The sequence below is a fragment of the Ruditapes philippinarum genome, unplaced genomic scaffold (assembly GCF_026571515.1).
Source record: "Ruditapes philippinarum isolate M1 unplaced genomic scaffold, ASM2657151v2 ctg1650_1_1_1_1, whole genome shotgun sequence".
Classification (NCBI taxonomy): Eukaryota; Metazoa; Mollusca; class Bivalvia; order Venerida; family Veneridae; genus Ruditapes; species Ruditapes philippinarum.
This window is the reverse complement of record NW_026852389.1, coordinates 343,136-415,224: the sequence shown is the minus strand read 5'-3', so window position 1 is coordinate 415,224 and position 72,089 is coordinate 343,136. Positions and strand designations below refer to the sequence as shown.

General features: G+C 32.1%; 1 protein-coding gene across 1 annotated transcript; it reads right to left on the bottom strand.

Moving 5' to 3' along the window:
- Window positions 1-41,586: 41,586 nt before the first annotated feature.
- LOC132758695 (microphthalmia-associated transcription factor-like) lies at window positions 41,587-67,762 on the bottom strand. The gene is made up of 8 exons (XM_060750389.1): window positions 67,008-67,762; window positions 46,432-46,636; window positions 45,421-45,657; window positions 44,749-44,853; window positions 44,253-44,427; window positions 43,555-43,630; window positions 42,327-42,526; window positions 41,587-41,645 (listed from the first exon to the last, which is right to left on the bottom strand). Exons 1-8 carry the CDS (start codon window positions 67,292-67,294, stop codon window positions 41,587-41,589), a joined length of 1,344 nt encoding a protein of 447 aa, XP_060606372.1. The 5' UTR covers window positions 67,295-67,762.
- Window positions 67,763-72,089: the final 4,327 nt, after the last annotated feature.

The following is a 72,089-nucleotide window of genomic DNA, read 5'->3' as shown; positions in this document are numbered from 1 at the left end:
AAGAATTTTAAAAGTTAAAGGCACAAAAAAAAAAAATAACAGGAAAGGGGGGGGGGGTTTCATTCTTTTTCCTTGATTTAGAAAGGGCAAACGCGAGTTTTATAATGTCTGAGTAACTGTTCCAGATGTAAGACGTTTATTACCTGAACAAAGCAGCATTGAATGTGAAATTATTTATCAATAAAGTAGAAAAATATAAACAAGTTGTATTTTACTACTATTCAAAATACTCAATCACTATAAATTTACTAATTATCAAAAATGTAAATGAAAAAAAAAATCAGGTTATAGGCCAATGAATAATTTGTTAGAAATTATAACAAAACACCAAAAAGAAATAAAAAAAGCAAAAAATGTCTTAAGAAGTAGAAATTTAAACAAATCCGGGACATAATGGGCCTTTAAACTGTTATTAAACTGTCATCTAAAACGAGGCTTGAAATATGGCGGACGTAATTTTTAAATATTATTTGGAGGGAAGAAATAATTGATATTTTCTTGTATTATTCTTTTTGAAATGGATTAAATGAATTAAATACATACAGACCGATAAAGGATAAGATTATCATTGGGATAACGATTTTTGGATCTAATTGGTGTTTATTTGATACATTGTGGATTACTAAAAATGGATGGGAAAGAAACAAGGTAGTAGGAAAAGGACTAAATCGGCGGCTTCTCCGGGACTCTGTAAATGTGTTGCCTGATAAACGTTCATTAACTACAAACACATATGAGCAAACAATGGCGCAAACCCCAAATACAAGACAAAAGTTCGAACCCTGACCAGGGCTACATAGCATCCTTGCCTGTAATACCCTAAAGCGGCCACGCTAGTCAGTTTTACCAGTCACGCCAAACAGATGTACATGACACCACCTCCGTCTCTCAAAATTACTCACTCCCTGGGCTTCCCAGTAATTGACATTCAACTATTATTTGAAAATTGGAATCTAAAATTGGACACAAAATTTGAATATTTTGATAAAAAAAATTACAGAAATTTTGATTTGATTGAATCTCAAATAGATAGCTTGACACAGAAAATAACTTCTATTCGAATACGAAAGTGGTTTTTCCTAGAAGGCAAAGTGAACAATTGTCAAAGCAAGGTCAATGAAACAGAGGCCAGTAGAGCATTCGATTCGAGCACTTGCGATGAAATTCGCTCAAAAACATAGCGTAAATGAAAAACAGTTAGAGCATGAGAAAAAACAGCTACCGTGAAGATAAAATCCGGCTATAATAAGCTTAAGTCGGGACAACGCTCGTGTATTTGATGGTCCAAAGTAGATCATTGAGAAGACAATTTAATATTCTTTGATTTTACGGAATGTGAGACAGCTACTGAGAAAAAGGGGAGAGAACTGTGAAAAGAAAATTTTGTTATGATTTGCACTAGGTTTTGCAGACGCACACAACACCTTGAAAATAGACAGAGCGAAAAAAAGTCGGAAAATTTATGGCCAACAAAAAAAACGTCCAATTGTTGTTGAAAATTTAACTATCATAAAGACAAGCTTGAAATAAAACAGAGAGTACTAGAAAAGAAAGTATCAATAAATCATAGTGTGAGCGATCAGTTTCCCAGTGGCGTAGCTTCCTATAGGCACTGTAGGCACGTGCCTACACTTTTTCCTCAAAAATGAAAAATTAAATTATTACAAAAATGCAATAAAAATTTAAGGGTAAGGGCAGTAGTTGTGTAGGTCCTAATATTAGAAAAATGACCTGTTAATCTTGCTTATTTGAAACGAGTTTTATACTCTTTATATCAAGTTTTATTTAATCTCATAACGAAAGTGTTGCCGTGTTATAAGTTGTTTTGTGGTAAAAAACCTATCAGAGACGGATGGAGTTTTTGACCAATATTAAAGTTTTTTGAGCGCTTCGAAATTCAAAAATATAAATATTTACAATTATGCACGACAATGATCGACAATATCCAGATATCAGTAGTGCTAGCTTCATACAATGTATGAGGAAGCTAAGCGATATATATTTCGAATGAGGCTTGACATTCTTGTCTTTTATATTAATCTTCCCTTTAAGGGGTGTTCATGATTTAATTATTTGTACGTTATTATGTTCAAAACTGCCATTTCCGTCAAATCTTGAGCACAAATAAAAGCCTGGCAAGTTCATAAAGTCGATTTGAAGTAAACGTTGAAAACATTCTGTGTAATAACATATTTTTAGCTCGACTATTCGATAAGAATAAGTAGAGCATATTGCAGTCACCCGAGCGTCGGCGTCGGCGTCGGCGTAACCACTTATGTTAAAGTTTTTGTAATAGTTTCAAACTATTTTCAAAGTCCATTGACATATGGCTTTGAAACTTTGCACACTAGTTCACCATCATGCCCCCAACCTGTAGACAGGAGGGGGTAACTCTATCAAGCATTTTGACAGAATTATGCCGCTTTTTCGACTTAGAATTTACGTTAAAGTTTTTGTAATACCTCAAAATTTTCAAAGTCCATTGACATATGGCTTTGAAACTTTGCACACTTGTTCACCATCATAACCCCAACCTGTAGACAGGGAGGAGGTAACTGTATCAAGCATTTTGACAGAATTATGCTCCCTTTTTCGACTTAGAATTTATGTTAAAGTTTTTGTAATACCTTAAAATATTTTCCAAGTCCATTGACATATGGCTTTTGAAACTTTGCACACTTTTTCACCATCATAACCCCCCAACTTGTAGACAGGAGGAGGTAACTGTATCAAGCATTTTGACAGAATTATGCCCCTTTTTCGACTTAGAATTTATGTTAAAGTTTTTGTAATACCTTAAATATTTTCCAAGTCCATTGACATATGGCTTTGAAACTTTGCACACTTGTTCACCATCATGACCCCAACTTGTAGACAGGAGGAGGTAAATCTGTCAAGCATTTTGACAGAATTATGTCCCTTTTTCGACTTAGAATTTATGTTAAAGCTTTTGTAATACCCCAAATATTTTCAAAGTTCATTGACATATGGCTTTGAAAACTTTGCACACTTGTTCACCATCATTACCCCAAACCTGTAAACAGGAGGAGGTAACTGTATCAAGCATTTTTTTTTACTATCAAGCACTTAGAATAGTCGAGCGTTGCTGTCCTACCCGACAGCTCTTGTTTTAAATGTATTTTAATTATATATAATATTTTACAAGTAAATATGTTTTGAATATTGAATAACACATCAAAATCTGCATTAATTAGCGTACTGGCGGGAGAGTTTGCTTTAAAAAGCTAGCAATGCCAATTCTCTTTTTTTGTAATTTATACTTTAATGAAAACTTTATTTATTCATTTAATTGCACATAAAGTAACATTTACAAATATTTCACAACAATGTTATTCAGATTGGATTGGAAAATATCATTTGTAAAACAATACCTCTCCAGCTAAAGTAATTTTCAAAATAAGATACAAAATGTTTTGCGATAAATGTAAGCTCTTTGAATGTACAACAAAAAATAAGAGAATAATTGATTGTTTGAATTGATCACTAATAGAGAGACCTAAGTAACATATGGAAAAGGAAGAATGTAAGGAAACACATGATTGAAAATATCCGGTTTTTAGTAACTTTTCTTAAAATAAACATGTACATGTAAATGAATATGAGCGTTTTGACATGCCAAGTTCATTCACACTGATAGTAATTCTTACAATTGTGAAAGAAGATTTTTTGAACATTCTGACACTACTTCGCGCAAAATAGTTCATTCAAATTACAAAAATGTTTTATAATAAAAGTCTTCGGAATTCTTTTTCTTACATTACTGTAGGTAACGTATTAGAGGTATAAGTTTGCTTTGTCTTTACTTTCTTTATATGTTTAACTTCACGTAAACAGGCTGTTCTATGTTCTATATATGTTTCACTAAGGCTTTTCATACATGAATTATGGAGCATAAAATCGTATTGAGACGCTGTTTGTGTCACATTAGATATTTCATCATCATCATTGGTATGTAGCTAGGTGTTAGTACGGATGCATTTAGTTAATGGCGTTCGATCTTGTTGATCTTTGTTTTCATTATTTTCTAAGTATATATTTAGACAACCTTATTTTGAATTTTTAAATTTTGATGATTGCTCAAAAATTTGCATAAATTTGTTCTTTTTAAATGTATAGTTCTGGATTCATTTATTATTACCCCAAAACTATATACGGATAAAAGCTCTTTTTTGCCAAAATGTCACAGTAGCTTTGCGTTGAGTTAGTGGATAAGTATGGTCATCTTTAAATTGATGGAAAAAAATGTAACCAAAATTCAGCAAAATTATGAATACTCTTCCTCCAGAACATGCCTTAACATACCCCAGAATGCATCTATGGCAATGTAGATTTTCAAAAATTTTCGGGGTATCATGCCCCCGGACCCCCCTAACACAAGTGCCTACACATGGGTTTCGTTCAAGCTACGCACCTGGTTCCGGTTCCGGTCCAGCAGCGACGGAGGCTACTCTACTCGGCGTGAAGCTTGGTTACGAGCAAGTCTACATATGGACAAACTTTTCGTCAATAATAAAATGTACACGGTAGACTTTCTCCCAATACAAGAAATAGAAAAATTGCCTACAATTCCAGGTGCCCAGCAACAGAATTCTGCATTACTAAATAGGAAATAAAATGGGAATACTTAAATATCCTATCTTGGAATATTAATGGATTGAAGTCTAAGCTGAATGATTTTGACTTTTTAAATCTCATCGCTTCATATGATATTGTGCTGTTAACAGAAACATGGACTTCAAAACTTACAAATTTAAAAATTAAAGGTTTTGATTAAGTCCTAACAGTAAGTCAAAAGCGAAACGTATAGTAATAGTGGGGGGGGGGGATTGTTATTTATTACAAAGACAGTTTGGTAAATAAGCTTGAGATTGTGAATATAAACTTAAAAGGTATCGTTTGGATTAGATTAAAAAGGAGCATTTTGGATGTGAAACAGATATTTACTTAGGTACATGTTACATTCCACCTGAGGATTCAAATGTTTATAAAGATGTAAATTCCAAGCTTTTCGAGTTTGATTTTTTTGAGCAGTTAAATGAGGATATTCGTAAATATAGTGACCTTTGTCGAGTCTTCTGCATGGGCGATTTCAACGCTCGAACAGGTGAGAGGTAGAACCATGTAGAGAACATTCACTTAGATCGTTTCACTGCGTTTCCGACCGACGAGATCCAGGATATTCCGAAGCGATCAAACAACGATACACACGTTAATTCTTTTTGTAACTATTAACTTTATTCAAAGAAAATAAAATTATCATAGCTTATGGGCGTTTAGAACCAGGTTTTTGTACTTTTCATTCAAAATTTAGAAACAGAGCTGTTATGAGTACAGTGGACTATCTTTTAACGAATTTCGAAAAATTTTCTTCTTTGACCGATGTATGTGTTATGGATATGACCGAATTCTCAGATCATTGTCCCATTTCATTTTCATTAAGTTATAGTCAAAGTAATAGCAAAATATACAAGGTACCACCAATAAATAAAATTGTATGGAATACTGAAAATAATAATAATTTTTGCAACTTGTTGGAAGAAAATAGACATGCGTTTGAAAAAATATGTGATAAACTAATGTCAGGTGAAAATGATATTGACTGTAGTATAAACACTTTATCTCAAATGATTTATGATATATCTTATAAATGTCATTGTAAAACATTTCATAAAAATAAGCAAAAAATTAATAAAAAATCGCCATGGTTTAATCATGAATGCAGAAATGCTAAATCAGATTTTCTAAACAAAAAAAACGAAATTTTGCTTTGAATAGTTCTAATGAAAATAAGTTATTATTTTTGACAAGCAGAACTAAGTATGCAAGGGTTAAGAGACATGCAAAATATTTATATTATTCTAAGGAGAAATCAAATCTTTCAGATATGTGTAAAACGTCTCCCCGTAAATTTTGGAAATATATAAATAAGTATAAAAGCAAATCGAAAGCCAATAATTGTCAAAATTTAAATGCTTTTGTCGATCATTTTTTGCGTATTTGCAATACAGCCGCTTAAATGCAGACGATTTTTCACAGTCACGTGATTCACCTGTACACGTCGAGCAGCTAGATACCCACATTACAATAGATGAGATCTCTAAAACAATTTCATCGTTGAATAGAAATAAAAGTGAGGATTATCAAAATATAGTGGCGGATTTTTTCATTGATGCTAATTATTTTATAAGTAAATCTTTAATAAAATATTTGAAACAGGTGTTTATCCTGATTCATGGTGTAAGGGTATAATTGCTCCAATACATAAGAAAGGTGATCATGATAATCCCTCGAACTACAGGGGCATCACTTTGGTAAATTGTATGGCAAAATTTTTTCGTTAATATTGCGCAACAGAATTAATAAATGGTGTGAGTCAGAAAGAATTTTCAGCGATATTTAGTTTGGTTTTAGAGATTCTAGATCAACCTCTGATGCTATTTTTATTCTTCATGCCATAATTCAGGAAGTTTAGGCAAAAAATTTTGAACTCTATTGTATTTTCATTGATTATGAAAAGGCTTTTGACACAGTTATAAGAGATGCGTTATGGATTTAGCTGTTAGATACTGGTATTAGTTGTAAAATGATAAATATGTTAAAGGCAATTTATTCGTCTGTAGTGTCATGTGTAAAAATTAATGCTTTTATGAATATGTCAGAAATTTTCGACGTACCTCTTGGATAAAAGCAAGGAGAGCCATTATCTCCCCTGCTATTTATTCCTTTTTTAATGATATTGAAAAATGCATAGATCTTAACAAAATGTCGAATAGCGACCTTGAGCTCTTGTCTAAATATTTGCTACTTTTTGCAGACGATATCTTGCTTTTCACTACAAGTCCAGAGAGCTTACAAATTCAAGTTGACAATGTAAATAGTAATTCGTCAAAATGGGGGCTTAAAATAAATGTTAATAAAACTAAAGTTTGTGTTTTTGAAAGAAGGAAATCTGTACATAACTTTAGTATAAACATTGACGGTCAGTTTGCAGATATTGTTGATAATTTTTTATATTTAGGTGTAAAATTTTCTTATACGGGTAGCTTTTCTGAAGCAACTAAGACTCTTGCAGAGCAAGGCCTTAGAGCATATAACAGTCTATTGGGTATTTTTGACAGGATAAAGCTAGATGTTAAAACTAAACTGTACCTTTTTGATAGTCTGATAACACCAATTCTGTTATATGGTTCAGATGTATGGGGAATTTACAAATATAAAGATATTGATAAACAGCAAATAAAACTTTATAAATATGTACTTGGTGTTAAAAAACAAACTCCTAATTGTGCTGTCTATGGAGAACTTGGTAAATTTCCTTTGTCAATTTTATGTAAAGAAAGGTCTTTAAAGTTTTGGAATAAAATTGTTAATAATCAGCATTCCCCTATATATAGCATGTATTTAGATCAATATTTTAATGGAAATAATAAATGCTGGGCTAGGTAAGCTCATACTATTATAAATGAGTTAGGATTTGCATATTTGTTAGATAACTATAATGTTATTTCTGATTTTAGCTTAATTTTCAAACAACGCTTTAGAGATCAATTTATACAAAATTGGCATGAGCAAATAAATAACATGCCAAAACTCTTTTATTTTAGGAATTTCAAATCAAATTTTTGTTTTGAGGAATATCTAAATGTAATATAAAATGACAAGTTAAGAAAACGTTTGACATGTTTCAGACTTGGTTACCATTCTCTAGAAATTGAAACTGGCAGATATATAGGTTTAAACAGAAATGAGAGAATATGTAAACTTTGTACTCAAAACATGATAGAATCAGAATATCACTTCCTGCTTTGTTGTCCATTTTATTCAGAATTAAGAAAACTTTTTATTCGTAATGCATCTTTTCTCACATTGAATAAGTTTTATTATATCATGTCATCGAATAATAAACATAGATTATTACTGATAAGTAAGTACTTGGACAAAGCTTTTAAATCACAGTTTAAACATTGATGATAGACCTATGGTATAATCAAGTTACACTTAATTTACATAAATATTTTATCAGATTTGAAAGGAGATAAGTAGTTATCTCATTTTAAATGTTTTACAACCTTATAATTTAGTAATTATTGCTATGCGTAAAGTAATAATTTTATATCTATTTAAGACGCAACAAATCTATCTATGTTACCATTTGTATTCAATATTAAAATTTAAGCTGAATAAAGAAAATGCTCCCTGACGTTGTATTTCAATCGCAACTCTTCGGCCCTTTCCGTCAATCTTCGGATAAGGACCTCGAACACAATAGTAAGAACTAGCCTTAAAGTTACATTAAATAAATATGTAAAAATGTTTTTGCCGTTAGCCTAAAAAACCAAGCATTCTATAGTTCCATTAACCTTTTTAACAGTATTGTTGTAAATCTCATCAAATATTGTTCATAAATAAGGATTTTAAACGGAAAACCCCACGGTAACACTAAAGTTCGTATACGAATTTTAACATGCAAATGAAGATTATAATCAGCTTGTGTATGCGCTACGTCACAGTATTATAACTGCTATCCGGAACACAACAAATATGAGATTTTCTTGTGAAAACACATTTTAACCGTTTAACTTCACGGTGCACTAAGCCTGAGGTTCAGTAAAAAATAATCATCTCATAAAAAAGATTGAATTTGTATAAAAACATCCGTTACAATGCGGAAATATACCGTTAAATAAGGACTGCTACATATAGTCATGTTTGTTGATTTAATATTGATGTACTTTTTTTTTTTAGTACGGATGATTTGAAGGCGGAGTTTATCATGCAAACAGATATTGTACTTCCGATTTCGCCACAATGAGGTTGTCCATTTTTTATGCTAATAAAACTCATTTTGGTTGTCTGGACACCAAAATAAGATCTGGAGTCGATATGAAACCCAATTTATTATTGAAATGTCGCTATTTCTGTTTTTATGAAATTTATTCAATGCAACAGAAACTAAACATGTTAACAAATAGTGAATGCTAGGAGTTGTTAATTGTTAACTCGGTTTATTCCAATATTTCGAGTAAAAGTCCTACTAAATAAGTAACACATATAAATATAAAAGTAAACAGTACATGATTTTCATACTTATTATTATGACTGTACCTCGGAAAGTAATGTCAAAAATCGTCCGGTACTTCTATATATGGAACCGTATTTGTCACTAACATCATACGGAATTTTCTATCCGTTGAAGCGTATATTTGCGCTGATCTGCGTGCATTTTAGTGAGAATTTATAGATATATAATAAAGAAATACACTTAGATCGATTTCTATGCCATTTTTTGCCCTATTCTACATTAAATGGATTACAACTCTAAAAAAAATATATTTTCAGTCCCGTCATTCAAAAATGAATGAATGAATGAATGAATGAATGAATAAATGAATGAATAAAAATCGAGCTTATCTACTTATATCTGTAGTAACAAACCGTGTATATCCAAGGAAAATTAACAATTGTAAAAATAATACTAATATTAAATAGAAGAACAGATAGAAAAGTTCATGCAACACTCAAACTCAATAATAGTAAACAAATTTAATAAATTATTATCGATTTGCCCGGTATTACTCGGTACAAATGTGGTAACATGTATAATAATACAAACCTTAGTTACTAACTATATCCAAACTATATAACCATAAGTTGTTTGAGATTTTACAATATTCACTATATATAAGATTCTGTTTCCTTCATCCGCCAGTATAAATACGTGTGTGTATGTACCATGGCACTTGAAATGTAAAGTTGAACTTTTATCATCGAAATATCAAAATATCTTATCAATTTTCTCGTTATACATCTGATTTATTTATAACTTGTCAATTTATCACACAAATGATCTGCTTCTTCAACATTGGTCATTTATCATTCATGAAGGTATTTATAGATAAGGAACTCTGTTATTCACACGATAAATATTTCATACTTTCATTCCACTATCAGAAATTGGTTAAAACTAAGTTACTTATTGACATGTATATCAAATATAAAGCACAATTCTACAATACTTCTTGACAGAGTTAACAAGGTTTGATAGCTTAGAAGGTTATATCTGAAGTCGTTTTTTGCGGTGGTGACGGGTGTTTCGCTCGCGTTCTTTGCGGTGGTGACGGGTGTTTCGCTCGCGTTCTTTGCGGTGGTGACCGGTGTTTCGCTCGCATTCTTTGCGGTGGTGACCGGTGTTTCGCTCGCGTTCTTTTATTATTTTCAACAGCTTTCCAACCCGAAATCTGAATATTTGTGGCATTTAGAAACTAAGAACGCAATACTGCCTTTCCTGAATTTATTTGTTGAATTTTTTAAAATCTGTTTGGTTTCATCCTTATAAAATTTGATTGCTGTGCTATTTTAAAGCAGGCATTTTGTATGGTAGCGAAATTAACATTAATTTACTGATATGACGATTTTCAAATATAGGTAACCTGACTTAATGTAACAAATACTCAACTGTTTTATGTTAACTTTTTTTTGTAATCATTGAAAACAACCTACGTAATTTTGACATCTACATGAGATCTTTACTTAGGAAGTTTATGTTAATTCGTAAGCTAATCTTTGTTAAATAGATTTTAGTTGAATTTGGTTTATTCTTTATTTAAATTGAAGTCATGGAGATTTCGAGCAACATATACGTAACAAGTTTATACAAAAGTGAAAAGCGTCATTTGAAGACACATGATACCTCAGAAATAAATAAATCTTAACCTCTTTCGAAAGGGCAAGCATGAATGTTATAATGTTTATCTATAGTTAACGATTTTAAAGAATGTTAGATACTTATTACCTGAGGAAAGTTGCGATTAATGTGAAATAATTTGTTATAAAGGTAGCAAAATTTAAGTAGTATTTTGACTTCCATACAAAATACTTATTCACTATAACTGCTTAAAAGCAACAAATGAAACAGATGGCTCTGGTAACTGGCCAATAAGTAACTTTTTGCATACTATGAAAGTAACTAAAAAGCATTTCGGAGGAATAATGGGCTATTACAAATGTATCAAAACTTGAAAATAATTAGCAATTTTTATCAGGCTCTTGTTATGAGAAACATTTCAATGTTTTATACAAATGATGTGCAGAGAAATCAATACAACGGCATCACATATAAAAGTTTAGTGAACCGTTATACAACAATGAATTATGCAAAATATGCTCTTGTCAGTTCGTTGAATTTCTACTTTATTGCACTATGTATAAACATATTAAACATCAATATTCAATACATACATGTTTGTTGATATTGTTTCGCCTTGTTCTGATAAGTTAATCAATATAAAGACCTCTACTAGCAAGCTGTTTTCGGTTTTCATTTTCGATCATGTGAGCAATATCTGATTGGTCAATCATTTGTTTATCACATCTATATTTACTTGATGTATATATTCTAGCTTAATGAGCGTCCATCCGTCCTTTCGGGCACTGAAAGTACGAACCCCGTTTGAGGTGCCGATTACTAAGGAATTACTAATGAATGAAATTATTCGTTATTTTCAGCCCTACATGACAATAAATTGAACCACAACAATCCTTCTACTAGAACATAAAGTTTTCTGTATATTCATATTTAAGTCCAAGTTATTTGAGTGTTGATTTGGCATTACTTTGCTCTTAGAGCCATGTTTTATATTTGCCCGTATATAGAGAATAACAGGTTACTGTCTTTTGAGAAAGGGTTTCTCAGACGAGGTTAGATATGGTCCTGGAAGGGGCGAGGCTTGCCGAGCCCCTTCCGGACCATATCTAGCCGAGTCTGAGAAATCCCTTCCTCAAAAGACAGTAACCTGTTATTCTTTTTATCATGCCTCTATTATGACTATGCATCTTATTTTTTTAATTCGGGGCGCTAAATTTCTGAACGTACGGTAACCACAAGAGGGTTTTACGCCAAAAAAAGTAGTCCGAGGGTTTTTACCAATAATTTTATAACACAACACAATATTTGGTACAATTTGCTTTAACAATTTATTTACTGTGTATTATCATAAATATTCAGCAAAGTCAATTAAACAATACCAACAATAAACATCATCAATGCTGATCTGGCGTAGGAACATAGTGTTCTCAAGTCACTGACTGAGAAAGGTTTATGTTCTCAGACAGGCTTTATCAGGCAGTTGTCATAGTAATGGCATGATAAATTATTGATCATTTCTGGGTCCTGTACAGACTTTATTGAGTTATTAAGATCAAATGTATTTTTGTTTATTTATCATAAAACTTCCAATTGATATGTTTGCTAGCGATGCAAATACAATTATTTTATTATTTGTTGTTGATTAATTTATAAAAGTCTTACTATAATAAATTTACAGAAATACAAATAAATTATATGATAGTTATTTTACCTGGATATAAATATTTTCTCGGCAAAGTATGATGTTGCAAAAACATCCAAGACATTTACACTTTCTAACCTTTTCTATTAATATTTCATGTAATAGTATTGTGGTTTATAAAATATAAACAGTTTGGATATGGTACAACTGGTTAGGCAGTCGCCTGTATAGATGTGTATATAAGATATATGTTAAAAAAGAGCATTCATCTGAATATTTTTTGTCTATCTTTAAATGACCTTAACGTGTTGGTTTTTAACTAAAGAGAGGTGGCGACAGTTGATGATCGCTTTTGATAATTTTAACAAGACACAAATTTTAACGTTGAAAATAGTAATTTGTTGTGAGTATTTCATAAAGGAAATTATACCTATCCAAGTGTAAATGGTTAGAAATTGGAGGTCAAGGTCACAATAACTGTACAGTTTTCCATATCATATGTTTGTTCACATGTACTTAAAAGTATAACCAATAACTAACGTGACTCACGGAAAATTTCATGAATATCCTTCGGGAATTACTTAATTCCTAAAAAGAGTGGAACAGTTTTTTATACTTGGCATTTTCTTTTACATTTTTCATCATCAATTATTTGTTAATGACAGGTATTTATGATAGTCAAACTTTTAATATAAAAGTAATTCAGCCCTTTGAAAGCGAAAGTTATAAGCATTATGCCACTTTTATACCAGTATGAAGGTAAAGAGAAATACAGAAAGTTAAACAAAGTCAGGCTATACCGATGTCGGTGTACGAGTATGTAATGATGAAGAAATAAACAGTTACCATAGAGCTAGATATTCCTGTCTGTTCCGACAGACGGTGTTTGATTCTTTTTCTTGCATATTACATATCAATTATTTTCAGAACAGATATTACGAAAACTGATATTCTCCTTACGAACTTTTTTCTTATAGTAGCGTATGAACTTCATTCATACCGTAAAATATGACGTCATTCTTAGAACGCAATTAATTCATAAAAGGCGCACGACAATGACGTCATTTAAAGCACGCGACTTGACGTCATTGCCGCGCGCCTTTAATAAATGAATTGCGTTCTTAGGACGACGTCATTTTACATTTATGAATAAAGTTGTAAGTTCATACGCTACTGTAAGAAAAAAGTGCGTAATGAGAATATCAGTTTTCTTAATTTCTGTTCTGAAAATAATTGACATATATGGTAACTGTTTAGCGGAAACTTGGCAGAGCCTCGTAACCGCCGTAAACAGCTACCCTCGAACTAGATATTCCGGTCTGTACCGGCAGCCAGTGTAAGATTATCATATTATTCTTGCATAGCAGACTGGCGTTTCCGTGAGTTTTACACATGCCGGACATTTCATCTGGATGTGCCAGATGAGTCGTGTGCCATACAACAGCGTCATTTTATCGCATTTTATGAATGAACCGCGTTAAAAATGACGTCTTTTCGGCGCACCTTAGAAGGGAAAACTATGGGATTATACTCATCACAGCTCTGGAGCAGAACCTCTAGACTCTTGCAGAAATCGTGATCACAAAATACTGAAAATTGACAAATATCGTTGTTTTTTTTTTTTGTTTTTTTTTGTTTTGTTTTTTTTATTTTCTCGATAATTCTTACATTTTTCATTCATTAATGCATTCATAAATGGGCGTGAAAAGATGAATTAGACCTTTTTTTTCATTGACGCATGCCTATAGCTTAATGCTAACATTTACCGCATCTTTACACTATGTTTGCATAACGCAAATGACGTCTCGTCAATATACATATAATGTATATGCACGGCCGTGCAATACCGTTTTTACGGAGTCGCAAAAGCGGCACGCGTGTGTGATAAAATGTTTTAATATGATTTATAATATTTGTCATATGTTCGGTTCGGATCCGAGGGGACCCGCTCATTGGGCGGTTACAAGGTTTGGCGAGTTACCGCTCATGGGCGGGTTCCCGCGGGGACGGATTTTCCGATCTGACCCGAAAAAAAAATATGTCAGATATTTTTTCTTGCACATTCTACTTCTTGCACATTCTGCCATATTCCACTTTAAATAAACCTCTTTAATTAATAAAACAATACTATGAATATTTATGTCTTTTCAGTCGAAACTGTTTTTTTACAGTAGCGTATGAAATTACAACTTCATTCATAACTGTAAAATTACGTCATCATTAGCGTGCCATTGTACAGCACGCGACTCATCTGGCATGGGGATGCAAATTTTCGGCATTTGTAAACACCAGTCTGATAGGCAAGAAAAGCTAAATTAAAATATAAAAGCGTACTTACGTCGTAAATAGTGTGAACTTTGGTCCTTTATTGATTAATAACAATCTGTTACGACTTAGAAATGACACAAGTGACAAAATATACTTATTCTGACTTATGAAAATTGTATATACAACGTTATTACTATAGACATCCTAGTCTGGGTTCCAGTCTGTCGATTTCTTATGTGCTTCTGTTCGGCAAATCGACATGTTTGTACACAGTTTTCATGTGTGTTAAATAAGAGACACATTCTGTATTAGTACTGTTTTGAGAAACGACCATTTAAAAGGTTATGGAAACAACATTATTTACCTTTTTTTTTTAAATTTTATAAAAATATTTCATAAAATATAGATTATACCCTTAAATGCTGTCATAATTGAAATTGTCTGTATAAAAGATAAAGATGTTGATACATGCATTCAACAAAAATAATCAGTAAAATTACATAATTCATTCTCGATCTGTTGTGATAACTAACGCTGTGTTTAAACAAATAATTAATTCAATAATCTAAGGTTCTGTTTCCAGGCCTACTCTGGGCTCCTCCGCAAATGATCGCTCTGTCTTGATTGAACATGTATATGGAGACATTCAGTATCGACTGTTTATTATTATCATCATCATCATCATCATCATCATCATCATCATCATCACCACCACCATCATCATCAACATCATCATCATCATCAACATCATCACCGCCGCCGTCGTCGTCGTCGTCATTGTCATCGTCATCATCATTATTATTATTATTATTATTATTATTATTATTATTATTATTATTATTATTATTATTATTATTATTATTATTATTATTATTATTATTATTATTATTATTATTATTATAGTATTTGAAATATTTGTTACATTAAAACAAATATTGAAATCTAAAACATGCTCTGGCCATATAAAGTGAAATAATGAAGACAAAACTTCAACGATCTAAGTGTTATCCATTTTATTGTGATGTAAAATGATACATGTTTGTAAACTTGCTAAAACTAAATTCCAACTAAAGAATTTCAGGTATTTTACACATATGTATTTCATTTGTACAATATGAATAAAAGATAACTTTATTTACAGTTCATAAATACTTGTTGTTATATAATCATGCTATAACATTTGTAAACGTCTTCAGTGTTGTTATACTCTGCTGGTTTTTCGGTACATAAGTGTTGAAGATTGAACACCGCTTCAGCCGGTGTTAGGGGGGCGTTAGAGATGCTGCATCTCATAAACAGACTCAATCACCCGGTGTTAGGGGGCGTTAGAGATGCTGCGCCTCATAAACAGACTCAATCACCCGGTGTTAGGGGGCGATAGAGATGCTGCGCCTCATAAACAGACTCAATCACCCGGTGTAAGGGGGCGTTAGAGATGCTGCACCTCATAAACAGACTCAATCACCCGGTGTTAGGGGCGTTAGAGATGCTGCGCCTCATAAACAGACTCAATTAGCCGGTGTTAGGGGGCGTTAGAGATGCTGCGCCTGATAAACAGACTCAATCAAATCGAGTCTGAAATTTTCATTTCATTGCCTGCAAAAGATCACATTTGTTCCAGATTTTAAATGTTAATATGAACTACCAATTGATGCATGAAAATAAAACATTAACCAAGTTCAATTATCATCAGACGATGCTTATATAGACGATTTAAATGTCAAAATCTTCTTGCTTTTGTTTCATATGAGCCGCGCCATGACAAAAACAACATACTGGGTTTGCGACATGCATTGATCCAGACCAGCCTGCGCAGTCTGATCAGGATCCATGCTGTTCGCTATCAGGTTCTCTACTTGTAATAGGGTTGGTAAGCTAACAGCATGGATCCTGATCAGACTGCGCGTATGCGCAGGCTGGTCTGGATCCATGCTGGTCGCAAACGCACTATGTTGGTTTTGTCGTGACGCGGCTCATATATAACATATACACTGCATGTAAATATACAGATAACAATCTTCAATAAAGACTTCACATAAATGCATATACACAAGTTTAAACAGAAATAGTATTATAATGATTTAAAGTATCAATTAACATAATAAGTCAGACATATAGACCATTTTATCGACATTAACTATATACAGTTTATTGTAACACATTTGACACAACATTAATTTTATAATGTGACTGAATAAGCAGTAAACATAATTTACATTAAAAAATATTTTTGTGTGGATGATGAGTAAATGTATGTTGTTTACAGATCCAGTTTCATACACTCACTAAAATAAATGAAATAACTTTACATTTTGTCATATTTGTTTACAATTTTATAATAAACGTCACCTGAGAAATCAATCACCCCTGTGACTCACATAACTATCGATACACTTCTTTTTCAAATTATCGGTAATGAACATTTTATAAAAACAGTGGGACAGTCTTAATTTTAGTTTTTTATCCGTGGTAGTTCAATCGCCATTTAAATAGTCAATATTTTTAAATATACAACTTATTGACCTCGATAAATAAGCATAATGTCACTTTAATGAAATGTTTTCCTATATTTTTATAAAAATGACAAATAATAACAAAGTGGTATTCATCTTCTATATCTCTGTTTTTGACAAACATACGATATCGCTCATTTCTTCCTAAATTGTTTCTAGAATAACGTCCTGTTTCAATAGCTTGCTTATGTCGAGAAATGCTTAACTTAGATTTTTAAAATGCAATACATCTTAATACAGTTTAAAGCCAAATCATGTTTTAAAGTTCCTATCCATTCCTAGTGTCCCTAACTCATGTATTAATTAAAAATAATTTTGTTTAAAGTATCGATTAGCTGTGCTTTAGATGCAGTTGATCTAAATCAATACAGATTCCGTATTGCAAAACATATGAAAAGCCATAACAATCTGTTATTTATGTGAGCATTTATTTTTTTAATTTTAGTGAGCCGTTATTTTCTATTTAGGCTACGTGTACAAAAAATATTCGTACAACGTTTAACCAATGTTATAAACAATTGGTAGACGAAATAATTTTACATCAGAATTTGATACTGCAAATACGTTTATTGATATTAATTGCGGTTAAAAGTCCTAATTCACTATGAACACCGAAATTACCTTTATTCAAGATTTACAAAACTTTAGATGGACGCGTTCGATTTTCTTTGACCTACCAAAGCCTAAAATTGCACAGCTTAATTTCTAAAGCTTTTTTACTATCATTTTATGATGTTTTAAATGTTACATTTCAGTCATATTTTCTTCACTTTTGTGTTTTTATAAACAGTAGGGAAATTAAAACGCTCACAGCCTGACGACATTCATTGTTTATTCATTCATTCATTCAGTTTTTATATATTTTGTTATCACTTTGTCCTTTATTTTGGTCAATTATGGTAGTTTATTTCAAATAAAAATAATGCTTCATCATTTACCCTAAGCTTGAACATTCATTGTCACAACAATTTACAGTACATACGCTCGTATATCAAGAGCACCATGATCTAACCATTCAGTTAATGGTGCATCCCAAATATTATCAATACTATCAACACTTTGATCATCACGCTATATAAATTTGAATTAGCCTTCATAATAATTTGTACGCCTACCGTTCACTAGTGTTTATGACATAGACTTACGCAAGTCAGTAAGTACATAGTCGTTAAAGCTATAAAATAGAACATTCAAGCTACATTTTAAATAAAATATGTAACATATTTTCCCTGTCGGCTTACAAACCAAGCATTCCATTGTTTTGTTAACATTTTAACAGTATTCTTGTAAATCTCATTAAAAACTGTTCATAAGTTTTGATTTTAACAGGAAAACCCCACGGTAACACTAAAGTTCATATACGAATATTAACATGCAAATGAAGACTTGTATAATTAGCTCGTGTTTGCGCTACGTCTCAATGGTGAAATCAATTGTTACCATGTGGGTCAAAGCAAATAGGAGATTATTCTTGTCCAAACTAACTTTTACCGTTTTAGTTTCACGGTGCATTAGCCCTGTTGTTTACAAAAAATTAGTTATCTCATAAAAGGATTGAATTTGTGAGAAAACACCCTTAATTCTATGCGGAAATATACCGTTAAATTCGGACTGCTACTTAAAAATGTTTGTTGATTTTCCATTGATGTACGGATGACCCAAAGGCGGAGTTTCTCATGCAAATAGAAATTGTACTTCCGATTTCGCCACAATGAGGTTGTAGATTTATGGCTTATAAAACTCATTTTGGTTGTCTGGACACCAAAATAAGAACGGGAGTCGATATGAAACATATTTAATTAACGAAATGAAGCTATTTCTTTTTTATGAAATTTATTTAATGTAGCTTTAAGCTGTTTATCAATTGTAAGTCAAAAAGTATTAATTTTACGAAACTTGTCATTTAAGATAACATTAAGTGATTTCACAATAAGGTCATTGCTTGAAATGGTAATTTAAACCTAAAATATCTAACATTATCAAATTAGTTATTATACTTAAACAAATCAGCTTCTAAAATGTTTATTATTTTTAATCAAGAAATACTAAGATTTTTTAGATTATATATATTTTCAGATGTGAGCAGGCTTACAAATTTAAACATACTAGGTCTATCATTATAAAATTCTAGACAAACAAATAGATAATGAGATTCATCGCCGATATCGTTACAAATATTACATTTACGGTATTGATTTGTCAAATGATAATAATGTTAATAATGTAGAACAACTTGACATTTTGTTTACTGTTGAAGAAGTTTTACAAGCTACTTCAGAATTAAAACGAAGAAAAAGCGCAGGTATTGACTGCCTTATTCCAGAAATGTGTATTGAATGCAACGATCGATACACTTGCACCGTTATTGTGTAAACATTTTTAAACATGTGTCATTAATTGTATTTATCTTGTCCCAGGTCCTAAAACACTGGAATATCTATACAGGAATTACTCTTACTAGCATTTTTTCTAAGATTTCTAAGATAATTTCTACACTTTTAAAAACACGTCTTCGTAAATATGCCGAATCAAATAAATTATTGTCCGATTTCCAATTTGGTTTAAGGAAGAACAAAAGCACGGTCGATTGTATATTTGTTTTAACATCCATAATAGAAAGAGTTATCTCCCATGAGAAGAAAAATCTTTAGTGTGCTTTCGTAGAATTTCGTAACGCGTTTGATATGGTTTACAGGAATGGTATATGGTTTAAATTGTTACAGTGTGGTGCTTCCTCTAGATTTGTCAAGATGTTACCAAAATATATGAATAAGTAAAGTGTTGTGTACGTGTTAATGGTCATTATACTGAAAATTTTGATAGTATACAGGGAGTTAAGCAGGGCAAACCTTTATCGCCCTTGCTATTCTTATTTTTTCATGAATGATATGCAAAATTGTATATATGAAAATACCATAGATTTTTTTTGTATCGATGAAATTAGAATTAGAATTTATTAATTGTTATTTGCAGATGACACTGTTTTAATGTTGTATTGTAGAGATGGTCTTCAGAATATTTGAAATAACTTACATGCATATTGTACAGAGCGGGGGATGAGTGTTAATATAAATAAAACAGTTGTTATGGTTTTTAAAAAGGGCAACAGACCAGAAAACATAGATTTATTCTATGATAATTGTAAACTTAATATTGCCACAAAATTTACAAATCTTGGAGTTACACTATCTTCTAATGGTTGCTTTTATATGCTTGGAAATCTTTATCACAACAGGCAGAGAAAGCCCCGTTTTAGTTTAGTTTAAACCTATTTTATTCATAATCATACACAGTACATAATATACAATCATTCAATATATACAATGTTGAAATGGATTTGAACGAAAGATATAAAACCTTAAATAGTTCTTCTCCGAAGCCCTGTTTTATCTTGCTTCATAATTTGATATTGTGTCGTTGACTGTATCGGAAAAAATAAAGTTGTTTGATTCCATGATTGCTTCTATTATGAACTATGGATATGAAATGTGGGGATTCCATAAGACCCCGGATATAGAACGGCTGCATATGTAAGTAAGACTACAGACACCCAATACTACAATATAATGGGAATTAGGTAGATTCCCTATGATAATTATACATAAGATAAGAATTATCCGATACTGGTATAATAATATGAAAATTCCAGGTTAAACTATGTTTGTTTGTTTGTTTCATTTTACGCCTTTTTCAACAGTATTTCAGTCATATAGGCGGGTAGTTTCCTAACCATCGTTCCTGGAGAGCTACACCAGTACTAGACTACCTTCCTCCGCGCTAAACTACCAAAGCATCTCCCGGGGATCGAACCCACGCCAGAGAGGTTAAACTATGTACAAATTATTTAATATGCGTTATGGAAATGTATGTGATCTAAAAATGTTAACAAATATTAGATGTTACTGGATGTTACTGGATATATATCTATGGGAAAATGTTTCTTTGTCTAATGTACACATACAAAATGTAATAAAATGCATATATGACCAATATTGATAACAATGGTTTTCTGATCTTTGAACTCTGCCTAAACTTGAAACGCCAGAAAAATATTTTTCTGTGTTAAAAATGAAAATCAAAGAATTAGTTTGACAAAAATTTAAATGCTCTGCACATAACTTACTTATAGAAGAAGGAACACATAGAAATATAGAAAAAAACCTAAGACTCTGTACCAAATGTAATATGAATGTCATCGAAAATGAATATCACTTCCTCTTAGTTTGTCCGTTTTATAGAGAATTGCGTATAAACTGTTTTTTCATTGGTCTTATTTATTCAAGTTTAAAAATCTTTTTAACAGTTCTCAAAAAAGTACTATTATTAAGCTAGCTAAATATTTATACTTATCATTTTCTTTAAGAGGATGATTATAAATAATTTATGTATTGCTTAACTTGTGTTATAAAGTCACAAATATTTTATATGTGTAGCTATCGTTATAATGTCAAAGTATTATTGTGAAACAAATGGAAAAACGAAATCAAGCTAACATTATATGATAGCAAAATAACATATTCTAGAAAAGAAAATTAAAGAGCATAGGATTTAAAGCCTATTAGTACACTTATTTGTCTTTTTAAACAGTTTTCCTCGTCTTTTCATTTGCACACCAAAGACAGTACATATTCATGCATCTGTTTATTCACGTCTTTCTATATTGTATCCATAAATGTTATCATCACCGTTGTTATGATGTTCAAAATATGTAATAGTTATAACCATCATCCTTTTCTCATGTTCAAAATATGTATTGTTTTGTCTTGTGTCGCCATAATACTACTTATTTATTGGCAAAAAACATTGTAAATATGTTTAAGCCAAATAAACATTGAATTGAATAGATGTATTCAAAGAGATGTTATGTAAAAGTTCCATTCGAAAATTCGTTATGAACCGTTTTCGTAATAATTTCATACTTTGACATATTAAAATGAGTATTAAATTACAAAAAAGAAGTAAAAAACAAGGAGAGGTAACTTATAAAGATCAGTTCTCGGTGGGTCGCACTTCTTGGCGTAGGAACAAAAGGCCACCCGTGTGAAAATTATCAAATATCTTTCTTAAATGTGAAATCGAACAAGTGCTTACAGGTGATGAGACTTAGGTGTATTATTTTGAGCCCCAGACGCGTGTCAATAATAAGCTGTGGTGACACAAATGTCAAAGTAAATTAGTCATTGCCAAACGAAACAATACACGGGAACAGTATTGTATGCCATATTTTCAACATATTTTATTCAGAAATTTATACATAGTAAACAACAAAACAGGAGTTGTAGATTTTAAAAAATATACTCGATCGAAGTAATATTAGTTAACTTGCATAGCATATTTCTAAGTTTTCGATACATATATTACAATGACATAATAATATCTTGTAGGTAAACAAATAAGAAACCCATTGTGTAAACAATGAAATTAAATTACTAGTAGAAGCATATTGATATTGATGCTTCTTTAAAGTAGGACAACTGCTATTTCAAAGTATTACTTATTTTTGCGTTTGACTTTATAGATTTTGTAACAATATGCAATATTGATAGTATTATTTAAGAATCGCATACGAAAATAGAAGGATAATGGGTATTGGATATTATAAAGTCAACAAACTTCTTATAAACGTTTTATCTCTAATTTAATGCAAACAGCTATCGTTAAAAATAAATCACTTTATAATTGACACTGACCCAAAACTGGTACCCCATCCACCGCATTAATTGTGTGAAAATCTGGAGGTTGGAAGTTAAATTAATTCGACTTACAATTGGATTTTTAATTAAAAAGGAAATGTCGGATGTATCATGATAAAGAAATTATTGATAACAGTTTTGAAGGCATATTATGGTTAAAATTTTCAGATAACATTTCAGAGTTAAAATTTTATACATGTGTATGCTATCTGCCACCCAATAACTCTTCTGGCAAATTGATGTTAGATATTTTTATGATATCCTATTATCTAGTATATATGTTTATCAAAATGATTGTCCATTATACATTTGTGGAGATATTTATAGTCGTATTGGTGACAACTGTGATCTTATTATTGGGGTTGAGGATTTGCCAGACAGAAATATTGTTGATATTTCTTGTAACGTATGGTGACAAGTTATTAGATTTCCTGATAGATAGAAACATGTGTTTATTGAATGGTCGAAATTATATAAAGGATAAGTTTACATCAATATCTGCTAAAGGATGTGCTGTTGTTGATTATTGTATAGTTGTACATGATATTAGTAGTTTGAACCATTTAAAGATTTCACAGTTATAAGAACTACTGAAATGATTTCTAACATTCAGGTAAATACTGGCCCTATACCTGTATCAATACCAGACCACTCTCTATTAACATGGATGGTTGAATTTGATAATTATAGTGAACATTTATACACTCGGTATTCAGAACCTATATGTGAAGCTGTTAGTTTTGATAAGTTTGATTTAAAAAATGTACCAGATACTTTTTTGAACACTCACGATGTAGTTTCTTCACTTCATGATACAGTTTTTAAACTTGAACAAAGTTTACAGAATCAGAGTCATATTGACGATGCTTATTCCAGCCTTTGTAATATTTTAAAGAATGAGATGTATGACAAATTATCTTATAAATGTATAAAAATTAATTTTGGTATCTCTAACAAGAAAAGAAGAGTTAGTAAACCCTGGTGGAACAGCAACCTATCTCGCCTATGGAACAAACTATGTGAAGCTGAAAGAAAATGGTTGAAAGGTTCTATTGGATCAGCTAAAAGTCATCAAAAGGGTGTTTTCATATCAGCTAGAAAAAATTTTGACCGAGAAGTTCAAAAGTGTAAGTGAGCATTTTGGGTTTCTTTACAGAATGAGTTACTTTTTGATTGTGGACATAATCAACAGAAGTTTTGGAAAACCATAGGCAAGATAGGTGTTGGGTAATCAAAGAAAAAGAGTATACCATTAGAAGTCATTTGTGAAGATGGTTCTATTACCAACAATATTAGTACAGTTTTAGATAAATGGAAAATTGATTTCAGTAGATTGTTTGTTAGTAGACAATGCAGTGCTGAAACTACGGTACTTAATAATGGTTGTCAAAATAATTGCTCTTGTGATTGTTTGAATTTACATATATCTATAATGGAAATAAGAAAGGCTGTTATCAAAGCAAAGTCTGGTAAATCATGTGGTATAGACTCAATACCAGTAGGCATTTTGGAAAACCAATGTTCAGTGTCGTTTTTACATATTTTATATAATGCTTGTTTTAATACTGGTATTATCCAACAGAATGGGGGCAAAGTAATTATCAGCCCTGTTCCAAAATCAAGTACAATGGATATTCGAGATCCACTGTCCGCTTTGTCTTGTGCTTTATATAAATTCTACTATTCAATTCTAAATGATAGGTTGTCAAAATTGACCGAATCAAATGATATTTTAGTGGATGAACAGAATGGGTTCAGAAAGGGTAGAAGTACAATTGATCATATATCTTCTTTAACTAATATTATTAATACTAGAAAAAATGCCAAAAATCTACTTTTTGTGCATTTATTGATTTCTAAAAAGCCTGTGATTTTATAAATAGGACTATTTTATAGGACAAATTGATGAATTTGGAAATTCGTGTTAATGGAAAAATGATGAATGCTATGAAATCTCTATCATTCTAGTCAAGTTACATTTAGTTTACAGATGGGTTTGATATGAAATGTGGTTTAAGACAGGGCTGCTTCTTATCACCTTTGTAATTTAATTTATTCGTAAATGATCTGGCAGTATCTATAAAAGCAGCCGTTAAGGGTATTTGTATTGATAATGAAAAAATATGCATCCTTTTATATGCAGAAGACATGAATACGCCGAAGATTTACAGTTAATGTTAGATATGTTAAATAATTGGTGTAACAAGAATACTATGATTGTAAATCCTATGAAGAGTAATATCATACATTTTAGACCTGCTTCTGTTCCAAGCACGTCATACAGTTTCCCATGTTGGGTGAACATTCTGAAAGTCGTTGCCAACTATACTTACCTAGATCTGTTACTGACCGAGATGCTTGATTTCAATATCATGGTGAAATATGTTGCTCAGAGAGCTGATAGAGCCCTTTGTCTCCTTATAGCGAAGTCCAAGTCCTATGGTGGCATATCATATAAGTCATTCACAAAACTGTACGATAGTACAGTATGACCTGTTATTGCATATGGGGCATCTGTTTGGGGAACAAGATCCTTTTCTTGCAAAAATGCAGTGCAGAGTCGAGCAATGAGATTCTTTATAGAATTGGGTAAGTATACCCCTATTTATGCCATTTATGGTGAGTTTGGTTGGCAACCACCTCATGTGAAACAGTGGAGATCTGTGTCTCAACATTGACATAGAGTGAAGACAATGGATTGTGAGAGAATTAATTTCAAAATTTTTAGACTTTGTGACAGTAAGAGTTATAATAGTTGCAAAAATTGGCAATTTCTGTACAAGAAACATCTATTGTCAAAGAGTCAAACGATTGTATTAACATGTCTTCCAAACATTTTTGTGATAAGATAATTACGTGCACCATGGATACTTTCATTCATGGTTGGAGAACCAGTATACAAAATGTTACGGGTCCCTCTGGTAGAAGTAGAAATAAACTTAGGACATATATTCAATTTAAATATGTTAATGAAACTGAAAAGTATGTTGAATGTACAACTTTGCCTAGTAAATACAAGTCTGCGTTAGCTAAGTTTAGATGTGCAGTTGCCCCCCCCCCCTTTCTGTTTAGAAACCGGGAGATACGAAAATATCCCAGAAGAACAGCGTCTATGTCCGATTTGTGAACTTGTAGTGGAAAATGAAGTTCAGGTTTTATTTCATTGCCCATTGTATCAAAGTCTCAGAAATAATGTTGTTGAAAAAGCTATTGAGATTGATGCCTCATTCAACAATTTATGTGATCAGGATAACTCTCAAATGAACATATGTTAAAAGTAAGTTCTAAAATGTGTTTTTTAAAAGCCAGAAACAACCATTTATATAAATAGGTTAACTAACTACACTTCAGGACTAGCGTGGGTTCGTTATTTTTGACTCTTGTGTAAAATAAACTGTTCACAAAAAATATAATGAGTTTCATCTGTAAATGCAGCTGAACTATTGAACAATTATCCTTTATTATTTTATAATGGCAAGAATTATTCTAAACATTTTATTTTAGAATTATCCTTAAAATTTTAATTTAGAATAGCAATAACTATCCTTTACATTTCATTTTGATTGGTCAATGAAATTCCCAGATTTTAATTAGAAAAATAAAATGAAAATTATTCTTTAATTTAGCTCTTTCCTGTAAGTTTTACAGGAAGTCAAACTGATTTTAGATGGCCTTCGGTAAAAAAAGGCCATCTTCTCATAATCATAATATTAGTTTTTAATGTCAAGTAAATTACTAGGGAGTAAAAACATTGATTCATAGTCAATATTCTTAATAGTAATGAAAGTATGTTTAGGAAAAAAAGTTTAAAATGAAAGGAAAACTAAAAGGATAAAGGTGAATTTTATTAGAAACATTAGAGAATCTTTTCGTGGAATCAATATAATAATATACAAAATAGAGAGAAATAGAATCTCTAAAGAAGGTCCAATACGACAAAATTGAAAATGTTGCAGACTCGATTTGATTAAGCCTTTCATGGGCAGTACTGCAAAGTGCAAGCTACAGTAAACAGTCCACGACCCGAGGACAGGGTTAAGTAGTATTCAACATTGAAACATGTAATGGTAGAATTTTGAATTTACAAACATCGGCAGATATGTTCATACGGTAGTGGTCATTGAACCGTCAATGTGACACGTTAGTGCGATTCCATGAAAAGCAGTGTATGGTCGTCCCAAAGTAAAACAAATATGTGTTTCCTAAGCTTAAGCGAGAAAACAATGGCGGATAAACAAAATGGAATTGTAAAAGAGGTTTTGAAGCCTGCAAGTTTAAACAACTAAACGTTTTGACTGTCTGAGAAAGAATTGGAACGAAGTAAGAGCAGTTGGTGATTTGATCTTAGGGACTTATACTATGCATGTGTAAAACAATCCTAAATATGACAACCCGTTGATTCTGATACAAGGGACAGTTTAAAAGAAAAATGTATACTGTTTCTGTTTCCTACTGAACTAACAATGGGCGTATAAATGTCATATCTAATGATTCTAGTGTATTTCTGTCGAGTGAAAATTAGGCTTGTCTGTGATATGCAGGCTTCATAACCCCAGATCCCCTTTCAAAATTCCATTTTATTTAGTTCTGCCCATTGTTTTCTCAATTAGGGCACATGCATTTTTTTACTTGGGGACCATATGCCGCTTTTCATGGAATGGCACTTGCGTGTCACATTGAAGGTTCCATGATAACCTTCATATGAACACATCTGCGGATGTTTCTAAATTCCAAATTGTACCAGTTCGTGTTAAATGTTGAATTCTGCTTAAGCCGGTGCTAGGGGGCGTGGACGGTAACTTGCACTTTTCAGTACCGTCCATGAACAGGCTCAATCAAACCGCGCCTGCAACATTTTCAATTTTGCCGTGTTGGGTTTTCTTTAGGGATTCTGTTTTTCTCTATTTCATAGTGCTTTGTTTTAATGTGCTCAAGATTATTTCACCATGAATAATCGTTAAATAAAACTATACCTAGATCTTTGTGAGAAGTAGGTTTTGAGATGACTTCATAAGTAAATGGGGTGTTACGTCTTGTTTTTTTTTTTGCGTGAAAGCTTCAAAAAGTACTAGTAGTTTTTGATGGGTTAAACGAAACGAACCATTTTTCAGAATATTGGCTAATCTTTTCTAAAAACCCAGTTTATAATGTTTCCTGCATTATCAGGTGTATCAATTAATAAGAGATAAGCTAGTATCACCAGCAAACAGTCGAATATTGGCGTAAATGTCAATAACTATGCCGTTTATATATATTAATAGAAAAAGAAGAAGTCCAAGCATAAAATTTTTAGGAGAAACACCAGCCTTATTGTTAAGAAAAGAAGATGACTAGCCCTTTGTTTCCTGTTAAATAGATAAGACAGATAAATTGTTTATTATTATAGTGACATGTGTTACACATACAATATCAACATATTTTTACAAAATAAAATAAGTCACCCCCCACACACACACCCGGTCCCCTGAGCCTATAAGTCCATGTGATCAAATGCTTCGTGAGATTGTCAGCTGAACTACCAGTATACAATGTATATATGTTAATAATTAGAACTTAAATTTATGCAGATAATGATTTTGTCTGGTTAAAATGCGGTTTTACGAATAGTCATTTATTTACACATAAATTTTCTTCATTTGAATTGTTTGCAAAGCAATTGTCTGAAATAGTTAACTGCGTAGTTCGGTTCGCTGTATATAGATGTACAATATAGTAAAATGTGCGTTTCATTTTCAATTTCATTACAATGATACTGTGTGCTTATTCTTTAATGAAATGGTTATTTATGCACCATCTAAAATCAGCTTGACTTCCTGTAAAATTTACAGGGAAGAACTGGATATAAGAAGAATTTTCATTGGTCATTTTAAAATAACAAACTGAAATACGGGTATTTCATTGGCAATTCTAAAATAAAATGTAAAGGATAGTTCTAAAATAAAATGTAAAGTATAGTTCTAAAATAAAAAAAAATACATGACAGTACTTAAACAATCTACATGAAGTTTAATTAATTCTGTTCAACCATACTTACTCCACAAAAAAAATATACTGCATTTTGATCTCATTATATTTTCTACCCTTAGGAACAGTTTATTTTACATTAGAACTTACTGAGTCTAAAATAACAAGACCACCAATAATTAATGTTCACAACCCCTCATTTGCTTCGTATATGGTAATTTATTAAGTGCTTTACTTTCTTTGATCTTAATGTCTTTACTAGAGGATATATGATATTTTCACCTTTAAGAATTCTTTTTAGGTTGGTAATAATGCTGTGATGATTTGGTAAAGTTTTAAAAATGCATTATTTCCGTAATTATATAATTCCATAAAATACGCAAATGAGTAAAAGTCATTTTTGTTTTCGTGTAGTAAAGAAATTGTTCTAAATATTTAATACCTTTGTCATACCATTCTTTTACATAAAAAGAGTACTACCGTTCATTATGTTATACTTATTTCATATTACTTGTGTTACGAGCTAAACGCAACAGAGAAGATAACAAAATTTTCTTTTGTTTCACTTAATTTGTCATTTTTGATACTATACCACGCGATAAGAATGTCTCTTAGAAAAGTATTTACAAATATTTTTTAATATCTTTATAATACATTTAACTTTCAAATATTAAGTTTCTTCCGACTTGTTCCGACGTTTTATTGTAAAATGTATTCCAAAGCACGCTTTCGTCATTTGACAGGAATCCTTTGGTCAAGCAGGCTTTGATTGAATTTAAAAAAACACAATATTTATCATTTTAAACCTTTCTTTTTTGTATTTACAAATATGCAAATAAATGATGTTATTAAGAGAATATAATATTATGATCAACATTTAAAACAGTGGTTTAGTGATATACAAAGTTCTGGAAAAAGTTTTATCCCTCGGAAGCATCAATCACAACAAAATTACATGAAAACTGCAGACTCGGTTTGATTCAGTCTGTACATGACGGATAATGAATAAGTGCAACATCCCCCACGCTTCTAGCACCGGTTTGAGAGGTACTTAATTTTCAACACTTAATAGTGCCGGCATCAACAATCCCGAAGGACCAGAAAAATATAACAAAACTGAAGTGAAGTATGGGGCAACTTTTAACAGCTGTCATAAGTCATAATAAAACCTATTCATGAAAAATATTTACATAAAAAAGAACAAGCAACAAAACAATGAAAAAATAAGTTAAAAAAACTCATTTTCGCAAAATGTATTACCAATTCCGGGGAGAAAAAACAATTAACCTCAAATATCGGACAGCGTCCGATTAACCAGAACATTGCAAATATTTAAAACTTATTTGTTAAATATACAGACTTTTTCACGGACATTTTCTGGGTCAAACCATAAGCAAGTAATCTCGATGTGATAACTACAAGCCCGGTTATCTGACATTCAATATAAATGGTTATATTAAATGATGTATAATGTGTTTGTTATCTTTCTGTAAGAGTTCTATATTGCCTGCTGTTTTCTAAATTTGCGAGGAAAAATGGCCAGACATTGATTTATAGAGGTTAATTTATAGACAGACACATACCTTGTTTATTTCTTAAATACCTGTTCGTTATTCATATGATTGTCTGAATGAAAAAAGGAGAAAGAGTACTTTATTAATAACATTTCAATACATGTTTAAGAAAAATGGTTTTAATGTTATTATAACTTAAGAAAATATTTGCTATGATTAGTTAATATTCAGTATTTAAAATCTCACTAGTACATGTATATGATAAAATGATATAATGTTTATGTATAATTTAAGGAAATATTATAAATGTTATTATTTACTAAATTTTTAAATGTGTAAAATCAAAGCCGTTTAAAGAAGAGCTGAAATGGCCAGTCAGGGCCTAGTATTGATAAGCCCGCCTTTGTGTACTGATAAGCCCCCACCCCCTGGCTAGCCTCTGCATGTATGTATATTCTGTTAAGTCTGTGATTGGGAGCGCATCCTTTATAAATGCAATAAAGCTATATTAAACCATCCTGTTTTGGGTCTGATATATATACAGCACAGATAACATTACAGAAACTAGAAGGATAAAAACTTTCTTTGCCAAACGTGGCAATGGACATATGTGATTCTTTTTTTGCCAACGAAATTTTGAATCTTGTGTTCTACTTGTAATATATCTATTTTCTGGTTTGTAATTCCATATAAAATTATACATTATTTAAATATATCATCAGACGGGTTTGGAAAAACTATGCAAGGGTAGTGCAAACGTTTTTATTACTGTGCTTTTTTCCTAATAAAGTCAGTTTCAATGTTTCAATTGTTTTAAACAAGTTTTGAAACTATTTAGTTTGGGTTGTAAATTGAGATCTATGTTTTTTTAATGTTGTTTGAAAAGGTCCTAGTGTTTTAGCAGATTCCAATGTCCATTTAAAGTGTTATCTTTGCAAAATATTACATTTGTGTTTACAAGGGACCTACGCTTAAAATAGTAGATTTATTCAATTTAAGTTTAATACCTGATACATATTCAAAATTTGTAATGACATCGAGGAGTGTTTCAACGAGATTTGTTTGTCATTATTTATAAATGTGGCAGCATCTGCAAAAAAAATCATTCTATTCAGTATTTCATTATCCTTATTACTGTAATTTGCTGATAATTCGTACATATCATGAAGAACAGAGATGATAACGTGAATCCTTGTCTTACACCCTTTTTATTGGAAAGGTGTCAGATAAGATCCCATTATTGATCACTTTATTTCATTGTTAAAAAGTTATACCAAATTAATAAAAGCTTTACCTAAAATTAAAATTCTGTAAACAATGAAACATGAAATTCATAATCAAAACTATCAAAAACTTTTTTGCGAAGTCAAAAGCAATAAACCTGGTTCATTTTTTTTATTTTCAAGCATTCGATAGTTTCAAATAACAATTTGATTTTTCCTCCAATGTACCCTTTTTAAACCAGTTTGGGCGTTACTTGTTATAGAGTTTATAACCTTCTTAAGGCTATTTGCAATGCCTTTTGCTGCAATTTTTTAATCACCAATAAAGACATGGGACCCCCAAATTTGAAAACAATTGATTTTTTCTTCTTTCGTATTAATGAAATTATTCCTCTTTTTTCTGCAAAATTTTGAATGATTTATTGATTTTATTTTAATGGTTGTGACTGTGTTCAACTTTTTTAAAAAAATTTACAAATATCCGTTTGATGGGGAAATTTTTTGTGTTTTTCATTGACTTAAACCCCACGACCCCCATAAAAAAAAGAAAAACTACCGTCTTATTAATATTTTAAAATCTCTTTTCAAAAATCATTGTATTGTTGAAAGAAATCGAAATGACACCTGCTCATATTTCAACACTTTTGCTCTGAAAAGAGAATGGGTTGCGAATAAACTGCTTTTGTTTGGGTTTTTACTAAAATATTATTGATTAAGTACATCATATTTAAGAAATAACATCGGCCTGAGAGGTGTATATCGGCTTTTTAACACCGGTTTGGAGTTTTGATGCGTAGGAATTGACCACGAAGGCCGTAGGCCTGAGTGGTTAATTTATTCGCATCAAAACGACAAAATGGCAAACAAAAATGGCGGACAAAATGGCGAACAAAAAGACAAACAACCTACTAACAGTGACATCATTATGTGTGTAAAAGGTTAGATTCAGTGGAGAAAACACTTTGTGAATTGGATCATCTCAAAAAACATGTATAAGAATTTATAAAAAAGCAATTTGGTTAGGTATTGATGAAAAATGCAAAGAAAATAGAAAAGTGTGTGTTAAATTTAGAGGATAAAACGGAAAACACAGACATAAGTTCAGCCTTGATTGCTAACAAAGGGAATGAAATAGAGAAAAGCTCGTGACGTTATTCGTGATGAAGTTATTTACCTTACCGAGCAAAAGTTAATGAGGCCCTGAACATTTTGAAGGAAGTGACAGAGATGAACATGGAAAGTCCACGGATTTACTAATGATAAATAGTAAATAAAGACTTCGTAAATACTTTAATCAATCCATTACGCGATATACATGTACACGCCTTTTAACGCCTTTTTCACCCCCCCCCGTTGTCTCAAATGGTGAAAAAATGCCTTATTTAGGCCCCCAACACTTGTTTTTGTTTGAGAAATGTTGTTTAAAAAAAGTGACCACTTTTTCGGCGCGGCCCCCAACCAAAAGATACATCAGGGGTTTGCCAGAAGGGGGATGTGCCCCCTTCTGTTTGGGGGGGGGGGGGTTGAAGGGGGGTGGCAGTCCCCCTCATCGCCAAGAAAATTTTGGACTTGTGAGAGGCTAAAAATGACCCAAGATCGATTATAAGGTAACGTGTAACCAAAGCTGAAAAGCATTTGACTCTATAACAATCCATTGAGAAGTTGCATGACTTTGAAATCAATTTTGATGGAAAAAATCAATGCAAAATAGTGATTTTTGGCAATTTTGAGATGTCCCCCGTTGCCATGGTAACAGGAAATTTAAGCCTGAGCATGTTGTTACAAAGACAATGGTCCAGTCAACACATGTGCCAAGTTTGGTTAGTAATGAAGCAGTTTTTATACTTTTAGGGCAATATGAGCTTGTAACGGGAGACTTTTCAATAAAAACAGCCATCAAAATAGTGTTTCTAATAATCATTTAGTCTTTGTAAACATTTTTGGAACATTTCAAAGTAAGAATGCGCGCAGATGCAGTGGCGAAATAGTACTTCACTATAAAGAATACTAAAAGAATGAATAAAAATCGTTCAAAATCATTTTGATACGTTTGTATGGTTTTAATTAGATCGTATACATTTTTTAATGTATATAAGATATATATTTATATGATGCATGTATTTGGGGTGAAAACCCACATCTATATAATACTTTTAATATTGACTTATTTGAAACGTTAGAAAAAAGATGCTTTTATTTATGAAAATATTGGTTCAGTATATCATCTAGGTGACTTTAACAGTAGGATAGGCAACAAAAATGATTTCATTTAAACGATCAAATAAGTAATAGCATTGATGAAATACATTATGAACCCGATGGTACCTCATGCAGGGCCACAATAGATAGTAAACAGAACAATTATGGAATTAAACTGTTAGATCTTTGTGAATCAATCATTATGTATATATTATACCTTTTTTAATCTGATAACGGTTTCTCTTGGATAGACTATGTGTTATGCAGCGTACACAATTTTTCGTTGATCAGTGATTTTACTATACATTTTGTACATCCATTTAACGAAAGGAGTGATCATACCCTTGACTATGTAATAAATCACATGATTACAATTCAGGTTATTCTGAGATAAAATTTAAGCGGACAATTATCTGAAGCAACAGCCGTTTTAATACTTTTGTTCATACATTAGATTGTAATAGTAGACAGTCTGTTAATTATGCACTAAATAATTTACAGAAACAATGCGAGTGTAGCATATCCTCTTTTTTCCTTTTCACTGGTTGTTTTGGAAGTCAAGGGTTACTATGGAAAGTCACTGGTTGCAATGGAAGAAACTGGTTGCTATGGAAGTCATTGGTTGCTATGGAAGGCAATGGTTGTTTTGATAGTCACTGTTGCTATGGAAAGTCAATGGTTGTCACGGAAGCCTATGGTTGCTATGGAAAGTAATTGGTTGCTATGGAAGCCAATAGTTGCTAGGGAATGTCAATAGTTGATATGGAAAGTTAATGGTTGCCATGAAAAGGCACTGGTGCTATGGAAAGTCAGTGATTGCCATGGAAGTCACAGGTTGCTATGACAGGTCATTTAGAGTTAAAGAGTCACTGGTTGCTATAGAAAGTCACTGGTTGCTATGGAAAGTCATGGCGCTGCGGAGAAAGGTTTCTAAGGGAAGTCATGGTATCTATAAAAGTCAATGTTGACTTGAGGGTGGGTTTATGGAAAATCATGATTGTTTAAAGATCTAATTTTATGAAAATCAAGGTTTCAGTTAGTCTTTATTTCTTGAGCAGTAACTGGGTTTTGAGAAATCAATGGTTTTTTGGGAAAAAGGTTCACCTAAATTTCAAGCAAACCCTAATCCCTACGGGAAAAGCCCCAAACAACTTCTGAAGGGCCATTGGCCATTCACTTATGTTTCTATTTTAAGTAAATTTGTTGAAAAAGTTTCTTTAAAAGTGATCACAGGAAACAGTTTTTATGTACAGACAGACGGACTGAAGGACACTCTAAGTTATTTTTTAAACATCCCTGTTATCAAAATATAACATTTTTAAAATCCTATCATGATTGAAGAAGTTGGAGTAAAAATTACCAATTTCTCAAAAAAAAGTCTAAGTTCAAAAGGGGCATAATTCTGGAATAGTCCTTGCAATGAGTATGAACACTCACAAATGTTGAGTGATAATAAGAAACATTTATATGAAGTTTGAAGTAGATACATTCAGAAAAAGAAGTTATTTAAAAAAAAACAATGTTTTTTTCATGAAAATTTAAAGTTTTCAAGGGAGGTAATTCTGATAAATTTTGTGCTAGAGTTGTAAACCTTGTCACATATGATGTGGTTGATGACAAGCAACTTATATTTAAAGTTTGAAGAAAATACCTTAAGAAATAAAGAACTTATAGTGAAAAAACTTAAAAACTAGAATCAGAAATCTTGAAATTCAGTCTATTTGTTGCCATAGCAACCAGAATTTTCAACATAGGAAGATAAGAAAAGGATGTGCATAATTTCCATACTGCCATCTACCCATATGTCAAGTTTCATAAACATATTTTCAGTACTTTTTGTGTTATCACTGGATCCAGGTTATGTGTAAAATTTGCCATATTTTCAGTCTATTTGTTGCCATAGCAACCAGAATTTTCAACATAGGAAGAAAAGAAAAAAACGTGCATAATCTCCATACTGCCATCTATCCATATATCAAGTTTCATTAAAATATTTTCAGTACTTTTGCGTTATCGCGGGATCCAGTTTTGTGGACGGACGGACTGACGGACGGACAGACGGACATCCGGCCGAAATGGAACAAAGGGCCGTTTCTTTTGTTATTTTCTATTGTTTAATAGAGGGCCAATGGCCCCTTACTCTATTGTTACGGAATGAATTCTATTGTTCTCCTTTGTTCTGTTTACAGTTAGATGGCCCCCTATCCATATTCGGTAGTGCGGACGGACTGACGGACGGACAGACAGACGGACGGAGGGTAAACCTAAAGTCCCCTCCGGTAAACCGGTAGGGGACTAATAACCTAAGATATAGCACTTGCAGTTTTCAAGGAGACTTCCGGAGTATTCGCTATATAAGGAAAAGTCATGACCCCCTAGGGCAGGGCCAATTTTCACCAAGTGTTATAATTTGAACAAACTTAGAAGAGGTCTACTAGATAATGTTTCATGTCAAAACTAAGCTTAAGCTCTTGTAGTGTGAAAGAAGGAATTGTTTACAATGTTTCACACAAAATATCTAAGCGAAAGCCTCTATAGTATAATATAGAATTTTCTTTTGTTTTTACTATATAGTATATACATAATTATTATAAGAAAAATCAATTTCCCACTGGGGCGGGCCAATTTTGACACTAGGGTTTTCGTAAGAACAATATTCTAATATACATGTATTATTGTTATGCCGTCATACTGTTTCTATGAAATTATATGTAAAAGTATTAAACCATTATTATTATTATTACCTGGACACACAGCAGTGTGTCTTTTTTATCAATCATTAAATAAATAATCAATGATATGCCACATTTGTTGACTTATTAAATGAAGGGAAACAACTCTCGCAATCAACAATATATCAAGACACCTGAATTATCAACCCTGTTATATACAACAAACAAGTTATGTTGTTTTTGATCATTCAAGCTTTATTATATTAAGACTCGGTAATATTTCACAGGATAGTAGCCATGTATATATAAACAGGTCATTTATATTTACAATAAAATCTCCAATATCTACATACTAAAACATAATATACTATTTACAATGCAACTTTGCCTTAACATCCGACAAGAACAATGCAAAATGTCTAAAAATACACTCATTTTCATCTGTTTGTATTAAATTACAAGTCAAATTGAAAACTTCAAAGAATTGTCAGTTGAAAACTTTAGTCTGCAATATTAAGGTTGTTTTTTAAATATTTCTTTAATAAGGAAAAGATGTAAATTAATTTACAAATGTATTTAACTCGAGACATTGAGACAATTTAAATTTGTTTCTATTCCGAATAAAACTCCATTAATTATGTTGTATATATTACAATCAATGATGGGAGAATATTGCACACTACTAGATGACATAGACAATGATGTAAGAGAATAAAAAGTTCTGTTCCTAAATACCAGGATAACCAGGTGGTCTGACAGCTTTTGTCATATAAAATAAACATTAATGTAATACATAACACATTCTACATAACTAACATGATGCATGGATATAATGAATGTAACAGTGAATCAGCTACCAGTAACAAAAACAACAGCTTCTATAATAACAGCTTACAGCTTTTCCATACAGGACAAATATTCAAATAAATGATGAAATAATGCATATACAATTAGTATTTACAAATCTAATTTTCAAATCTACTAGATTTATCACATTTTCTCTCCAGTGTTAATATTTTACAACCTGTTTTCATTCACTACACATCTTTAACATTACAATTAATTCAATGATAAAAAAACAGTATATATTAATAAGTTTTAGCAGAGATGAAGATGCTATCTATGTCTCTGGTTTTAGTAGAACAAAATATCTTTTCTTATATGAAACTCAGAATATTGATGTTTTCCTACTTCATAAACAAATTTATATCTGAAAGTTTTATAAACATTTATATCACATGATGTAGTCACCTTTATGATAAATGGTTATGTTGTAGAATTTGTTTGGTAGCAATGCTGAATAAATTCAGACAAACTGGAGTTACTTCCTACCTTTACAGGTAGGGGTAGTAGGAAGATACTCTCCCATCATTATTTCAGGCATGACCGTATGTATATCAGCTTAATGTTACATTGTTTTTTGTGTCATATGGCAAATTTCCAGCAATGCTAAAGTAGGAAGACCTCAGGTGCACCTTTGTGCATTATTTCTGGCACAAATGTGCATGGCAGCACCCGAGTAGAAACACTGATGTTCTGTAAGCTAGCTTGATAGCTTTCTCACATGAATGAATCCAAACACGCTCCATGGCTTATATCAAACCTACAGCAGTGAGGGCCAAGTGGTTTGAAGTCAATCACCAAAACCATTAAGTGAAGCTCTGTCTCATATCAATGTATTTACCATATCAGTTGAAAACTCTGTTAATATCATTATGTTTATCAACAGTTTTCAACAACAATATACAAGGTGTATCAGTTAACAAGAGATTAGCTAGTATCACCAGCAAACAGTCCGAATATTGGCGTAAATTGTCAATAACCTGTGGCCGTTTATATATAATTAATAGAAAAAGAAGAAAAGTCCAAGCATAAAAAGATTTTTAGGAGAAACACCAGCCTTATTGTTAAGAAAAGAAGATGACTAGCCCTTTGTTTCCTGTTAAATAGATAAGACAGATAAATTGTTTATTATTATACCAACAATATAGATAATAAACATTTGTAACAACTGAACATGACAGTAAAAAGTAACAAAATTTCACTTCACAAAACCTGAATTATGAAAACATGAAACTTAAATGAATAGCTGCTTAAAATTAGCACCACCAGAAATTTTGATAATAAAGGTTCTATAAATGTACAAACCAGTTTAAAGAGCAATAAAAACAAGAAGAAACGTTTTTAAAATACAAAAGTCCCTATCCAAGTTTCATAAATGCATAACAGTTTCAATGAATTTCCAAAACATTCTAATACAATATTATTTATAAATTTAGTGTTCATTTCTCAGCAACTTAATTCTGTTTACTATAGCTATCTTTTAATGGTTTTCTCATAAATTAAAGTCTTAATAGAACAAATAAACAATGCAATAATGATATTATCACTACAGTTAACAAATGACCATGTTTACATGAGTACAGTTAGGCTGTATCATTAAGTTGACTAAAGAGTTCATAACCCTTTTTTGTATAGCTAATCATGTTTTTATGAACAATACAAAAAAAAGTGATTGTTTTCCAAAACCATTACCCCGTTTTTTCCTTGTGAACATTAAAAGTAAAATTTTTTCAGATTAAAATTTCCCTTTATTGTTAAACAAAGTAATAATAAAAATTAAAATCTACAATTAACCTTGACCCTGCTATTAAACTTAAAACTTCTGAAAACCAACATTATTCCTGCCAGCAGGGACTCTTTAGTCTTAATAAAAGTGAACAGACAAACTGCCTAATTAGGTTTTCACTCTAAATAAAATTATAAAAAAAAAATATTTGACATGACTGTATATAAAATTATGTACAATAAAACATGTCACGTAAAAATCCTGACACTATAAATATATACTGTTCTAAAATATGAATGACAAAGAGTGTACTAAACTGAACATATTAGTGAAGTTTTATACTGAATTAAATCTGCCTCAAACATTTAAATATTTACTTACGAAAATTACGCTTAATCATGATCAAATTTGAAAATAATTGATTCAATTATGTAACAATTTTCTGTATCTAAAGAGACCTTTTAATGTAAAAAGAAGTAAAATCTAGAGAAGATTTTTCTATGATCACAATTAGAATGTATTATATATTCTATGATCACAATTAGAATGTATTATATATTCTATGATCACAATTAGAATGTATTATATATTCTATGATCACAATTAGAATGTATCATATATTCTATGATCACAATTAGAATGTACCATATATTCTATGATCACAATTAGAATGTATTATATATTCTATGATCACAATTAGAATGTACCATATATTCTATGATCACAATTAGAATGTATTATATATTCTATGATCACAATTAGAATGTATTATATATTCTATGATCACAATTAGAATGTATTATATATTCTATGATCACAATTAGAATGTATTATATATTCTATGATCACAATTAGAATGTATTATATATTCTATGATCACAATTAGAATGTATTATATATTCTATGATCACAATTAGAATGTACCATATATTTATGATCACAATTAGAATGTACCATATATTCTATGATCACAATTAGAATGTATTATATATTCCTATGATCACAAATTAGAAATGTACCATATATTCTATGATCAGAATAAGAATGTATTATATATTCTATGATCACAATTAGAAATGTATTATATATTCTATGATCACAATTAGAATGTATTATATATTCTATGATCACAATTAGAATGTATCATATATTCTATGATCACAATTAGAATGTATTATATATTCTATGATCACAATTAGAATGTATTATATATTCTATGATCACAATATATTCTATGATTACAATTAGAATGTATTATATATTCTATGATTACAATTAGAATGTATTATATATTCTATGATCACAATTAGAATGTATTATATATTCTATGATCACAATTAGAATGTATTATATATTCTATGATCACAATATATTCTATGATTACAATTAGAATGTATTATATATTCTATGATCACAATTAGAATGTATTATATATTCTATGATCACAATTAGAATGTATTATATATTCTATGATCACAATTAGAATGTACCACCATATATTCTATGATTACAATTAGAATGTATTATATATTCTATGATCACAATTAGAATGTACCATATATTCTATGATCAAAATTAGAATGTATTATATATTCTATGATAACAATTAGAATGTATTATATATTCTATGATCACAATTAGAATGTACCATATATTCTATGATCACAATTAGAATGTATTATATAGTCATTGATCATAATTAGAATGTACCATATATTCTATGAACACAATTAGAATGTACTATATATAATTCTCGTTGACCTTGTGAATGTAATGTGTTAATGAAACAACTCTATCTGTTACAAAGTGAAATTTAAGTCATGAATAATGTGAGTGACACTTTGATATACATGAATGATTATGTCTGTTATTGATAATATGTTTGAAACCATAAGTCCATGCTTTTCCCCCATAAACCCAAAATCATGGTCATCTAAATTAGTTGACTATAAAAATATAATTGCTGCTAAAAAACATAGCCCCTGCGTACAATAAACCAAAACCCCGGAAAAAAAAATTGATTGTGCTGTCAAAATAACCAATCCCTGTTTTTTTATAACATAATCCCTGCGTCATCATCCATGCTTGGATGACAGGGTGAGAAAAACCATTGGTCTGCTGAAAGTCTGATGAAAGGGCACCCTTTTGTTTCAAATTCAAGGTCTGCCCCGGAACTGGAATATTTTTGTTTTCATAGTATGAAAGTTTGGGGCTGAATTTTTTTTTATGTTAATTTTTGGCGCACTGTTAACTGTTTTCAGTTTTTGGGTTAACAAGTGTTTAAACTTTTCATGTCCTGTTGAAAACCCTGTTTTAACCCCGAGCCTCTCAAAGCTCCAAAATTTCTGAATGAAAATTAAAATATACATGTAGTTAACAAAAACCTTGATGTATAACAAAACATTTGGTTCAGTGATTATGTTTTGTTTGATGTGTAAAGTCAAAGGTTCAGCTTAATGATATAAAGCCTCTCATAGCTCTTAGAGACAAGCTCTTATGTTTTAAAGTAAGAAAAATAAGGTCAAAAGTTAAAATGCTAAAGCCCTTTTTAAGTGTTGATATTAAGGCAATACAAAACTTCAAAACAATCTTGTTTTATCCCCAAATTTTTTATAAAGGGGAAAAACACGAACAATATTAGATTTATATGAAAGAGCCGCGCCCTACAAAAACCAATTAAACTTTTGGGCCCGCATAGATCCGCCCTCGCGCATCCCTGCACCTGAAAAGGAGAATGCTGTTCTATTTGTTTTTCTACTTTTAAAAGGGGGTTTTCAGGCGAAAGCATGGTCCCGATCAACTCGCTGATCGCAGGGTGGGTTTGGTCCATCGGTTGCAAAACATATTTGGTTTTTTTCATGACGTAGCCAAATGACATTATTTTTACATTTATTAAGAATATCTTAGGCAGGGGGGGCCAATTTAGATTCTTATTTATTCGTAAAACAGGAAAAAATGAGTTTATTTATACGTAAAAGGATTAAGAAAAATTTAAAGCTTATCACCCGTCGGACCTTTTTTTTTTGATTATTTTTCAAAAGATAATTTGTTTCTTGTCATAAAAATTTGAATTGTTTATCTATTCAAGGTAAATTATATATATTTGTTTAACTTTAAGTTTATTTATGAAACAAATTTAAACCTAAAACAACCGTTAAGATTAATATAATATAATCCTTGGAAGTTGCAGTGTTGTAATTTCTCTCACAAGATAATCTTTGGTACTTTATATATATGAGCCGCGTCATGACAAAACCACATCCGCATCCGCGCAGTCTGATCAGGATTCATGCTGTTCACTTACAAACTCTATTACAAGTAGAGAAACTGATAGCGAACAGCATGGATCCTGATCAGACTGCGCAGATGCGAAGGCTGGTCATGATCCATGCTGGTCACAAACGCATCATGTTGGTTTTGTCTCGACGCGGCTCTATTTTATTAAAAAAATTTACCTGCACTCTCAGCATCATTTTTCTATTTTGTAATTCTGTCTGTCTTTGTTTTTCTTCAATCTGTTTAAGGCGTTCTTGATCTCTTCTCAACTTTCTAATATAATCAACAGATGCCTTCAATATTGAACCCTTGTTCTGTCGTAAATCACTGAAACAAATTACAATTCTCATACATTAACCTGGCTACATTTTTATTCAACTATAACAACTACTAGTATTTAATATATGTAACAAACAAAGATTATCAGAAACAATTCAAAACATGATTTTTGTTACCAAAATTCTTGTAAAAATTTGTTGATTGTAATAACTTAACGAGGATTTGGAAAACCTGCAGTCACTGATCTATTGTATATCACAATTGTCACTGGACTTCAAAATACTTGGTCTTGAGTCATCTACAATCAACTGTACATGTTACTGCTTGTGTAATGATAACTATCTACATCATGATAACTGTGTACATCATGATAACTGTCTACATCATGATAACTGTCTACATCATGATAACTGTCTACATCATGATAACTGTGTACATCATGATAACTGTCTAAATCATGATAACTGTCTACATCATGATAACTGTCTACATCATGATAACTGTCTACATCATGATAACTGTCTACATCATGATAACTGTCTAAATCATGATAACTGTCTACATCATGATAACTGTCTACATCATGATAACTGTCTACATCATGATAACTGTCTACATCATGATAACTGTCTACATCATGATAACTGTGTACATCATGATAACTGTCTAAATCATGATAACTGTGTACATCATGATAACTGTCTACATCATGATAACTGTCTACATCATGATAACTGTCTAAATCATGATAACTGTCTACATCATGATAACTGTCTACATCATGATAACTGTCTAAATCATGATAACTGTAATCATGATAACTGTCCACATCATGATAACTGTCACCATGATAACTGTCATCATGATAACTGTCTACATCATGATAACTGTCATCATGATAACTGTCCACATCATGATAACTGTCTACATCATGATAACTGTCTACATCATGATAACTGTCTTCATCATGATAACTGTGTACATCATGATAACTGTCTACATCATGATAACTGTCTTCATCAAGATAACTGTCTACATCATATAAATACTACATCATATAACACCAGCATACTCACGGGTCTATAGTTCGAGGAAGTAAGGTACCGAGTTCTTTAATTCTGTCATTTATGTTAAATCTTCTCCTCCTTTCAACTGAAACATTCAACAATAAATAATTTACCCCCATTTTATATACTAAACTAACTTACATAGTATATTCTTATTTTATAACTATTTTAAGGAACACTCAACCTGTTGGTACCTTTTGCTATCAGTACTGTCTGACCAGACTCAATACTGCTGGTTGATCATATTTTTCTACTTTTATATTAAAATCCCTTAAATTTAGAATGGACTGTTCCAAATTCAAAGCTGGGCAAATCCATTATACAATACAGGTTAAGGAATAAAGCATTTATTGTATATAATAACACTTCTAAGTTCCAAACAGTCACCTTCAAAATTCTTATACAATTACTTTACCAATAAAACAAAATTACATTTACCGTGACAGTTTATGACTGTATGGTTAACATTTGTACAATAACATTGACATTAGTTTAAACAGAGCTTCCTCTTTTCCAAACATGACAGAGAAAAAAACTCCATAACTTTCATTTCATATATTGGTTTTTGAAATATCCATTGACTGAGGTCACAACTAAAGTGGACGGCTTAAATAACAAGCATTGAAAGAAAAAGCAACATAACAAGATCAACACATCACCTAGCATACTCAGATAAATCATTATTATATATCAAGTTAACCACTTACTCATATTGTGATTGTCCTTCTTCTGCCTCTCCTTCGCCCACATTCTAGCATCATCTTCAGTGAGGAACGAAGTAGGCGTGGCTATTCTCTGTCCCGGTAAAACAGTAGGGGCTGACTGAGCAGAGGATATAGCTCCACCCACTGGAGTAAATACATAATCATTGGAGGCAGGATTCTGAAATACAGTTAATTAATATATGTAACAGGAAAAAAGTTCAATACTAAAATATGTTAAAAGTATAAAATAAAGTTCAATACTAAAATACATTAAACAGTATAAAGTTACAGGTACATAAAGTTCAATACTAAAACATAGAAACAAAATAAACATAGTAATCACTATCCTTTTTAAAACTCACAAAGGTCTAAAAGCTTGTGAATCAATATCAGTTAAATAAAAGGTAACTTAAATTATTCATACACAATAACAACCAAATAAATACAAGCCAAGTTTATTAAAGACTGTATTAAAGGTAAGTAATTGGGCTTCACTTACTGTAGATGACATTTGTACAAGTGAAGGTGTTATAAATTTGAGATCATCATCAAAGTTCGTGTCCACAGACTCAAGGTCCTGAAGGTCATTGAGTATACTTTCCACCTGTAACCAGTAAATATTATAAATCAATTGTAAATAAATATCATAAAATTATAATTCTGTATATTCTTCTTCAACAAGCACCTAATAGATAATATAATTAAATCTAAATTAAATCTCTATTTCTTCACAATACCTCACTTAAGGTAATTTATGTTTTATTCAATTTTACAAGAAAAAACATATAATTTTTATATTCTTACAAGAAAAACATATATTTTCAACTTTAAAGTTTAGTTTGTTTTTATTTGTTTTGGTTTTACTTACACCACTTCCCAGTTTTACTAGTGGAGGAAGACCTCAGGTGCCCTGAACATTAATTCAGGTACAAACAGGCACATGAGTAGAACCAACAACATTCTATAAGCTAGCTGGATAGCTTTCACACATGCAAAACTCTGAAGACACTTGCCCAGCTCATATGTACTGAGGCAAGTAGAGGCAAGTCGCAAGTGGTTAAAAATCAACAACTTTAACCACTTGGCCACGGTCACCAGGAAAATTCGAGTTTTAAAGAAACAAAGTACATGTATTACATAAAAAAATTATTACAAACACTAACATACTAACCTCGGAGATACTTGTGGCAGTGCTACTCATACCAACAGAGAGTGGACTATCAGGATCTACCGGGGCACTACCACTGTGTGCATGATGAGGGATATCACTGGTTGATGTAAGTCGTACATTCGGCATAGATTGTACCCCAGCATGGTTACCTTGTGATTGACTTAAATACGACTCTATCTGATGCTTTTGTTTTTGTATGACATGATATCGTGTTGGGTTCTCCAATTTTGTTTTCACCTTGAAAATATAAATAATCTTATTATCTAAAACCATTAAAATATACCATTAAACAAAATTAATGTGGCATTAAAAGAGTGAGGAAATTTTTCTAATATTTTTGCAGTTTTGTATTTTACCCTTATCATTTACCATGATCAATTATTGGTCAATCACCATAATAACAGTTTATCTTTTTACATATGAGCTGTGCCATGACAAAACCAACATAGTGTGCATCTGCGCAGTCTGATCAGGATCCATGCTGTTTGCTTACCAACCCTACTACAAGTAGAGAAACTGATAGCGAACAGCATGAATCCTGATCAGACTGCCCGTATGCACAGGCTGGTCTGGATCCATGCTGGTCGCAAACGCACTATGTTGGTTTTGTCGTGACGCGGCTCATATATAGCTAATTCAGCTTAACCTGACAATGACAAAAATGAGCATAATGTAACTTTAATGTCAAAACTTATACATTTATGACAAATTCATTCAAAAAATATGTCTGCAGGAAAAAAGCTCTCTTAAACTGATATGATGGTGTAGAAAAGAAGATTTAGAAATATAACAAAGTTAAACTTGTCTTTTTACAGATATAAGAAACAATGATTTCCTACAGAGCTTTAATGCAGAAGAAAAAATTGTAGAATGTCTAAACACAGAATCAAAATGAATACAAGATTCAATATCCTTAATTCCTTGCTAGTCATATTATAAACTATCATCATTTGGCGTTACTTTTTATAAAATTGTTGTTGTTATTTATACAATAATACAGTTATATTTTACCTGTAGAACTTGTGGGGGGACCTCTGATGTATGTGATGTTTGTGGTGGCATGTCTATACCAGTGGTTGGTATGTACGATGTTTTCAGCGACTGCGAATACTGACGTTCTCTTTTCTCTTCTTCCTCCGCCTGTTGTCGCATAAGCTGTAGCTTGAGATTCGTGCGCATCTGTAACGATGCATTCTTGATCTCTGTTGTTTTTGGACTGAAAAATATATAAGATTATTTATAATTGATTAGTAAATAAGTAAGGAAGTAACGACTTTCTTCAATGAGGCTCTTACACATTCAGTTTCCCGATCCTCAACATATATCGATTCATGATCTAGGAAAAAATCTCAACTAACCTGCGTGACAAATAATGTATGTTGGTACATATTGCATTTCAAATTCTTACATTTGGTGTAACAAGTTGCGTAAAGATGTTTAAAGCATCATTTCCCTATACCTGTTAACATGTGGGTGCAATATAAACATAATTTTTTTTAGGTTCAATTTTAAGATCATGCATTTCTTTACATTATTTGGGGCATATAAAGTTTCTTACACTTTATCTTTCTGAATAATCCACGCTTTTGTAACTAACATTTTATTCCTGTTATACCATTCAATACATTCAATAATGTCACATACTCAAAACCGAAACAACTCAACACGGACCCAATTGTCTAATATCCCTTTTGTAAATAAAGACTAACAAGCAAATTTTTGTCAGCCACTTATCTTCCTTATTCACTCTATAAAAATAAATTAACAATTGTTATTGTCATCTACACATCAAGGTCACTTCACCATACGAAATAATATAAAAACTCTTTTTATTTTGCTAGAATTAATAGTGACATTCTTTCATAGTAAAGATTTATTATCAATAATTTACAATTCTACATGAGGCTGGGATATACATGTAGATTTCTGTATCAATAACAGTATCAAATCTCACCACTCATTATCTGTTACTATCAATTTACCATGTTACCATATTTACTTCAATAAGTCACTATCATACATTACAAAGACTGACTAATACACTAAACAGATACTGAAAAATAAAATATAAATACTGTAACATAGTCTAAATACTGTAAAATAAAACGCAGATTCTGTAACATAAAACATAGATATTGTAACATATAACATGTAGATATTGTTATCTTTATTAAAGTAAAGTATTTTGACTAACAATCAAATATGTCTACCAAACAATTCTATAAAATAATATCTAAAATCTGTCAATAATTCAATAACAAATTCATTAAGAAATTTTATAACTTAAAAATTTGATGCTTAATTAAGTTTAATGTCATTAAAGGGTAAAGGAAATATTCCAGTATTGTATGTTAGCAGGATATTAAAGCTGCCCTGGACAGACACACAAAAATAATAAGATTCAATTTATTGACATTGAGGCATAAATATTGCAAGGAAAAATTCCAAACACTGACCTGATTTCTGTAGATCTGATCAAATTATTAGTCATTAACATAATTTCTATAATCTAATTAGTATGACTCTGAATTTAAATTTCCGATCAAATAAGTGGTAAATCAAGTACAAATGTATGTATACATACTGATGGCCTATTTAACGGACAAATATTAAAGTTTATATAGAATGTTGCCTGGCATTGTCATAGTTTCATGATAATGACTCATCCACATCAAATCTCTTAAATCTAAGCAAATAATCACTCTGTATATATATATATTAAATGTTTCAAAATAACTGTAACAACAACATATGTATAACATATATATAACATTTAACATATTATTTCTGGGTTGTCATCAGGGGCACCTGTGGGCTTAAATGCATTTTTACCTGCCTCAAATCTTAGAGACACCCTTTCTTGATTGTGATAAACCAAAAACACTTGATTTAAATGACTACATGAAGACAATATATCAGATCATTTTCAAAGACAACATAGTAATATAGTATTGTAAAATACTAAATGTTTAGGATAATTTTACAATTATCTAGGTCAATCGAATGCTTATGCAATAATCTCAGTTACTTTTAAATCTGCTCAAACACCAACCAAAAATAATTTACAAATCATACAATACCACAGTAATTATAAAATTGGAAATAAATATAATACAGGCTTTTTTCCATTTTTTTAATTGAAGAAATTTGTATTAAAAGTATATGTTTTTTTCTTACCTTAATTTCAAGTCATTTTTAATTTTTTGGAATTTTTAATATATATGAAATTTTTAAGTTGATTACCTTTTCCGGTTGTTTAACATGAATATTCTATACTGGTGTAAAGGCAAAATACTTTTTGGTTTAGTGAGCTTTAAGAAGGTTTTTAATATTTTTTATAGATGCTAATTAAAGGTAAAGGGGGTGAAAGTTCTAATTTAATTTTTATATGAAAGGGAAAAAAAAAATAAAATTTTATATGTATATAGATATATCATGTGTAAAGTTCATGTAGGTAAACAGTACAAGTTACTACAAATATAAGACATGAATTCAATTATCATCATACCAAATTAGTCAAGCTAAATTCTGTTAACAATTTTTGTAATGTCTCTAACATGTACTGATTAATATACATAACAGTTCACTACATGTCAAATATCTATTGTTGATGCAGCATTACTTGCTTATATAACTTTTACCTATATAAACATATTTTAAACAGCTGTGTATAAAATAATGTTATTTATTTCACATAAAAATCTGAAACTTTGAGTTAGGTATATCAAAGAAAAAAAGTATGAAGGGAGAAAAAAAGTATGAAGGGGTAATAATTTCATTATTTTGAATGATAGGCTTGAACAATTTACCACAAATGCTACATACCATTACAACTTTATAATGTAATATCTTACAGAACCAAACTGATTTGCCACCTGACCAGGCTATTTAATGTTACCTGACTAACTTGATATCCCCAAAAACAGATAACAGAAGTGTACCATGCTAAATATATTAAATGGACATGCCAATATTTTAATCAGGACAAACCCATTTATCATTTTAATGAAAGGTTTCAAAACCTATAGTGACTGTAAAGAGTATAGAATATGGATGAACCAGATCATCCTGCTCTCCCTATTGGTGACATGGGTAAATTCAGTTTGCCACTATATGTTAAGAATAAATATATACAAGTTATAGTAGGAGTTATATAATCAGTTAATGTATAGCTAGTTGTAGTTTATTGCCCATAACATATCAGGTAATATACCATCAAATGTGGGCTTTTGTGTGTATTATATAATACCACAACATTTTATCATGAACAAAAAACCAACAGATATATCAATACTGACATTTAATAGAGTTATTTTACAATTTGTAAAACATTATTGTCAAATAGTTCATTTTTGTGCACACAAGTGACATTGCTTCAGAGAAAATTGACAAAAGGTTAAAGCAGTGTGGAAAATAAAGATCTAAAGATCTACAGTCACTATTGGAAATATTCTTCAGAATCCTTATCAATCAATGCCATGTAACTATTAATTCAACAAAAATAAACAAGTGATCCTAAAATAACTAAATGGGAAAGTTAAACTTATAACAAATTTTTTTTTAAAAGCTTTGCTTGCAGTATTATTATAATGTATAAAACCATCTTAAAGTCAACATATTTTTAGGTCAATGCAACAGATTTGTTTTCATGTTTTCTTTTCTGCTTTTGTTTTTTAAAATAAGTTTATTAGTTAGATAATTTATGCCCTATTTCCAGGCTCATTTTTTTACCTACTTAAGCGATGATTTTTCAAGACCAAATTTTAGCAGCAGTTTTTCTCAGTTAAGCCATAGCCTCTTGATTTTGGGAAAAATATCACAAATATTAATTATTTGGGAAGTTAGAAACTAGTGTAGTTTCAGATTTTTGGTAAAGCTGCAGGAGTTTTAAGAGAATTTCTACTGGAAAGAAACCTTTTAAAGGCATCTGTTATAAAAGGTAAAAAATCACTGTTAAGATATAAACTAATTCATTGACACTAAAAAAAATATTGTTATAAATACAGCAGATTTGCAGAGACAAGATATAATTGCCTCTTGTCAAGCTTGATCAAGTTTATATCTGTATAAATCATATTATATATAGACTTTCAAGTTTTACCAACAAAAGCCTTTACAGTTTTTTCAATATTTGCAACTTAATAATTATTGTACTTGCAGCTTAAACCTGATTTTACCAATTCTTAGAATGAAAATATTGGTACAATAAGAACAGAAAATAAAAAAATCCCCAATAAATAAGAATCAATCATAACAAGTTTAAACAACAAGCAAATATATTGTTAGTAAGAGATTAAAGTACAATTTTCAAGTGTTGTATTATATTATTCTTATCTATCTTTGTCAGATCTAGTAATTAAAATCTAAATAACGCCTCTTCAACTACAGTGGTTTTTATGACAAAACAATTAATTGGTAGTTAAAACAATGAGTAAAATCCTGATTCATCAGACACAATATGTTACATTAACATGTCCACACTTGCCTACACACTTCATAATGTACTTGAAATATTTGTCACAACCACTGTCTCACCCTCTACTTCAACAACACACATAATTAATACATGTAACAACTACATATTAAAATATCTTAAACATGATCTATTGGTAATACAAGCAAACTTCTACGCGTAATAGATTAATAAATAATGTTAAGGACTTAGGTGCACCACACCATTACATTGTAACTGACATTCTCAAGCATGTCAACAAGTTCAAATTTCTTCACCTTTAAAACATTTTATTGTCAAATGACTTGATCTGCAGGCTATTAAATTTTTAATTCAAATTATATATAAAACCTTCTATAGTATATTTTATGAATTATGATAATACATGCACTGCACTGAATTAGAATTAACGCGAATTGATTATACAGAAAGCTGTAAATATTACAGTAGTAAGTCTGCTTTCTGTGCATCTGCGTTTGTGTGACCTTCTATTTCTTGAGAGTTTACTAGTCTTATTTCTATCAGTCTGTTATCTGTTAGTCTGCTTTCTGTGATATTACTTTATGTTAGATTGCCTTCTGTGGTACTACTTACTGTTAGTCTGCTTTCTCTAGTACTGCTACCTGTTAGTCTGCTTTTTGTGGTACTGCTACTTGTTAGTCTGCTTTTTGTGGTACTGCTACCTGTTAGTCTGCTTTCTATGGTACTACTATCTGTTAGTCTGCTTTGCATGGTACTACTTTCTGTTAGTCTGCTTTCTGTGGTACTGCTACCTGTTAGTCTACTATTTGTGGTACTGCTACATGTTAGTCTGCATTTTGTGGTACTGCTACCTGTTAGTCTGCTTTCTGTGGTACTGCTACCTGTTTGTCTGCTTTCTGTGGTACTGCTACCTGATAGTGTGCTTTCTGTGGTACTAATTTCTGTTAGTCTGCTTTCTGTGGTACTGCTACCTTTTAGTCTGCTTTCTGTGGTACAGCTACCTGTTAGTCTGCTTTCCATGGCACTACTTTCTGTTAGTCTGCTTTCTGTGGTACTGCTATCTGTTAGTCTGCTTTCTGTGGTACTGCTACCTGTGAGTCTGCTTTCTGTGGTACTGCTATCTGTTAGTTTGCTTTCTGTGGTACTGCTATTTGTTAGTCTGCTTTCTGTGGTACTTCTTTCTGTGAGTCTGCTTTTTGTGGTACGGCTACCTGTTAGTCTGCTTTCTGTGGTACTGCTACTTGTTAGTCTGCTTTCTGTGGTACTGCTATCTGTATGTTTGCTTTTTGTGGTACTTTAACTTGTTTGTGTGCTATCTCTTAGTTTGCTTTCTGTGAGTTTTCTGTCATTTAGTGTGTTTTCTGTCTTTCCACAATCATTGAGTACACACACTCACCATCTGCGTGCATAATTTGTAAAATATTATTTGTCTCTTGGTCTATGAAGTGTCTCAATCAAATTTATTGTGAAAAGTTCTAGGGGTGAAGTGTTTGCAGAAAAATGGCTTTGGGCAAACTTTCTAAAAACAGCGGTATTGTGGACTGGTGTCACCAGTAACATGGTGTCACAGGGTGAAAAAAAAAGTGCAGCCTGACTGGGACTTGAACCCGGGACCCTGCAATCACCATACCACGTCTCTACCGACTGAGCTATCCAACCACTTATACATCATCTCCCCTAAATAGTGAACAGTTCTGAACCGTGACTTACTCCCCTGCTGAATTGAAATTTGTCCTCCAAACCGGGGACCCTCGGAATATCATACAGCGCCTCTATCGACCAAGCTATCTGGGCGCTTACACATCACACAGCTCCAGATAATTTTTTTGGCCAAGGGGTTTTTACCCCTCAAAATTTAGAGTGAGGGGTAAAATGCAAATTCTGAAAAACTTGAGGGGTAAAATCTGTCAAAAAAGCATTTTGCATTTTTTATAAACAAATTAAACTTATTGTTTTGTTTGTTTGTTTGTTTATTTTCTTTTTTTTTAGAAAAACCTTTACAAATTAAATACTGATTTAATGTGAAACAATACAAAACATACCATGTAAAATCAGACTTCCAGAGTATACTTGAACTCAAGTTTAGGATACACAGCAAAATTATCAGGGCTTCCATTTTCAAAATTTGGAAGTCAAAGACTTCAAAATCTCTGAACAATTATAGTTGAAATTAGAATTAAAGAAACATAAACAAGATTTTTTTTTATCTTTCCTTAAAAAAAAGTATTGATCTGAGAGAAAATTGTCCGTAACTGTAGACTGGGTACGAAAATATTAAGTACAAAACTTCAGGTGAAAAACATGTTATTTTGTTCCAACCACAAAAGTTAAAGAAATTAAAATATATTTTTGTTAATATTGAGGCATAAGCATGTCAATAGATGCCTAAACAAACTTAATACTGTGTTAACTCCTACGATGATTATCTGGCACAAATTTCATCAGGTTGATCTACGGGAGTTACCTCCCTTCTGTATTTCCTGCTACTTTCGTTTTTAACATGCGTTGTTGACAACAGAAATTTTAGTTTTCAATGCAAAATAAAATGGAAATATATTGTATTTTTATGCTCAAAACATTTTCTTTAACGTATCAAATGTTTACACTTCTATTCCTTCACGCATAAATTTTGACATACGAGCGTATTTTCATTTTGTTGTGCGTAACTGTGACGCACGAATTTTGAAAGTGATGCGTATTTTAGATTTTCTATGCGTATTTTACGCTTATACGCACGCTATCTGGAGCTCTGCATCATCTCCCCTAAATCTATCTATCTTCCGTTAATGTCAAACCCCTCACGGGGACGTAGACATGTAAAATAGGGAACAGTTCTGAACCGTGATAATGGCGTTTGAGTACATGTCCTTGCAATCGTGGCCAATTAACATCATTTATCAATCATTTATCAATCTAGATCTCATTGTCAAATTATTATATTGCCTTAAATATCAATAGTTTGAATTGATATCCTGCTTTAAGTAATGGTGGGATAGTATAAATACATTAATCTTTAATTTCTTGTAACATTAATTAACAGATTAAGACTGCTGTATCAAAACATATGGGTACATTTATGTATTTCCATTAGATAAAGTCAGATCTTTAGAGTTAAGAAGACCCCTAAATCTTTGTTTGCAGATTTTTTACATCACGCATAAATCAAATATCTGAATGTAACTAAAATATGTCATATTTTGAGACTAGTATCAACCCAGAAACAAATGTGTCCTTTATTTTGACACAATGACGTCAGACTAGATTAACTGAAACAAAAACAAGAACATGTTTGAAGCTGATTTTTACCTTGGAATGATGGTGTTACTTTTCAATTCATAGTAATTTCCTTCTGTTGGATTATCATCCGCACAAAGAAGACTGGAAAAGTCAATGTCAATACCAGAATCTGCCATTATTTGCGGTTTATTTACCGGGATTTGCTCCTTCAAATATTTCTTACTCCACCATTGAGGAATATTTCAGATAATATCATCTGATTGGTCCGTGAAAACAGGTGATACAATCTAGAGTTTTCATTGGCTTACTGCTCTAAAATGTTTCTATTTTAAGATATTCGTCACGAGTTGGAAAATCCCAAAAAGCGGTGTAGTTGTGATAATATTTGTTTGTGAAAATGTTCAGGATAAAAAAGATTAACGTATTGAAGCAAAATAATGTTAGAAAAACAACAACAGCACAATTTATACAAGAATAAGATAGAAGAAAATTATTTTTCGAAGACATATCTTTAACTTTATAACCCGAAAAACATGTGTACGATTAACGAAGGTAGATCTACATCTTAGTAATTTACCTGGCTTATATGTAAGTACAGTGCAAGCACAATCATAAAATCAAAGCACAGAAGGCGCTGAATTTGTTTGGGTCTCGGAATGTCAGAAAGGTAAAGGTTGTGAGATTATACCAATTTGTTTGTAAAGTGTCACAAAATTCTGTTTCCAGTGTTATAACTATAGTAAATTGGCTATAAAACTAATTGCAACACTGATATTAAATTCAATGTTTATTTGACTTAATCAATTAAATTTAAATAAAAGAAATTGTCAGAACTGGGATTTGAACTCCGGACCTCTCGCTTCTATAGCGAGCGTGTTATCCCCTCGACTTCGGGGAGTTATAAGTTCACAGTCTGAAGAATACCATATTATTCTTAATTCTTATTATATATAATTTCGATATATATTTTGTTCACGGTAAACCTGTTGTTTAACACTGAAGTAAATAATCATGGAGCTGAATATAAGCATGTATATCTATAAGAATAACACAATAATAGAAATCTTCAAATCGGGAACTATTTTTTCGTTACGATAATTAATGCGCCTGTTTACGCAGTGATCTCCCCTTAAATTTTTGGCGTTAATGTACATATGGAGCCCGAGGGAAGTAACCGCTTCCAGGAGTTTGGACTACTTTCGGCATTTGCAAATAAGAACACCAGGGTCTGAAATTTCGCTACCATTATTTGTTTGGTCTGACGACCAAACAAATAATAAAACGAATAGGAAATAATATTAGCCTACATAATATGCGTAGTCCCAGGGTCTTTCTAATATTGAAAGACCTTGATAGGCCATATCTTAGATATTTAAGATCTTAATTACAGTTATTGTAATATAAATCCAGGTTTCTACAAATATAGATATATAGATCTACTGCCATGGGTCCTTTTTGCAACTTTCCAGTTTTATTGGTGGAGGAGGGCCTCGGGTGCCCAATCCTAGCCCAACAAATTGTACGCTAGGGCTTTTTATAATTTATAAGACGGTCGCCTTCATAGATCTACGTAACATTTATAAGTCTTGCAGTCTAGATCTAGTGCTCCTCCGTGCACTATTGCAGGTACGAAAGGGCGCATGAGTAAAGAGACAACCGACGTTCTGCTACCACACATGTATTACACATTATAAGACAGAATTTTTTTTTTTAATTGAAAAGACCTTGTATATATAGAGAGCTGGTACACCATGCATATTCTATTGGTGTTAAAACATCTGCTTATATGCTAACTAATCCAATGTTGCGGTATCCAGCGAAAATTAAACACTCAATATTTTCTCACCATTTTCATCAAACTGCAATTGATATATATTTTATTTTCTTCAGAGCAAACATTCCCGCCAGTCCTCAATTTCTAGCATTAACGTTTCATCAATGTACACAGACATGCTTACGAATACATGTGAAGATGGTAAATAAGCGTGATAACTCGTGATAACAACAAAATATTAGTTTTGATGATTGTCTCCCCTTATTGGTATCAAGCATAGATACGGGGTACCGGTTAAAATATTTGACCATCTTGTGAGCGAATGATATCTTTACTTATCTAACACAGAGTGAGAGACTATGTCACTTGTTTATTGTAGCCGTGGATAGAGAGAAGGTGAAGTGAAGGACGAGTAAAAATTGTGTCAATAACAACCATAATAAATTTCGTGATAACGCCCGATTTTTTTCACTTTCCAACTCCAAGTCAAATGTACTCGCTTGTTTTATTAAAACCTTTAGAAATTAATAATCAAATTGAAAGCAATAGACAAGTCTTTTAAACACAAAGTTATCAATGTTAGATGACTGTTGATCAAATGTTAGCTAATTGCTGTTGTACAATGGCATAACGTAGATCAACTGCTGACTGTTTTGACTTACATAATATAAAATGCTAGTTCAACTTCACATTACGTAATGATATAATATATATTGCTTACGAGAGCTTTATCAAAGGACATAACGTGGATGAAATGCTTGGTAGCTTGACTTGTCGCATTGAGATTTATTATAAAAACGTTCAATTACGAATATATCGTGTGGATCTAATTTAGAAAAGTCCAGAATGAAACATAGCTCTGTTGAAAAATGAATGCAGCATAGAGAAATGTATATCAATTTCATATCAATTGCATGCCTGTGTTAAAGATCCTGTATGTTTTGTGAATGATATCGTTACTGTGTGTATACCACACTTGCAAAAAGTTATACATTTATATGTATATAATTATGCAAATAAAACAATTTTCAAGCATCGAAGAATATGTAAAATGTGTACTGCAAATATTTGTGCACATTATATTTAATCAATAAATTATATGCATTCATTTCTTACTTAGAATTTGTAGAAAATAAATTTCTAATTACCCCCCCCCCCTTTATTTACATGAAATGTTAAATTGGGTAATATCTTTATAAATAATGCTTATTGCAACTTACAATATTGACAAATCTTAACTTGAGCATCATATTTATGAAATAAAACCATGGAAAAAATGTGTTACAGGATCTAAAAACTGAAGTAATTAACATATTATGTACTGTCACTATATATCGTTGTTCTCGTGTACATATGTAATTATAATGTACAGCTGTACAGTATATCATATAGTATACTGTATAATAAACACACATGTATGTAAAGTATGTTTGTATCATCTGATAAACACACCATGAGTACCATTTTATTATCTATTCTTAATATTTTGAAATGACTGTCCTGTATCTATAGTATTAAATTGACCGATATTTTGTTTTCTTTAAACGTACTTCTGTTAAATTTGTCGTTGTGTATGACACGACAAAGATACAAAATTTAGTCATGAACGACCCGGCCCAATGTTCTACAGACATCAGATAGTATTTTAATAATTACAGTTCCAACAATATAAATATTACTGTCGCCCTTGTACTAGGGTACACTGTCTATTTCTGCTGGAAAGTTGCATTTTATGAAATATGATATCTTAAAAAAAGGCAATTAATATATGTAAGAGTAGTTGTCACCGCAGATTAAAAACAATAAAAAACATATTGGTAAAGAACCGAGGATCATGTTCATAATGGTGTGTAAATAGCAGCAATGTATGCGTGCATCCTGAAAAACAGCTATTATGATCAACAACGGAAGCTGTTAAAGACGTTTGCTACTTTTTTTTTCATTTTACATAGGATCTGAAAAAGTAAATAGAAAACATCTTTAGAATGATTGTAACGGGAAAGAGTAGGCAACTCGACAAGGGGAACAATAAGCTACTTGAAAGAGAGAACCAATAGGCCTCTCGGCAGAACAATAGGTTACTCGACACAGAGAGACAATAAGCTACACGACAGAGAGAACTACTCGACAGAGAAAAAAGGGCTACTCGACAGGGAGAAACAATAGGCTACTCGACAGAGAGAGAGACAACAGGCTACTCTACAGAGAGAACCAAAAGAAATCTTATGTTAGGTAGTACTAGTAATAAAAAATTGTCAGACCATTGAATGTATATTATTGTACTTGAATATCGAATGAGTAATAAGTGGTTTTTGTATACTGTTTTATTTATTTACTTCTTATTTTGACATTACTATGCCTGTGTTATTTGTTTTTCCAATAATACGAATTAAGCTTCACTTTATTGTCTTCATTTCTACCATACAATACACAATTTGTTTGTTGATATATTTTGTTACATGCCATATGTTTTATGCTTGTGATTATATATGTCATATAGTATGACCCTTGATTGGTGAAATAAAATTATTCTATTCTATTCTATTCTATTCTTGGCAGAGAGAAACAAAAGGCTACTTGACAGAGAGCAACGATAGACTACTCGACAGAGAGCAAAAGTAGGCTGCTCGACATAGATAAACAATAGGTTACTCGACAGAGATAAACAATAGCCTACTGGGTGGAAAGAACCAATAGGCTACTCGACATAGAGAAACAATAGGCTACTCGACACAGAGAAACAATAGGCCACTCGGCAGGGAAAAAAACAACATTTTACAAGATAGAGAGAAACAACAGGCTACTCGACAGAAAGAAACAATAGGCTACACGACAAAAAGAAACAATAGGCTGCACGACAGAGATAGAAATAGTCTACTCGACAAAAAGAAACAAAAGGCTGCACGACTGAGATAAAAATAGGCTGCACGACAGAGATAAAATAGGCTACTCGACAAAAAGAAACAAAAGACTGCACGACAGAGATAAAAAAAATAGGCTACTCGACAAAAAGAAACAATAGGCTGCACGACAGAGATAAAAATAGGCTACTCGACAAAAAGAAACAATAGGCTGCACGACAGAGATAAAAATAGGCTACTCGACAAAAAGAAACAATAGGCTGTACGACAGAGATAAAATAGGCTACTCGACAAAAAGAAACAATAGGCTGTACGACAGAGATAAAAAATAGGCTACTCGACAAAAAGAAACAATAGGCTGTACGACAGAGATAAAAATAGGCTACTCGGCAGAGAGAATCAATAGGCTATTCGGCAAAGAGAAACAATAGGCTGTACGACAGAGATGAAAATAGGCTACTCGGCAGAGAGAAACAATAGGCTACTCGACAAAATGAAACAATAGGCTGCACGACAGAGATAAAAATAGTCTACTCGACAAAAAGAAACAATAGGCTGCACGACAGAGATAAAAAATAGTCTACTCGACAAAAAGAAACAATAGGCTGCACGACAGAGATAAAAATAGGCTACTCGACAAAAAGAAACAATAGGCTGTGCGACAGAGATAAAAATAGGCTACTCGGCAGAGAGAAACAATAGGCTATTCGGCAAAGAGAAACAATAGGCTGTTCGACAGAGATAAAAATAGGCTACTCGGCAGAGAGAAACAATAGGCTACTCGACAAAAAGAAACAATAGGCTGTACGACAGAGATAAAAATAGTCTACTCGACAAAAAGAAACAATAGGCTGCACGACAGAGATAAAAATAGTCTACTCGACAAAAAGAAACAATAGACTGTACGACAGAGATAAAAATAGGCTACTCGGCAGAGAGAACCAATAGGCTACTCGACAAAAAGAAACAATAGGCTGTACGACAGAGATAAAAAATAGTCTACTCGACAAAAAGAAACAATAGGCTGCACGACAGAGATAAAAATAGGCTACTCGGCAAAGAGAAACAATAGGCTATTCGGCAAAGAGAAAAAGTAGAAAAGCAGTAGACAGTTGTGAACAGTAGGCTACTCGATTGACAGTGAGCGGAAACAGTATGATATTCGGAAGCTGAAAATAGTAGGCTAAATAAAACCGTAGCTGTATATATCAGGCTATTGAACATTTGGAAACAATAAGCAAATTGGCAGGAGAAAATTGTCGACCATTTGAAAAGCGGGAAACAATATGCTTCTTGGCAGCGAGTAAACAGTAGGCCTCTTTACAGCGGGGAACACTTTGATATCCGAGAGTGGGGCAGTAAACTACTCGACAGCGGGAAACGGTAGACTACTCGGCAGAGTACACGACAGAGGGAAGCAAAATTAGTAGCCCTAAAAAACAGCGGAATATGGTTGACCACTCGGCAGCGGTATAGGCATCTTAGTGGTGCAAAAGGTAAGCCAGACGGCAGTGGAAGACAGATGACCACTTGGTAGCCGGATAAGATAAGCTTTCTTGCCATTATACATGTAGAATAAAGTATTGAATGTTATCGTTTTCAGTATGCACAGAGATTCGATGTCTTATTTGTTTGCATAAAAAAGTATAGTGACTTAACTGGTTACAAATACTGTTTAAGTTTTGAAAGTCGCAAACAACAAAAAAATCAGATAGGAGGTGCTTTATATTATGTCACTTTTGATAAGATCTGTTCTAACTTAAACGCTGCCTGTATAGGTAATATAGCGTTGATAACCAAATGCCCTAAATAGTTGTGAATCTATGATATTACATAACAACGGATTAACGAATAAAATCGCAATTTATTTTCGTTATGCAAACATTTAGTTTTGATTAAGGGGACATATTTTAAGTGGAATGCATCCACCGATATATACGCAAGACACTTGAAAGCTAACCGGTCAAAAAGGCAATGTTCACGAGAAGTATAAAAATCACAATATGGAGACGTATCCTTGTTATTTATTATTTATATAATTTACTATATTTCAGAAAAAGAAATTAATTATACTTAAAATGTATTTGAGTTAATAGAAAAATCAATTAATTATCAAGACTTATTATTATACAGAAATACAAATATATAAAATATTTTACCATTTAACTATACTCGATGTCAAAATTTCGTTCTACACATTTTGTCTCTTGTCGTAAACAGTATAATATATAACTGAGATTCTCTCAAAGTGCTGACATTTAAATAATTAAACAATTTAACATTGATGATAGAATATATGTATAACATAAATGTATTGTAATAAAACATACAGCTACATATTAATTACATTTCATATAAACCAGTATCCTCATTGTGTGCATTAGCATCAAGTATTTTCATCAGAGATCAAAAAATGCTCTCACCACTGGAGTTTTTACAATATGGAAGAGCAGCCTGACAAATACAGACGGGATCTTATATAAATTATAAATACGAAGAAATGAACGAGATAACTTGTCATTGAATTAAATCACTCAGCTAAAAATCCCGGAAATCAGACATTATCAAGCATAAGTTGAGTCAATAACTCTAAAGTCGTAGTTATAATGAGACTCTAATTGACTAGTAGTAATACACTTAACGCGGAGAGATAATTGGTGTCAGTGTCTGGTCATATATAAGACAGAAGATAAACACTCACATAATTTTATGAAGGTGAAGGCACTCCTACAACCCATCTAGAGACCCAGCCTTATAGATAATTTAATATCAATTGCTTTTTTAAATGCTTTAATGTAAGATAAAGGTTCTTATATTTATTTAATGCTTTAATGTAAGATAAAAGTTCTTATATTTGGAAGATACAACCTTTTGCACAGATCCCTAATCTTATTTATAATACTTATGTAACTTGTTATGTCTCAACCACAAGTTAAGGATGTGAAGTTATATCAAACATCGCGTATGTACTTGTTAGACCTATTGACTATGTACATTACTTTTTATACTTTAATTGCAATGTTCAAGCCCTCAAATATTGTTATTTTTTAACTTTGTGGTTTCAAATAAAAGAGCAATGCGTGCACGGTCAAAAATCTATTTACAAATGTAAGCTTGCCCACTTATGACTGCTACAAAAAATTATACGGTACAGCAAAATTTCATGTATTAAAAGTTGAATAACAAACAATGATTTTCGGTGACATGATACTACTTAACACTTAAGATTTTTTGTTTATTTATTACTACGTTTTATGCTATAGTTTGTACAAAAATACCAATGGGTTTTGTATATTCTTATAATTTTAACACGTGGCATCAATTTTATACTGTGACTGTAAAGGTCCTCGTTTAATTTCTCAATAATAAATGCCTTATTAGGGTCATCCACATAATTCTTACATTTTAACTATATATATTACCAATGAAATAAATTTCAATATTTAACCTTTAAGATAATAAGATCCGGGAACAACTTCTTGAAAACTGTACTTTCATTTTTTTTAAACAAATACGTGTGTGTTATCTACGCAATGCCATTGTTTGTATTTAACAATAAATAATACTTTATTGTACACGCTTCACATTTTATTTTTTTTTAAATCCGGACTTGTATTAAAGTTAACAGTACTTTCTTGGAATGAAGGCAGGATGTCTGGTAAAGTCTATCAGGTTTACATTGCTAATAAATCTGGCAGTATGGCTTGATTGTCCTGGCATAATATTACCACTACTTGTATAAATACACGATGTGAAAAGTAAATGATCTACGGGGACTTTATCAACTTCTTCAACCATGTAAGAAGTGAAGGACATTTTAGTACTTAACGTCCTTCACTTCTCATGTAAACCATGATGACATTATTCTGATGAATGATTACTTGGATGAAGCGCGTACTGCAGACGGCAGTATTTATGAATTGCAAATAGAAACTATTCACCTAAATACCGTTGGTTTGAATATGCATTCAGTTACATATATATATGGCATAAAATTTTGCTTTCAAATAATTGTTACATGCTTGATACTAAACAAATAATGTATAGATGCCATATAATATAACTTAGATCAATTTTCTGAAGGCCCAGATCACAGTTGTCATAAGACTACAATAATATAAATACCGGGATAGATCTTCTGTCATTTTAACTGTGACATTATTTCATCAGTACAGCAAATTGTAGACGAGCAGTCCCTGGAGGACGAAGTTGTAATATAAGAATGATAATTAAGTCAGCTTACTTCAACAAGAAACAATCAATAACACATCTACATACAATATAATGTTAAAGTCCTGACATCTTACAAGTTAAAATTTTAATCAGCAAAAACTATTGTCAATTATCTATCAAATATTATATTATATATTCAAGATTCAAAATATTTTATTTGGTAACGTAAACATGACGTTTCTTGCTGCACAAACACACACATACAATGATACAATAAAAAATTGTCAATAAAACACAATTTTATAGACAATTGTAATAACAGACAATATAATACACATATAGTCGGACACGAAAGAAAACGGAAGATAGAAAACAAGGAGGTCGAACCAGTGGAGAAAGTATATAACAAGCCTGTCTTAGATAAGATAACTTCTTTGTGAACAATGAAGAATTGACACTTTGAATCGACTCCTGATGCATGTTTCGGGGTGAGGGCATGATATGCTGCTAAACTAGAAATCGTGGATGCATGGTCAACACATGCATTGAGATACATTTGTATTCCAAAAGTCTGCGGAATCAGTTACTGCTCGGGAACCATCGGCACTTTACAAACAGATTTTGCCCTCTCGGAATTACTTCACCGAGTAAAATCCACTCGAGTGAAAAAAAGAGTACACATCAAGATACTCCTATAATATCTACTCAATTAACTGCCATTTGTAATGGATTGTGAAGTACGTCAGCTCAATTTGAGGGTAACGCCGTCACTTTAGGATGCCAGTATCTTATCTTACTCAATGTTTATGTTGACCTTGTTATAACGACGAAATATTTGAATTATACAAAGAGATCTAATTATGCGAGCCATTATCGACCACCCTGATTGTTTTGTCTTAAGACAGCCAGCTGAGATTTTAAAATTTCTAGATCAAATTTAAACATATTGTACATATTGTATGTATTCGCACTAAAACTACAATATATACATAATCGTCACGAAGTGGTTCACCCAAAGTGAATTTTTTGTTGTATACTCTTGCTTAAACATCATTATCAAACTTCATTTTGTATTATAATACAAACTTATAGAGGAATGCAATTCTGTGTTATCACATATTCTATTTTGTTTAGTCAGTATTTCGTTGGACTAATGTATTTAATTTATACGAAGAATGTTCAATAAAAAATACGTTGTTTCGTGAAAATCATGGCCAAAGAAATTTACCTCGAGTAAATAGAAATAACTGTCTTTCGTATTGTGCACATTGTTTTGTTTGCTTGAAATAAGGGCCAATAGCTGCTCGGTATAAAACACGCAGATATTCACCGGAAACTATCGAAATATGTCACATGCATCTATTTCTTGATGGACAGCTAAGTTTAGAAACGGGCACATACAGCTTAAAGATATTTCTGGGACGGCAAAATTCTTTTAAAAGATGCCCGATATGTAGTCAAGCATTGGCCCGTATATGATAAATTTGTCATTAGCACAAATTGTGCACTGTATTTTGAACAAACATATTGAGCAGATGAAGATAAATGCAGGATAAATGTCGCATTCGTTGACAAATGAGCAAACGTTAGACCTTAGACAAAAACCGAACAACCCCTAAAAATTGATATATAAAAATACCGGCATGACAAGAAAGATGTTGACTGGTGATGAGAATTGGGTTTACTACGTTGAACATAGACGTAATTGTTCCAATTAAATTTGGGACACCAAAAATGCAAAGCGCCCTTGTATTGCATAAATAAGTTACATAGGGAAAATGATTTTATATGTTATTTTCTTTGATAATAAGGGTCCGGTCTAGACTAAACAAAAGGAAAAATGGTAATAGGTAAGTTGTGTGGAAATGTAGCTCTCAGAAAATTGCAGGACTGCTGTATAATATTCATCATAAAATAGGACTCAAGTACATCCGCTTCCTATATGACAATGCACCCGCTCATTAGACACATATTGTGACTGAATTTACACATCAAACTCAGCCCCATTTGACTTGTTTTCCTTTTCCCAAAACTTAAATATTATCTATTTTGAAACAGATACAATTCCAGAAATATCATATTGTCTGCAATTTATCACTATCTAATAAGAGAAATTACCATTGCAGAGTATAAAATGTGCTTTAAGGAAAGTTGACAGACTGAAAAGGCTGGTGGCGAGTATTTTGAAGCAAATTATCAGAACTTATAAAAGGGTATTTTGACATGGTGGGACTGGAAATAATATGTCGAGATAAATGTTACATTCGACGTATGTCTACATCAACAACATTTGTACAAAGTTTCAGATAATTTCCGTTTTCCATGATTTCTATTCTAATTGTTCAAAATGACATAAAATTGAAAAATTGAAAAGCGTTGCAACAATTTTCATCAAAAAGCACAGAATACGATTTTATATATTTCTTTAAGTATATTTTTTAATTATCTTTGTATGTCTTTCTGTTTTAAGGGCCCAGCTCATTTATGTAAGAAATTCAAATCTTATGTGTTTAAAGCTTTAATACCTCAGTGGAGTCCCTTTAAGTTGTTTATATACGGCAAGTGACTTAATTTTTTGGTACATTCCTCGTAGATTAAGACATGTTGATTGACAACGTTTAAACTATATACTAGTAATCATGTGAACATGTTTATCAACAAAACAATATTTTCACAATTTAATATTATTAGGAGATATTATATGTATATTAATTAAAATCTGTAACATTATCTGTTTCTTTAGGTCGTGCAAAACAGTCAGTGTGACTGCAATGTGATGACAATATTGTCGGTGACATGAAACTACATGTACATTGAATTTATGTTTTATATTCAGTTATATTAGAGGTAAGGCACGAAACTATGATAGCATGTTGCAGTTAAAGAAATATATATATACTTCGTGTGCATTCAATTTTCAGTCAATTTACCGTATTCAAACATATCACATCGATTACATGTAACTTCATGTAACTAATAACATTTATTTAATGTTACTTACAACATGTATTTATTGTAAATCATAACATCAATTTCTTGTAACCTATTACATAATTATAACATCAAATTGAAGTATCTTATAACATCAATTATTAAATGTATTTTATATATTTGATGCATCTTTTAACATGTATTAGAATGTGTCCTCAGACTGTTTGAATTAGTAAATTAAATGTGATTGTGATGTAATGTATAAGTGAATCGGAGTTGCAGTTTCTTGAAAAGCAAGGGCTTTGATTAGAACGACCAGCTGAGATGCCACCGAGCATGGTACGTATACCAACTGAACTGAATATTTTAAACAGTTACCCTTTTATATATAATTAATACTAAATGATAAATCGATCCACGATATGCGAATGAAAAAAAAATATTTACGAATGGTAATTGCTATATATACTAGTATTAAGGAAAATAACACATCATCATAGTCGGTTCATAAACAAACAAAGGCACGGTTTAGGATTGATCAGGGAAATTATTTGCATACAAATGCAAGTTAATCTATTGTCGCGCATAAATGTATGCAAACGTTACGTTTCTTTACAAAGTCTGAAGAATATAATTGTTTAGTTATTTGCATGAGATAAAACGACATTTGTTTTCATTCTGAAAGTTTGAGTAGGCGGCTAAAGGAAATCGGCAGAATCAGTGATGGGAATGAAGTATTATAGGAAATCGAATCAGTTCTTACGTTAAAACTGCTTCATGTTCCCGATCACAACCGTATAACACTACTCTCCAATTGATGGTTTGGGGAAAATCAATGTCGTTAAATTCGGTATGGCAATATCGGGTTCGTATTTTCCTCGCACGCTATAGAAAGTATAACACGCTATATATAACAATTTTGTTATATTCAAGGTCATATATAGTATATAAGGACATACATGTTTATACAGTATATGAATGAAACATGCTGATAAATAAGATGTTCCATCATCACGAGCGTCAATTTAAACTATTTCTCAATCATGAAGGTAACACTATCTTGCATACAATGATAACCAAATTATGAAAGTCAGTGGCTAGGATACACTGGTATGATAACGTATACTTGGGTTATACTTATATCATAATTAAAACATAGACATGGATGTGTACATACCTTTTAACTACTCGAATTTTTTCTATCCGTCCACCTTTGATATTGTTATTAGTATTGTTAGTTAATAAAGATTTTTGTTTGAGCAAACTTTTCAACATAACACTTTTTTCCCGACCCCCAGACTCTTTCTTTCGTCTCACCACGATCACAGTTTCTGTTGGATCAAAATTAAATTTCGCCTGACTGTCAGTATTTTCTTTAGGAATTTCTGGACTCATGGCTCCACGGTGTGGCTCTTGGTTATTACTTTGACCCTCGGGGTCAGGCGAACATACTGTAACAACCATTGTCAAATATCATAAATCCTTCCAACTTCCAAATAAAAACAAATGAAGAGAAATAATTTCCTAACACTCACACTACAGGCAAACTGTACTACAGTACTTAATACCCCTGAAATAGAACACAGTCAATATTAACTCCATAATTGAAATATCCTATCCATATTGTATTTAACAAGTTATCAGTTAGTACTCCTGTGAAATTTGAAGTTTAACCATACTACAAACTATTAAAATTGCATATCTATATTCGCCCTACATAGAGATAGCCACACTCTTTCGTTGATCGGCTAGGGGAGATACCACCCCTTTTCTTATTATATCTGTCTTCTAACTTACTAGCTAGCTAGCTCAACGTTTATCAATATTGTGCAGCAAGCACGCTTAGATGTTTCCCAATTTTGTTTTCACACACAGAAAAATTGACAAAGTATTAAGCTAGCGTCCTGTTAGTTTAGTATGATCACTATATCATTAACAAAGAGTACACTATCAATTTAGCGATTACAATCATTCATCATCAACAAGTAGTCTCTGTTTGTATAGTTTACCTTTACTGCTGTATTATTTAAAACAGTATCACGCATGTACTAGATCTTAGTTAATACAAATTAAAATACGTTCTATATATAATTAGTGCGATATTATTTCAAAATGGTTTGAATATACATTAATTTTTTTATCATACATAATGCAGCGATTTGCTGTGATTTCCACTTAAATAGGTTCAATTTTGATTGATTCTTTTACTAACTGTGTACGCACGCAAGATGAAAATGGTTTGTAATATTATATGATATCAACCATTTCGAACAACCTATTTTAATATATATATTTGGTAATTCAGATAACGAAATGTATTGCGGAAACATTTTTCATTTGGCCTAAAATAATTGCAGTACATGTATATACTTTGGTATTAAGTTTAAAGTCAATGTTCGTCAATATGCTGAAACATAAAACACCGGAAAATAATTATCAACAAACTTCATTTATATGATTGAGCCGTGTCACGACAAAACCAACATAATGGGTTTGCGACCAGCATGGATCCAGACCAGCCTGCGCATCCGCGCAGTCTGATCAGGATCCATGCTGTTCGCTATCAGTTTCTCTACTTGTTAAAGGGTTGGTAAGCGAACAGCATGGATCCTGATCAGACTGCGCGGATGCTGGCTGGTCTGGATCCATGCTGGTCGCAAACCCATTATGTTGATTTTGTCGTGACGCGGCTCATATAGTCTAAAGATGAGAAGTCCATGTGTCATCAAGTCTATACTTTTTGTTATAATAATGTAGTGCACATTGGAAGTAGATTGGACAGGATATTCAACTATAGTTTACTAATGTTTGTATTTCCTATCTTATCTATAACTTATGAAGATTACTCAAGTGCCCCCTTATGTAATAATTATTATATCCATTAACGTATAATCTGGTACTCGGTCAATTTAAATTATACACTAAAAACATGGCGATTTTTTGCATAGTATAAATATGCTGAGCAAAAATGTTTCGACAAATAATTTAAAAAGATTTGAAACAAGGACGAATTCTTGTTTTTTTAAATCACCGTTTATCAGATTAAATCATAATAGTTTCGATTTTCTGACCTATTAAACTTTAATTAATTTTCGCATTAATAATTTATATAATGATACTTCACATGTAATATTGTAAAACATTAAAATATAATTATGCATGTACATACAGAATGAACGCATTTCACATTTGTTCTAAAATCTATATAACCTATTTATGACTAGTAATACAGTTGTATAATATAAACTTACATTTACTGAACGCTGTATAAGAAAACCAGTTTGTAATATTTTCCATACACAAATGTTAGTTGGGAAATACAAGTTTCTGTTTTCATAATCTAAATTAAACATGTACATTATAAAATAAACTTTCAGTTTCATATGTAATGAAATCGTTCATGCATCTTTTTTTGTACTTGGTAATAAGCATTATGACATATCTGCGGAACATACATTGGCAAGTATCCAGGTACCCGCGGATAGAATACAATCTAGACAGTACCTGGGGTAGGATACATTCGTGCGGGTACCTGCCGGTAGGATACATTCTGGCGGGTACCAGCCGGTAGGATACATTTTGGCGGGTATCTGCCGTAGGATACATTTTGGCGGGTATCTGCCGGTAGGATACATTTTGCGAGAACCTGCCGGTAGGATACATTTTGGCAGGTACCTACCGGTAGGATACATTTTAGCGGGTACCTACCGGTAGGATACATTGTGGCGGGTACCTGCCGGTAGGATAAATATTAGCCGGTACCTGCAGGTAGGATAGTTTCTGGCAGGTACCTGCGGGTAGGATACTTTCTGGCAGGTACCTGCGGGTAGGATACTTTCAGGCGGGTACCTATGGGTAGGATACATTCTAGCTGGCACTTGCGGGTAGGATACTTTCAGGCATGCTCCATTTCAGTGCAATGCTAAAGGGCAATCAGGGTCTTTCAAATAGATTTGAAAGACCCTGGGGCAATGTACTGGAACTAAACCACCCTGCATATCAATGTTACATGTCCGGGCTATATAAACGCCTTACAATGCTATATAATGCCGGCTATTTCCGCTTGTCCGGGCTATAAATACGGTTATTCTCGCTAGTCCGGGCATATAATGTTGGTTATTCTCGCTAGTCCGGGCCATATAATGTTGGTTATTCTCGCTAGTCCGGGCTATATAATGATGTGTTATTCTCGCTAGTCCGGGCTATATACTGTTGGTTATTTCGCTAGTCCGGGCTATATAATGTTGGTTATTTTCGCTTTGTCCGGGCCATATATAATGCTGGGGCTATATAATGCTTTATTTTCGCTATTTCGGGCTATATAATGTAGGTTATTCTCGCTAATCCAGGCTATATAATGTTGGTTATTCTCGCTAGTCCGGGCCATATAATGCTGGTTATTCTCGCTAGTCAGGGCTATTATTAATGCTGGTTATTCTCGCTAGTCAGGGCTATATAATGCTGGTTATTCTCGCTAGTTCGGGCTATATAATGCTGGTTATTCTCGCTAGTTCCGGGCTATATAATGCTGGTTATTCTCGCTAGTCAGGGCTATATAATGCTGGTTATTCTCGCTAGTCCGGGCTATATAATGCTGGTTATTCTCGCTGGTCCGGGCTAAATAATGCTGGTTATTCTCGCTAGTCAGGGCTATATAATGCTGGTTATTCTCGCTAGTCATGGCTATATAATGCTGGTTATTCTCGCTAGTCCGGGTTATATAATGTTGGTTATTCTCGTAAGTCCGGGTCATATAATGCTGGTTATTCCCGATGGTCTGGGCTATATAATGCTGTTATTCTCGCTCGTCCGGGATATATAATGCTGGTTATTCTCGCTAGTCATGACTATATAATGCTGGTTATTCTCGCTAGTCCGGGCCATATAATGTTGGTTATTCTCGCTAGTCCGGGCTATATAATGATGGTCTTTCTATTGTTCGGACTATATAATGCTGGTTATTCTCGATAGTCTGGGCTATATACTGCTGGTTATTTTCGCTTGTCCGGGATTATTATGCTGGTCATTCTCGCTTGTCCGGACCAAATAATGCTTGTTATTCTCGCTAGTCCGAGCTATATAATGCTAGATAGTCTCGCTAGTCAGGGCTATATAATGATGGTCTTTATATTGTCCGGTCTAAATAATGCTAGATATTCTCGCTTGTCCGAGCTATATAATGCTGGTTATTCTCGCTTGTCCGGGCCATATAATGTTGGTTATTCTCGCTAGTCCGGGCTATATAATGATGGTTATTCTCTCGCTAGTCCGGGCCAATATGATGGTTATTCTCGCTAGTCCGGGCCATATAATGATGGTTATTCTCGCTAGTCCGGCCATACTCGCTTGTCCGAGCTATATAATGCTGGTTATTCTCGCTTGTCCGGGCCATATAATGTTGGTTATTCTCGCTAGTCCGGGCTATATAATGATGGTTATTCTCGCTAGTCCGGGCTATATAATGATGGTTATTCTCGCTAGTCCGGGCCATATAATATTGGTTATTCTCGCTAGTCCGGGCCATATAATATTGGTTATTCTCGCTAGTCCGGGCCATATAATGTTGGTTATTCTCGCTAGTCCGGGCTATATAATGTTGGTTATTCTCGCTGGTCCGGGCCATATAATGTCGGTTATTCTCGCTAGTCCGGGCTATATAATGATGGTTATTCTCGCTAGTCCGGGCTATATAATGTTGGTTATTCTCGCTAGTCCGGGCTATATAATGTTGGTTATTCTCGCTTGTCCGGGCCATATAATACTGGTTATTCTCGCTATTTCGGGCTATATATAATGTTGGTTATATCCTCGCTATTCCAGGCTATATAATGTTGGTTATTCTCGCTAGTCCGGGCCATATAATGTTGGTTATTCTCGCTAGTCCGGGCTATATAATGATGGTTATTCTCGCTAGTCCGGGCTATATAATGTTGGTTATTCTCGCTAGTCCGGGCTATATAATGTTGGTTATTCTCGCTAGTCCGGGCCATATAATGCTGGTTATTCTCGCTAGTCCGGGCTATATAATGCTGGTTATTCTCGCTAGTCAGGGCTATATAATGATGGTTATTCTCGCTAGTCCGGGCTATATAATGATGGTTATTCTCGCTAGTCCGGGCTATATAATGTTGGTTATTCTCGCTAGTTCGGGCTATATAATGCTGGTTATTCTCGCTAGTTCGGGCTATATAATGCTGGTTTTTATATTGTCCGGACTATATAATGCTAGGTATTCTCGCTTGTCCGAGCTATTTCATGC

What these genes read in the sequence shown, in the direction of transcription:
- LOC132758695 (XM_060750389.1), bottom strand. Translation starts at nt 67,294, where the DNA reads ATGGTTGTTACAGTATGTTCGCCTGACCCCGAGGGTCAAAGTAATAAC. An exon ending in GAAGGACAATCACAATATGA is followed by an intron (nt 43,631 to 44,252) that starts GTAAGTGGTTAA and finishes TGAATGTTTCAG; the next exon opens with TTGAAAGGAGGAGAAGATTT. An exon ending in AGACAAAACCAACATGATGC is followed by an intron (nt 41,646 to 42,326) that starts GTTTGTGACCAG and finishes TCTCCTTTTCAG; the next exon opens with GTGCAGGGATGCGCGAGGGC.